Below are 67248 nucleotides of genomic sequence, written 5' to 3'. Positions count from 1 at the left end.
CCAGGAGGAGGACATGGCCATTCACAAAGCAACTTTTAACAATACAGAAATCGTTATCCAAGCCCCAAAGAGTCATCCTTGGCCACATTAAAGTAGTGTACAAAGTGTCCTTCCAAGAATAATTGAAGAAATGATGTCAGGAATTCAAACTAACTACTTTGCTTTTGGCCTCTGCCACAGAAAAGATATTGCAAATTGGAGAAGCCTAGAGCCTTGACAAAAATTTCAGTGTGAAGACTACTAAGTCCTAGTAAAGAGGAGCGCAGAGTGACAGATTTTGTGCCTGTGCTGGCCAAGAAGATGGGCTGCCAGGTCGACAGTAGCAGCATAAGATAGAAGAAAGAAAAAAGAGCTTTCTTCCTGCTACTTTTTACCTGATATCAAATATGTGCTATATCCTCCTCCAGAATAAAATGGAGTGCTGCAAGCACATCCTGACTTACATGACATAGAAACAGCATTAGTTACACACACTGCCAGTGCTGACTTTCCCAGCTGTTTCCACAGCCAATGTCTGCTGCTGAGAGCAACTTCTGGTCTGCAGCTTTCTTTCTCTGTCCTATGAGCTTAAGGCCAACAAGTAGCCTCAGAAGGAAGACTGGGCAGTGTCTAATAACCTTGTAGTCTCTGGGACAGGTGGATAAGTGTTTGCTGACAGCATCCCTACATATTTGTGTGTTTGACAGCCAGTGGGTTATATTGAATCCATGAGCCTCTCTTGGAGTCATATGTCTAGTTTTTGCTGCACATGCTGGTTCCACCTCTAATCTCAGCATTGCCCCAGTCTCACTTCAATTAACACTTACATATTCTCTACACAAAAAGAAGCTATGTATCAGACTAGAGAAAAACACTGGTTCTGTGTTATTTAAATTTGAAAAAATGCATAAACAAGTACATGAAATATTTTGAGGAAATACCCATATACATAATATATATATTATATATTCAGCATGCACATGTTATCTATTTGTGTGTGTTCTTACAAAAAATACATGTGCACATGTGTGATATAAGATACAAATACATAGTTTCCTAAGTCTGGAAAATAAGTCTTCTTTTTGTACAGTATAATGATAGCAGCAAAGACAATGGCATGAAGTCAGGGAAAATTAAAATAAGGAGAAGAGGAGAGGAGAGGAGAGGAGAGGAGAGGAGAGGAGAGGAGAGGAGAGGAGAGGAGAGGAGAGGAGAGGAGAGGAGAGGAGAGGAGAGGAGAGGAGAGGAGAGGAGAGGAGAGGAGAGGAGAGGAGAGGAGAGGAGAGGAGAGGAGAGGAGAGGAGAGGAGAGGAGAGGAGAGGAGAGGAGAGGAGAGGAGAGGAGAGGAGAGGAGAGGAGAGGAGAGGAGAGGAGAGGAGAGGAGAGGAGAAGAGAAGAGAAGAGAAGAGAAGAGAAGAGAAGAGAAGAGAAGAGAAGAGAAGAGAAGAGAAGAGAAGAGAAGAGAAGAGAAGAGAAGAGAAGAGAAGATCAATCGCCTCAATTGTAATCCCAGTTTTTCCAGGAAATAACTTCAGAGGCTCTAAGGTCAAGAAGATCTGTGGAGCCCTTAAATTTATTATCTGAATCTCCACCGGAGGGCAGTGCATCCCATCTTTTTCCTATGTATTTGATCATGAACCTTAACTTTCAATTACCTGTAAAATGCTGTAACTTCTAAGAACTAAAGACCACACACTCCAAACACTCACATTCCTAGTTTTAATTTTAAGGATTACATAATAGAACAGCTTCAGGCCATTCCCTCGTGTCCTGTCACTGGTGACCACAGAGAGGAGGTCAGTGCCTGCCCCTCCTCTTGCCATCGAGAAGCAGCTGTGAGCCACCGTGAGGTCTCCCATCAGTGTCCTCTTCTCCAGGCTGAGCCGTGGATGCCCATGTGTGTGTGCAGATGTGTACTTTTAGGGACAGTCAGAGCTGATGTGAATGGCAATATGTCGAGCAATATCTTGAAAGAGATGCATTGAAATTGGAGTGATAAAGAGACACCATAAGCATGCTAATAAGTGCTAAGTTATGACTGCCACAGATCCTAAGGCTCCTCCAGCAAATTTTCATGGTTATAAGAACAGGAATAATTCTACCCTATGAAAAAATACCTTTATTGAATATGGAAATAAACACTGTCGGATTTCTGTCTTCTATCATCTCAATTTTATCAGATGTATCAACTGAAGAAAAATTAAATGTTGTATTTTAACTTATTTTTGTACTCGTTTAGAAATTTTAAAAGGCTCAAACATATGGACACTATATGTTAAAGTGTACAGAGAAATTCACATTACTTATCAAAATGGGGTGGGATACCAGTGCATTCTGTGTGTACTGTGGAATGCAAAATGAAATAGGGAAAGGAAAAAATGTCAGCATGTTGACAATAATAAGGAACTGGGGAAACCAAGTCAGAGGTGTGGTGCTGAAACTTTGAGGGAGAAAAAGCCATTGCACCCCATAGAGAGTTTCTAATTGAGAAGGTGGACAGAAGAGATACAGATATACAGAAGAGTTACAAACTTTACCTTTTTAGAGGTAAATGATGGGAAGAGGTTTTAACTTATATTTTCCTTTATTTTCTGAAGCTGTGTAAGTTTGGGGAGGTAAGAAAGACCCACAGCTTATTTAAATGCTTGCTGGAATCCCCAGGAATATTACTGTAACCTGCTGTTACAAGCATGAAGATGGCAAAATTCAAAAACAGTTGTCAAGATGAAGATGGAGACAGTGGTGGGATACCAACATTTCTTTTGTAGTGTGTGTCTATGATAACACAGAGATCCACTGACATCTAGATGTCTGAATGCAATCAAAAACCAAAGCAGGTATTGTTTAGGAAATGAAGGAGAGAGTCATCAGTCATCATGGATGCCGCCAAGAAATAAGATGCTTAGGGCAACACTTGATAGGTAAGTTACACCTTTTGTGCATGGCAAGCCCACGTTTCCAGAGGTTTGAGTCACTCAGTGAAATGTTTGTTTTGTATCTCAATGGCATTTATTTGTTTGTTAATGACATTTCTTTCCTTACAGCAGAGATCTGGAGATTTACTGCTGCTTCCAGCTTTTCTGCTGAAAAGGCGCCATGTTTCTAAAATGAAAGTGGCTGTTAATGAAGAAAACTATTTACAGACATTCTCTAACTGCAGATTGCCTATTGCAGAAACTAACTTCCTGTGTTTCTTTGCAGTCACTTAAAGTATTTCTCTGCCACAGAAATTACTTCTTTAACTCCTCTCCCATCTCTAGCCTGAATCTGTTTGTACTTCATATAAGTCTGTTGTTCTTTCTCCTTTGATAAAGCTGCTCAGGTACACAGCAGAGGAGAAAAACCTTTAAATTTCCTCAGATTTAAGGCACTCAGCAAAACACTTCTCCATTTTACTGGTACTTCACCATACCCAACAGCAGCAGTTAAGATTGTGGAACATTCAAGGAAAAGCTCCAAAGGACAATGAGCCTGGGTAGCTCTCAGTAGAACAATGGGCACTTTCTGCAAATTGAGGTGTGACAGAGCCAGGTCATGTGGGCAGTGGTGCAGAAACTGGAGAAAGAGAACCATCAGTGTCCCTGTGCTGAAAATTTCTGCAGAAGAAAAAGACTGACTGGAAGACATCATCATGAGTTAAGACAGTCAAGAAGTGAGTTGAGGTATCTATTTATGCCAAAAGCTAGAAAGGTATTCTGTCTGGCAGCTCTGAACTTCATGTTTTATAATTAAAGAGGCTTGGGAGTCTCCCCATTTCATAACATATTCCAGCTGTTTAGACTTTAAGGAAAAATACTAGAAGACTTGCAACTAAGTCATGAAAGACCTGTGGCAGTCCAGACTTCAGCTACTGCAGGGTTGGGTTTCTTTTTCTCAAATAAACAAGAAAGCTTTCAAAAAGATATTTCAAATAAGCACTATGCTGTACCCTATTATGCACTCCATAATTACACTTTATAGATTCAAGAAGAAAACACTTACTTGCAAAAACTTGATCCAGAATGAAAGTAATCCAAATATATCAAAATTAATAATATGACTGAAATTTTGCTCTCAATAACTCCTTTTGAGACTATGAACTGCAGCATAAATGAGAAAAGTACATTTATTCCTGGTTGGGTTTTTTTTCAGGATGGATTTAGTTACTAAGGACAATAACCAAGGCTTATATCCTAATCATTCTTGTGAGAGTTATTTTATATTAGAATTTTCATTTGGGGCACTTAAAAGAACTGTGACTTTAGGTACATCTAAAAAAATTACCAATAAAACTGATTATTTTAATGGACTTTGCCAGATAATAGCATCTTAAATTAGCTTTTTTAGAGGAACTTGTCAGGTCATTGAAAAAGGTTTTGTTACCTTTTTTTTGCAGAACAGGTACACTAGATTGTATTTGCCAATGTATTTGTGACAATTCAGGGCAGAGAATTGTACTCTTCACTGATGCAGCTGTGAGCTTTAAAGAGTAGATTAGGCTGCTGCCTAAGAAACTAAAAAAAAACAAAACAGCAACAGTGAATTGCCCTGCCCCAAGTGGACAAGAAGGTCTGCTGCTAGTCAACTCCAACAGCAGCAGCCTTTGAGAGAGATAGGTGATGGAAAAAATGAGACCAGAGGTGAGAAAATATGTCAGAAATGGAATTAATAATTATGTGTTTTGAAGCAATATGGATGAACTGTTACAAGCACCTGGAGAAATTTGTTTAAGGACAAGACACAAGTTCATCTTTACCTGATCATAAGAGATCGCTTGGTTAGGGGGGTGGGACATGCAGACCTCCAGAGATCTCTTCCAGCCTCAGCCATCCTGTGATCCTGTGACCTGTTAAAAGGCCTAAGTCACAGACCATCAGACTTGTGCCCCAGGCCCCCCGACTGTGGGACAGCTTCTTCCAAGATGGTAGCAGGCTGAATTCCCTGCTGAATCCCCTCTGGCAGCACCCCAGCAGGCAGGGTAGAAGAGGCCAGGCTCCAAGCTGGTTCTGGCAGGCCTTAACTGGGAGTGTGCGATGGACCAGAGTGGAGCTAAGGGGCTGTCTTGCTTATGGTGTCCTGCCTCAGATACTGGAATTTCAACAGAAGGGAGAACAGGGCAGTCATATACTATGACTTCCTCTTAGTACTCCTTCAGCCTTTGACAGTTTTAATCCTCGGGGTCTTCCTGGGCCGAGGATTGGCTGTTTAGTAACCTACATTGGATTTCTTTTCCATGTTCTTTTCCAGTTTCTCTGGACCAGTGTACTATGTGCATCCACAACATTCTTGGCAAACTATTTTCTTACTATACTATGTGTTGTAGGAAGAGATACGAACTTTATCTGGTTTTAAGCCTAGATCTCATTAGCTTAATATGTTGTTCACCAATTATCGGACAAAGGCAGTGTAAGTCATCCAAATCAGCTATAGCACTTCATTGAGGATTTTGTAGGCCTCTTTCCTGCCTACCTTATATTGTCTCTTTTCTGAGATGAGCAATCCTAAACTATTTAACTTCTAAGATTTTAAATTAATTTCTTAGAGCATACCATATGCTCTTACCTTGATCTTTTCTAGTCCTTGTTGATCCTATTTGTGACAGAGGCCAGAAGTGCAGAGAGTCAACTAGGTATGGGTGAACCATGGATTTCTATGATGCTGAACTGATGAGAGGATTATTATTCACAGTAGTTGCTGACAAGCAGCATCATTTTATACACAAAGCTGTGACTGGATTTCACTGTGTGCATTACTTCACGCTTACACCTTGAATTTCACACAAAAACATTTGTGCTATCCCTCCCATCTTTGGGTAGCATGTACCCTAACCATCACCTTAGAGAAATAACAGCCCAGCAGGTATCAATGTAGACTTCATGTTATTTTAAACACTTTGACCTGGAAAAAAATGACAAAAAGTAATGAGTTGACTCCAGGATAATTTCTGGCCCACTCATGTATCAGCATACATGTAACCAAACAGACAATGAACCCAGTGAACCCAAAATGGTACGTAGTCAGTCTCGGGCACATTTATGAAAGCACAGCATCATGAGCTGGTTGAGCGAGGTGATTGTCCTCTGTGCTGGTGAGGCCATACCTTGTGTCCTGGGTACCACAATATAAGACAAACATGAAATTCTTAGAGAACATCCACAGGAGCAGTACAAAGATATTGAAGTGTGCAGAGGAGAAGCTTTATCAGGAGCATCTGAGGGCACTTGGTCTGTTCAGCCTGGAGGAGGCTGCTCATTGCAGTTACAGCTTCCTAGTGATGGGAAGAAGAGGGGCAGGCACTGACCTCTTCTCTCTGATGACCAGGAATAGGACTCAAGGGATTGGCCTGAAGTTGTCAGGGGAGGTTTAGGTTGGCTATTAGGAAAATATTCTTTACCCAGTGGGTGGTTGGGCACTGGAACAGGCTCCCCAGGGAAATGGTCACAGCACCAGCCTGACAGAGCTCAAGAAGTGTTTGGACAATGCTCTCGGGCACATGGTGTGACTCTTGCGGTGTCCTGTGCACGACCAGGAGTTGGACTTGATGATTGTTGTGGGTCCCTTCCCATATATTCTATGATTCTATGATTCCATGACTACTGACCCTGACTGTCCATTTGCAGTTTCCTCCAATGCCCTGCTCCAGGCTGGTGGTGAGACAGGCTCTGACTGCTAGGCTCCTTCAGACATGCATAGAAGTTAAAAAATATATGTATTAGTGCACCTGTTGGGCAAGGAGAAGGACTCAAGTTAGTCAACATCTCATTAAGGTATTGATACTTTTAAAATTTGTGTGAAGGGTCTATGACAATGCCAGCTTCTAATATGTATATATATATATCTATCCTGGAAAAATACCTGAAAAAAAATCCACAATAACAAGGAAAACCAGAGTAATTTTATTTCATAACTTGGTTTCCCTACCCTCTTCTGTGTTTGGAAGTTTTTCACACATGGCAGGTAAAAACACAGGAGTGAATCTTAAATCATGTGCCTTTTTTTTTATTATTATTATTATCATTATATATACAAAAAGTTCAAGCACATTCACTGGTTGCATCTCCATACAGTAATTAAAAAATAACCAAAACCAAACACAAACTCCCTTCCCAGCCCCAAAAACAAAAATAACCTTTTACATTCTAGTCTTTTCAGTAAAATTGCATTAGCTACATAGTAATGCTTTACAAGTAAGCAAGTTGCCCAGGGCCCGTATTCCCCAAACTGAATGTAATATGGACATGAACTTCTCAATAACCTCACAAATTGCAATGTACGTATATATGTATATATTTATATGTATATATGTATATGGATGTCAACTTACACTCCCTGATCAAGGAGGGTAGAAGCCATTATTCTTATGATGCCCCAGAAGGATATATTTCCAGGATCAAAGAACAGCATGATGGGCCTCTTTTTAATGATAATTAATTCTCTTTCTCTCTAACAAAAACTCTCCAAGACTTCACAGTATATGCCGTCGATCTTGAAGGCTTGCTGTTGATGGGTTCATTTTTATACTCCTTTCTGAAGGAACAATCCCACTGACCCAAACAGGAATCTGAGCTAACTATAGGCTAGTTAATGAAATGGCAATTCACTCAAATGAGGCATCCTTCCTGTTCCTTTTTAAACATTTTTAGAAGAGAGATGAAGGGTTATGAAGAGCTGGATGAGGCTGGAGAGAACATTTTCAGTCAGTTGTGAACATCTTTTCTCACTTGAAAAAGGAGCAATTGACTATTTTTCAAAATGCAGCAGTTGATGTCCAAAGTGCAAGGTTTCTGCACTTTTGGCTCTATTTTGTGTCAGTTATAGTTCAGGCAATTTACAGCATATTTTAGGAGGAACTATACACTTGAGGACCATATTCAAGATAAAACAAGAGTTAAAGTCTGCATTAGATGTCAGAGAAGTAAAGGTTTTCAATGTAAAAATATTTTCATATTACAAAAAAAGAATAAGGAGAGAGATTTCAGTATAGACATCAAAAAATTTTCTGCCACAACAAAATGCGGAAAAAAATTAAACAACTGTGATAGTAAGAAAGCTGGAATCACGTGAAAGGAGTAATGAAGGATAGCTTCCAGGCAAATGGATGGGAGGGTTTAGGTGTTACATATCACTAAGGTTGGCCTTGTACACAGAAAACATGCAGATCAATTAAAACTGACCCTGTTAAATTCCACAAAGTGTTGAATGTTCACATTGGCTTGTAAAAAGTAGTGCTAGGTCCACTAATATTTATTCTGCACCAAAAACTGACAATACTTTAGCAGAAGATAGGACTTTCAAATATCCCTCTCTGTGTGTTGTGGTTTTCCACTCTCCACTGTGAATAAATTTATGGTGATTAGTGGTGGAAAATTGTTTTTTAGTCATGAGATACCCAAAGAAAAGTGGCAAATTTTAAGGGCCTTGGGTGTTGCCTATGACTTAGGCACAGGAGCTCAGGAATCAGTGCAGTATGAGATGCCCAACTATGAACCAACTATCCACAATGGTGCAGACAGCTTCCTCCTCAGTGTTGGGTGGAGCTGCAGTGCAGCAAAAGGATATGGAGTAGCTTTGTCTTGCTTGTGTAGGGGACTTGTCTGGTCTTCTCAGGTGGTTTGTATCTTTCCTCTGCCAATGAAGGTCAAATGTAGGTAAAAAGCTGTAAATACTACAGGAAAAATTAATCCTTCTTCTGCCCCTAGTTCTGTAGCAGTTGTCTTTCCAAGCACACAGGCAGTTGTTGAGATGTGAGAAGAATTAAACATGGCATGGAATTTGCAAGCAAGCTGTAGAAAGACATTTCAGAGGAGGGCTCCAAACACAGAACTGCTCAGCCTGCCTGCCATACTTTATTTTCAGGATGTTTGGTACAGCTCCCGTTCTCAAGCCCTGTTTTCCTCTTTCTTTTCTTCTTTCTTCTTGCCTACCTGAAAGAAATCTGTTTCTGACATCTGGCTGTCAGGAAAAGTTTTCAGCTGGTTTCTGCTGGCACAGAATGACTCTCTAGTCTGTGGTTGAATTTTCATTTATCCAGCTGAAAATCTGGTTTATAATCTACACCATTTCTGTAAGGAAGAAAAACTCACCACCCAGGCACTATGTAAAGCTAAATTCTGTTGAGGGGGATGGTTCTTCTATATGTAGCCTACAGTGAACTGGTGAAATTGACCATTTGATACTAACCCCATACAAGCAGTATTGGTACTGTAATAGGTTAATGTGGAAAAGTCAGTTTCCTTAAATAAATTGCTCCCCACAGTCCTGAGAAATTATTAATTTCAAGAAATGCAGAGGTATTTTCAAATGTTGTTAGCTTCCCTTTCGTTGTATGAGATGCTTTGCCATATAAGATTCAAATAAATAATATGAGTCAACATAACCCTTTCAAGTGTCAGTGTGGTTTGACTCTGATAAGCTGTTGGGTGAGTGTTGTGGTGATTTCACAGTGGCTGTGCATTGTGCATTAATGGTAAAATGCCATGCTACTTTTATTATTTCTTTTATAAAAATACAACAAGAGAGAAAGAAATGTAATTTAAAAAAACATAAACAAAAGCAAAGCTTAGCACGTTGCTTAGAAAAACAACTCCCTTACCCCTAAACCAGTCTGGGTGTATGCTCTAATTTCTGTTCAGAAATATTTCACATTCACTAAGAATCACAAGTCTTTGATTAACTATCATTCAACCTGAGAGTAACTGTTCTAAACCTATCCCTCGTCTTATGCAGCAAGGCTATTTCCAGGCTAACACTGTTTGATTTGCTTCAGTGCCTTCTTGAATAAATTCAGTTCCTTTAGCACTTCCATTTCTGACCAGAAAATGCTGAAATTCAATTTAATTACAGCTTGAGTTCTGTTCCTGAAGCAAGGTATTTTGGGTGTGGCCATTCAAAAGGAAATGTTTTCTGTGTCTATCCATGAATTTCACAGGTGTTTTTCTTCTGGGAATATCTAAAGCTAAAAAACACTTTCCTGCCTTTGCAAATTGACCTTTACTCCCTCTAACCCATCCATGGGTCCACTTGACATCGATCTGACTGACATGGTCCTGCCAGAAAATAAACTTTCCCTTCTGTTTTCCAAGCTGTCACTGAGCAGTACATTGGGGCGAAACAATTGCATGAATTTCTGGTAAAATTCTTTCGATGCAAAATAGTAAATGAAGGGATCTATGCAGTTGTTGAAGCAACTGAGGCACAAGGTGAGCTTATAGGCAGGGTACAAACTGCTGCTGTAGAATAGGCGGCTGATCATATGCGCAAGTAGGATAAAGTTATTGGGTGCGAAGCAAGTGACGAAGGACAGAAGGACAACTGTTGCCAGGTATATGGATCTAGTCTTTTGCCTATCACCGTATCTGCTTGATGACTGAATTAGCTTCCTAATGATACCAATGTAGCATCCAACTGTTACAAGAAAAGGGATCAGGAACAGCACAACAAATAAAGTGAGGAGAAAGGCTACCCAAGCGGCAAAGGTGGGCAGCATATCCCATTTTAGGACATCAAAACAGGTTATAATCCCTAATTCTTTCACTTCATAGGTCAGATCTGTAGTTTCTAGTGGGTAGAAGGCTAGTAGCAAGAAAATCCACATAGCTAGGCAGGCAGCGAAGGCATATCTTTTTCTTCTCCATTTGATCCATTTCAAGGGATGTACCACACCCACATACCGCTCCACACTGATAAGGGTCATGGTCAATATGGAAGAATACATGTTGGAGTAGAACATCACTGTCACAAGGCTGCAAAGCGTCTTCCCAAATATCCAGTGATTTCTTTGGAGGTGGTAAGAAATCTGGAAGGGGAAACAGCTGGCCAGCATAAGGTCCGTGATGCTTAAGTTGATCATGAAGATAACAGAAGGTGTTTTGGGTTTGATGTGCCAAAAGAGCACCCAAAGGGAGAACAAGTTGCCGGGGATGCTGACCAGAGCCACCACTGAATACACAGCTGGGAGGGTGATGGAGATTGTTTTATTCTGGAGCATTGCCAGCGTCAAAGCATCCAGGTGGGATTCGTTTTTACCCATTATTCACAAGTGGGTTGTTGATCACTGTAAGCCAGCTGGATCATATCATGAACACTTGGCTTGAAAACCTAGAAGAGAAATGTCAAGTGAAAAAAATATATATCAAAACAGAAATTAAGGACATAAATCCTATATTAATCAACTAAAAAATTCTTTACTTTGACAGATTTTCCTTGAATGTACTGAATCCATTAAAATTACTTTCTGAAGAGTCTTGCCTCCCTCCAAATCATCATGTTTTTACCATTCTGACTTCTTCCTGTCTTGGAACAGCTGCTTATCTCTGCTGAATGGTTTTCTGATGCTTAGAATCATAGAATCATTAAGCTTGGAAAAGACCTCCAAGATCATGGAACCTTTGATCAAACACCACCATGTCAATTAAATCATAGCACTGCTTGTTGTTAACCAGAACCCCCAGGTTCTTTTCCACTGGGCAGCTTCACAGCCACTCTGCCTCAAGCCTGTAGTGCTGCATGGGGTTCTTGTGACCCAAGTGCAGGACTTGGCATTTTGCCTTTTTGAACCTCACACCATTGACCTTGGCCCATTAATCCCTCCTGTCCAGATTGCTCTGTAGTCTATTCATTATCACACCTCCTATGTTACTGTAACATAAAGAAAATCACATATCACAAGTTGAAATTCAGTTGATGTCTGTGTGAGAACACTAGTCCGTAGCTTCTCCATAAGCTAAATCCATTGTATCCACTCTAGATGTCATGACCTTGATTTCTTTAGTACACAATATCTTCTGACCATTTTCCCCCAAACTAAACTGTGATCCATTTCAAGTAAAAGCTGGATTTAATTTTTCTTTCTTTTTTCTTCAGCTTAGGGGAAGGAGAACATGCATTCAATGACTCTTGCTATATCTATAATATAAACAGAATATTAAGAAAGAAACCTGAGAACCAGAGACAGATTGCAATTGCTTGGACTGGTTTACAGGCTGGAGAGGCCCTCTTCTACCAAGAAGAAAAAGACTATCAAGCTTCAGTTTCTGCAAAATATAAGTTATTTAAAAATATTCTGTTTGCAGCTGTCTTATTTGCATCATCTGTAATTCTGCAAAATTAGTTTCAGTTTTGCAGTCTGCAAAGCAGCCCATGCTTTCACTGTCTGGTTTACATAAATCTTTCTTGGCAGATGCAATAGCTCACAGTTTAACCTATTTATTTTAAGCAGTGTAGTAGCATTCAACAGCTGCAGAAAAGAACTCATACCTCAATGTGTGTGCTTGCTTTCGTTAAGCTGCAAGTACAGGGAGGCAATTTCATAAATGTACAGCATTAAAAAAGTGAAGAAATGGCAACAAATTCCCAGAAAGGCAGAAGATATATCTACAGTGATGAGTTACAATAAGGGCTGAAGAGGTGCCAGGCCAAGTCAGCTGATAACTGTGGGCACATTTCTACTTAATAACAGGCAGAGAGTGGGTTCAGGCACACCTGCTTGTGGAATCTCATCACCTGCATGGTTTATTCCAAGCATCTTGTTGCAAGACAGCCCTGATGTAGGAGGTTAGATTAAAAAACATAGGTGCCAGTTGGTGTCACTTAACCTCATATCTTGTTAGAAAAGAGCTTTAATTTGTGTGGTTGTAGGCCATGAGCAGTGTAACCAGTCAGTCCTTCAAAGAGCCCAGCCCATGTTGCTGGGAAACTCTTATCGCTGGAAATAACCGTTTTGGTAAAACCTGTGCTTTCTGAGAGAGGCTTTTACAGAAAAGCTTGCTTTCTGAACCACTGATGATTCCTGAAACCTGGCAAATGTGAAGTCTCTGCTGGAGATAGATGTGCAGATCTACCAAGTGCAGCTCCAGAAAAAGGTACCGCTACAGCAGCAAGCAGCTCAGTGAGGACTTATTGAGGTTTTTTCTTGATCTGATCTATTTGACATAGTGCTTCAAATGTCAGCTAAAAAATATTCAGAAGTGGTGAGAGTCAGTATCAAGGAAGTTATAATGATTGATGCTGCTTCCAGATGAGTTGTTGGAATCCTAGATAAAGGAACAAGAAAATAGGAAGTGCAAAGAAGTCAGAGACGTACAAAAATCATGCTCGTGTTACAGAGCAATCATGTTTCAAGTAGTAAAGTGATCATCAGATGGGCACAATTGCAAAAAGCCCCTTGAGCCAAATCTGTTGCAAATGAAATTCAGTTCTTCTCAGAGGAGTTCTATCAAGAATGAAACTAATTCTTCATTTTTCAGGCTAACTTGAAAAAGCACTCACTGTCACATACCTCTTGTGAAAAAAGCCTTAATCCTCTCTATTTCAACTCATCTGTCTGGGATTTACCATAGTAAATATTTATTCATGAAGTCTATTGCCTCAAAAATCCTGCTCAAGTAGCATCCCTTTGTGCCTAACAACTCTATACTTCTCAAAACAAACAGAAAATTGTTATCTATATCAGAGTCACCACAGACCTCTAATAATATATTTCTGCAAGTGAAAGATATTTGCTATCACAGGCCCCTAGGTGCTATTCCTATAGAAATTACAGGTACTTGGGAAGGTAGGAATATTGGTGAAAATTTCCATTAAATCTGTCACACTGATCATAAAGCTATCTAATATGTGTCACATTTTGGTTTGTGTTAGAGTTAATCTCAAACGTATTTTCTTCTGTACTTACTTTTTCTGACAGAACATCTTGATAAGAAGGAGATAAAAAATGCACACAGAGATGCCGCGGAATGGAAAACAGTGTCAGCATTAATGGCCTGGCTAAAGGCAAATTTTATGCACTTGTGGAACACTACTGTCAGTAAAACTTAAGTGCCTCCAAATGTGGGCACCTCTTGAATTAAAGTTGAAAGACCCCAGACTTACTGATTACATGCCTAAAAGAGCTTTCCAAAAAGGGTAGGTCTCCTTGACATGATTTTCAGTAATGATGCTGGCCATCACAATGAGCAGAAGAAGAATGATGGGTGGTTCCTTTAGAGTCTTCTGCAGGGGAGAAGGGGGCATGCAAAGCACACAAGACTGATGTTGCGTGTCATTCTTGAGGGTGAATAGCCTCTTGAGGAAATGTGGAGTACAGAAAATCCTCCTCCCAGTTTAATCTTTCCTTTTGCCAGATTCCTTCATGCTCTAATTCTGAATTCCTTGCCAGGAAAGCCTGGAGTAGAAATCCCTGCTCTGGTTTACCCTTACTTGTAATGATTTGATTTTTAAAGGCCCAGGTATGTGGGGTTTGGCTGGGATAGAGTTAATTTTCTCCACAGTGGCTGGTATGAGACTATTTTTTGGATTTGTGCTGAACACAGAGTTGACAATAGAAAAATATTTTTGTAATTGCTGAGCAGGGTTTACACAGAGCCACCACACTGTTTTTTGTCGTGCCGTGCTGGCAAGGAAGTTGGGGTACATGAGAGGCTGGGAGGAGACACAGACAGGAAGCCCAAATTGACCAAAGGGATATTCCATACTATACAACATCATTACCAGTATATAAAATAGACGGAAGAAGGAGGAAGGAGGGACCATTTGGAGTGATGGTGTTTGCCTTCCCAAGTAACTCTTTCATGGAGCCCTGCTTTCCTGGAGATGCCTGAACACCTGTCAGCCCATGGGAAACAGCAGATTAATTCCTTGTTTTGTTTTGCTTGTGTGCATGGCTTTTGCTTTCCTTATTAAATTGTCTTTGTCTCAACCCACAATTTTTCTTCCTTTTACCCTTTCAAATCTCTCCCCAATCCTGCCTAGTGGGGGAGGTGAGCAAGCAACTCTGGGGCTTGGCTGCTGGCTAGGGTGAAACCATGACACCAGGTTAAGCTGCTGGAACCACAATATATCATTTCAAAGTACTTCACTGCTCCCATGGCTGTGTCTTTTGGGGTTTAGTTAATGCTGTGTTTCTATTTTCTTCTTTTTCAGGGTAACTATGACCTTCCCTCACTGCACGCAGTCTCTGTCTGTCTCTGGTGGTTTAATTTGAAAATGTAATACATCAAGAGAGAAAAGAATCTCTCTTTAGAGGTTTAGAATTAAACTCCTTTTACATTTTATGTGTTTTTTCCATTCTATTTCAGGTTTCCAACAGAATTCAAATCAGTAAAGCTTGCATGGATTTTAAAACATCCACGCTAAGCTATGGTTTCATATGCATAATTTTAAAAATATAGTTCTGTTACATAAATTTCCCTGTTAGAAATACATGGTTTTGCTTTAATTTTTGGGAGACCTAGATTTAAAAATATTGCAGACCAATATTCATACAGGCAGACTGAAAACTCGATAAGGATTCTTCAGGTGACATGATCCAGCCCTACTGACATTTGCATCAGTCCTCAAGCTTGTGACATAGAAGGAGAAACGTTAAACTTTTCTGCTTGCTTGATTTCTGAAGCATTTAGTAGATGGATATATATTAGTCTCATATTAAGTACTAAGCCTCTGGAGTAATACTAAATGCATGTAGGATTTTTTTGCTACTCTTTGTACTCACTGGTTAGTGGCACTCTGCACAGAAAACTCACTTGGAAATTCAGTGGCATCAGGTTTTTATCCAAGCTGCAACCATAAGCTGAGGTGACAGCTGCTTAATGCTTTTCTGAAGGAATAGGAATTTCTTTCCCTTCCATTGACAAAAGATGATAAATAAAACATTAAAGGTGTACTGAAAATCAAACAGTAAAAAAATCACAAGATATCTGTGTTACTTCTTTGCTGTGGAAGAGTAACAGTAGAGATGTGTCTATTTTCAGAGAACTGCTAAATAAGGCTGATGTGATTTCTCTCTCACATTTATTATCTTCCTGTTGTCAGTGTCAAGCACACCTGTGAAAAAGACTGAAAGGCCTGTGAGTGTAGTCAAAATGGAAATTGCCAATTTGTAAAAAAATTGTGACTTGAGAGGGAAAAATAACCCTTAAAATATATCATGCACCAGAAAGCATTTCAAAACCTATTGTGTTTCATAATTTTTGGTTCACTACCTGTCAAAGCACTATTGCATAGGGAAAAATGTTCTTATTTCATAAATTCTTTGATATTGTTACACTTTTAGAAAGACACCTGTCTGTCTGAAGAATGTAGGATGGCATGCTTCAGATTACAGGAAAAACAAGCTGAAATGCAATTTCAGCTCAGATGCATTTCATCTAAATAGATTTAGGATGACGCAAAGTGAAAGCGCAGATTTTATTGTAAGCACTTAGAAAAATCCTATTAATAGTTTTTCATCAATGCGAGTGTACCAGAAGGATTTTGTTTTTTCTTAAAAGACTACTTTTTTAGTATATTTTTATTTTACATTATATTTTATTTACTCATTTTGATCACAAAGCAATAACAAGATCTAAAGGGTTAGGATACTTTATGTCTACCTAATGGTAGATAAAACTAGAGAAAATTTAGGAGTTCTCAGATTGTTCCTCCTGGGATTTCAACCCCTCCTGGACTTGTCTGAATTACTACTGAGATGACAGAGCGAGTAAAAGCACATAAAACAAATGCTTAATTTCTGTTGTAGACCGAGTGTGAGGAGAAAAAGGAGTCAGGAAGATAAAGAGCCAAGGGTCAGTAATCTTAAGCTGTGGGAAAAGTGACAAACACTTAAATATTTAAATAAAGTAAGGGGTTTTAATATGAAGAACAAGAAGTGCTCTTTTGTAACATATCTCAAGTACAGTTCGTGAAGCAGCATTCATGCGATTCAGAGAAACACTTCTGCAAATGTTCAAGTTCCCCAAACTGAGGAATGTAAATGAGTCCATCTCCGTCAGAATGTTTCCTAAACTGAACACGGGCTTTACCGAAAGAGGCTGCAGGTTTTGGCTTCATGGTTCTTTCTCACCCTTGCAATAAACTTTCATGCAAATTTTAGCTTGCAGTGTTACATCTCTACACTTCCAAAAGCCAAGAGTTTGGTTCATTCAGTGAGGATGTGAACCTAAGTCTTCTAAGAAATTTCTTTGTATTTGGGCTTCCTTGTTCTTTTAGCAGATTTTTTTTCCCATTGTTTTGTTCTGAGTATCATTATTATGAAGGTCAGAAACTGTTGCCAAGCCTTTAGTTATGTTATCACAAAGGCATTATTTGATGTTTTAGCTTACCTTCTTTTAAGAAGAAATACATTTGGGAAATGACACTTCTACCCTCTGTGCACTTGTGTATGCAACTATTACTGAGCAAAGAAAACAAAACTGAAATCATCTAAATAGCTATGGTATTCCTGACCTTCCATGCCATTTAGCTTTAAAAAAACCCAACCTGTTCTTTCTTATTTTTCACCAAAGACCACTCAGATAAAGGACATAAGCAAATCATATGTAAACCTTCACTGCAAAAGTGGGCATATATTTTTTTTTTACAATGAAAAAGTTAAGTTATACTCATTATATTAATCGAAAACTCTTTCAGAGACAAATGTCAATCTTTATCTTAGTACACACAGTCAAAGTAAACCCTATGGTGGTTAGAGCTCTGACCTCAAACCATCAGGGCAAGGTAAAACAAGAGTGTCTTCTCTCCACAAGGATTTCACATTGAGAGGTAAAAACCCCTCTGTTTTCAGCAAGAAAAAAAAGAATCATTACCAGCTATTTTGTAGTGGAGGAGTGTGTACCTCTGCCTGAGCTTGTTAGCTGTACCAAACTAGAGAGAAACTACTTTATTCAAAAGTGAAGAAAAAATAATGCTGCCATTTCTTCCTACTAGGGAGTGCTTCTCTTCTCCAGACTGACAGAGTAAAAGCGAATTTTCCAAGATTGAACCAAAAACTTCTTACTATGAAATTTAAATATATGGATAAGAGGCAAAGAAACACTGCAAGCAAATACGGCACTGAATCTTCAGAACTAGCTAAGTAGTAAAATTAAATGTACATATCTACTTTCAGATTTCCTGTGTTTGTCCTGGACTATGCAGTTTTGCTGATAGTTGAATTTTAGTTCACTTGAACCTTCACCTTTTCTAAGTATAAATCAGCAAAGTCAGGATTCTCTGCTGGTGTCAGCAACATTCACCCTAATTTAGGTAAGATTTGCATGAACACAGCCACTGTCATCTGTGTCAATGAGCCAGTCCAGAGCAAAACTCCTCAATGTGGCCTTTAAAACTTTAAAAAAGTTTATTTCTGCATCAGTCAGGTTCTTGGAAATAGGAAGTCTGTGGGCCAGTATTGACAAAAACTCTTAGCATCTGAAGCATGATTTTACAGTTCAAGTGCTACTTAGATTACAAAATAAAGCAGTTTGCAGTTTTCTTTATCAGTGCGCATGTCAACTTATAAAAATGCTGTGCACAAAACACAAAAAAAGTTGAAATCCAAATTGTGCTACTCCACTAGTAAATTTTGTACGCTGGTTTACATTTCAGTTAGAGTATGCATCCTAAACCGGATTTGAAGAGGTTCCAATTTAGGGGCTGATAGGTAGAATTTTATGTATATGTTGATCTTTCCTAAATAAGCAGGCTTTGTAAGCTTGATTGTTTGAAGATCGATATTTTAAAAAAGATTAGCAAAGCTAAGGCAACCGAAGGGTTCAACATATCAGCTCAGGAATTCATTCTATAGGACAGAGTCCTCTGTGATCACTGCCCATATACACACTCATATTTCCCAACAGCGCATGGTAACTTTCCTCTGGGTGAAACCATGCTATCTTACCAAGGGAGGAAGAGCCATGCAACCAGTTCCTGAAACTGCTGATTCCTGACAGGGAACCTTCAGTTAAACGGACCACAGTACTTGTCAGATGGTGCAGGGCCATGAACAATCAGCTTGTAAATCTCCCTTTAACTCCTCTGGCAGACATCCTGCATTGTGTGGAGTTATCCTGTGCCAGAGGGCCCTCATGCAGGTACCTTGGCTATGACTTATAGCAAGATGAAGACACATTTTTTAATAGAATTGTGATGAAATTGCCTGATCTAGTTGAAATTTAAATAGCATGTGAACTGATTTCCGTTAAATCTTTAAGTTTTTAAATATTGTCTGTATCCAGGATTGACAGACAATGGCTTCTGGTCATCAACTACTTCCCTCTACAAGAAATTGCCTCACATAGCTGTTGTGAGGGTCAGAGGAAAAAGTGTAGTCAATCATTTCCCTTCTGACCTCAAATTCCAGGAAGGAATTTAACAGTTTATTGGCACAAGGCATTCGCGGTAGACAATGACAGATTCCTTACAGAGAATCCCTCAATCTTCAGAAACTTGGTGGTCTCACACTGAATTTGTGTGCTCAAACTGGCATTTAATATACATATACACACGTATAAGCATATGTGTGTATATATATATATATTTCGTTTGAAATCTCTACTTTCTATCTTTTCATCTCTCTTTTCTGTGAAGCTCTCTTCAAGTGTTTCCTCTCCTGATCAGTCCACAAAGGAATTGAGGTAGAGTTGCTGCATGCTCTTGAAGATTATGTTTAGAGATAAAAATTTTTTAAAAAAGAACCTCAGATGATGTTTTTTCTCATACTTGCACTAAGGATATGACACTCTGTAGCTGTTGATCAATTTAGCTTATGGTGGAGCCCATAAACAGGACAGCCCACGAAGTTTTGCAAGTGTACTTGAAAGGATAAATTCGTATGGTATTTGGGAAATGTTTTGAGCAAACAATATAGAATAAGATTAACAGCCGTATAACATACTGGGGCCAGAAACTGGAAGCAATATTTGTAGGGGTGCATCACATGACTTGGTTGAGCATGTAAGCTGTCTTCAGATGGGCCTTTTTCCACTACTTCCACTGGTTGGTCTCAGTAGATTCAAAACATCTTTCTACCTCCTAGATAAATAGATGTGTCCCAAAAAGCCTGTGCTGGATCCATAACTGGTGACTTGTAAAAACACAGGATGAATTGTTGTTCCTCCTAGTAATTAAGATCTATATGAATAGGCAAAACTCTTTCCACCGCAGTAGTACTAAGTGACAGGATTTGGGTATAAGTGGCCTTTCCTGCCTGGTCTTTGCTACAGCTCTGGATTTATCAGCCATAGAAATCTAGGTATCTATTTAGGGTGAGTTGGAAAGTGTTTACTGAACTGGATGGATCTCCAGTGACTGTGGTATTTGCATATGTAGTCACTTCCACGGTAAATGCAGGTGTTTGAAGCTGATTCCAGCCTGTTTTAAACATCCTGTTGATTTAGATCCTGACTTCCTGGAGGCCCATAATTGCCTGGAGTCTGTCAGAATCTGAGCTAGTCCACTGAAACATAATTGACCCCTTTCACACTTGGATCATTCAGCTGCTACTTTTAAATGACAAGGTAAGCTTTTGTGTGGAAATGAATTGGCACAGAATAGGATCAAATACATTGTTTTACTCATATCCATCTTCTTCCACCTGTGTGTCGAAGCCTACAGTCAGTTTTACATGATCATAAAGACTCAGAATAAAAATTATTTTGTCTTCTTCTGCTCCTGCTGCAGTACTTGCTCAGCACGTATCATTTAGCCCTTACTGGCAGACCATGGAATGGACTGACCACTGCTCTCCCCCCAGGTGCCTTCTGCCATGTCGTCAGTGAATTCCTGTGGATTGGGCATTCTCCTGACTCTCATGTCAGTTTGGAGTAATTCTCTCATCAGTGCTAGTGAAAACAGTCTTGGCTGAAGAATATGAGACATGGGGCTCTGTAGGAGCTAAACTGATGTGCACTGTGCAGCTTTCTTGCATATCTTATTCTCCTGCTCCTGAAAGAGTAAGAGGAGCTAGATATATGGAAAGAGTGAGCATCACTTCCTGTCAAACCATGCATCTTTGAAAAGCTTTGATACAAAAATGGGCTGCTGGAGGCACTTTGATGCCTGGATATCTCAATATCAGACTGGAACTGATATTGCATTCAGCCATTCTCCTGTACCTCTTGTCAATACCCACTGAAAAAAGGTGACTGCGTATATTTCAGGAGGAGAGGTGTGCCTGGGTCGACGAAGGACTAGGAGGCAGAAATGTGTGCAGTCCAAGGCAGTGGGAAATGTGAGCTCATTCCCTAGTGCTTTGGACAATGCTTTCTTTCCAGTCTGACCTGAAGGGACTGGTGGTTGGGGCTCACCTCAGGCTCAGGCTCATCTCCATGAGAAATCCTGCACTGCCACAGGAAACTCTGCAAACTCTTTCCTTTGCCTAATTTCTTTTACTGCTTATTGTCACAGCTCGGAATGTGAACTGTACTACTGAGCTGTATATGAGCTGTATTTTTCCGGAGTGATGTTCAGTTGCTTGTGTATATGGTCACGTATAAGTGGTTGTGGTTCTCTGCTAGAGAGAGTTTCTTCATTTTTTTAACAAATTGCCATCACCATTCAATATCATTCAAGCTACAGTCATGGGGTACCCTGGCTGATTCTACCTTTTAATTACAATCACAACATCTGTGGAGGCCCAATGGCATGACCTGGATGAAATTCTCTCAGGAGCAGTCCTGTAGGTCTGGTATTCATGCAGCTCACAGTGAAGCCTAAGGCAGCTCTGTGTATTGTATGCACAGCACCTCGGGGCTCTTTGCCTCATAGGTAGAAGCAAGATCATTGTTTCCAAGCTTGTAAAAAATCACTTTGTTCACATGTGGAAAGAACTGAAAGTTGACTTCTCTGCAAAAGCTCACAGTTTATGCTGAGCATCAATAACTGCAGCTGTGCTGCTTGTGGCTGGCACAGGGCACAGTATGGACTCAGAAGTGCCTGAATAGTGCAGAGCTCATCTACCCAAAGGCACAGTGCACAGGTAGCAGGAACCTCAGAAACAGCAGATCACAGGAGCAGATATGACCTAGTTTTAAAAGCAGCATCATATATGCACAGAAAAGAGGAGCAAAGAGCCAGCATAATTATTACTTTCTCTGTGACTTAACACTTTTTTCTTGACTTCTCCTCAGCTTGGCAATTTGATACTAGTTAGAGGTATGACTGCTAACATAAGAAGTGGAGATTATAAAATGGAAAAAAGGAAAAAAGATTTCTAAGAAAAACTTCCCCTTTAGTCCAGTATCTTTGTGACCAGCTGAGCTATCACACCAGTACAAAGAGCTACAACAGGAATAGCACCCTAAAACTACATCTACTTCACTCCTCTTAATATCCTCAAGTGCAGGTGAGACAGGAAGTCAAAGTTCAGCTTTTCAGCTGAACCTGACTGCAAGTGCCATGATATTCAGGGTTTGGTCTTCTCTCCAACCCTCTCTGCACTTAATTAACTTAAACGCATAAATAAGAGAGAAATTGTATTCTAGCCTTGTCTAACATACTCTTTTTGCTTGGAGAAGTATATAAGTGCCCCAAGTATAGTCTGATATATGCTGATACATTGTTATAATGAATGCTACCTATGAAATAATCACACACAGAAATCAAACGTTCTGCAGCTGGTTTGTGTGGTTGAGACAGTCCAGATCTCTCAGGCTGACAGCACAGCACCCTGGTGTATCAGCCACGCCTCCCAGTTTTGTATCACCATCAAACTTCCTGAAGCTGCAGTCTGTCCCTTCACCCCGGTCATGGATGAATAAGTTGACCGAGACTGTACCCACTACTGACCCTGTGGAACACCCCTTGCAATAGGCTGCCAGCTAGACTCTGCCCTAAGGCAATTTTGATGACTGGGACAGTTATGCTTCAATGAGATACAAATAACAGTAGAGCACTAAGAGACAGTTCTTTGGAGACAAAATTAGGGCTGTTAGGAGCCCTCTAAGTGATGTGTTCAGAAATATTACCACATTCCTGCATGCACTTTCAGTGTGTAACTTGACAACAGATGCTTAGAAAAATTATATAGATGCACTTAAGAATAAAGGAAATGTTTGGAGCAGATGGTGCCATCAGGAAAATATGGTTTGACCTAAATTAAAATAGGGCAATGTTTCTGTTACTGAAAATTATTGTTATAGTTTTTAAACTAAAAATTAGAGAGAGTCAACTGGCACAGAAAAGTGTGTAGTTCAGGATGACACGTATTTAGTGGTGTGAATAGTATTAAATCCTCTGCAGTCTTAATAAAAAGGACAGGAAAAGGTGTTAATAAAGTCCAGGAAGGAACCAGTCAAACAGTTACTACGTGTGAGGTGTGTGAAGCACATCACATAAAACAGTGAGCCACAAAAAACCCCAGATACATAAAAAAAACAGTTAAATGTAAAGTATAAAAATGCTGAGGCTGATTGCCCTGGTTTTCAGCTGGGAATGTGACTTAATTTAGGCATCTGAGAAGTCTGATGACAGAAAGTGACTGTTAGGAATGGTATGGCCAAGGCACACACTAATACAGCCCTGCCAAAATGGGCCATGCTGCTTAAGGATGGTTACTATTGCATTACTTGGAAGCTTTGTGTCACACCCAGTAAACAATTCAGTTGCATCAACACAAGACTGAATTTCCATGGGCTGAAGGCTGTTACTGAGGACTGCATCATCAATCACATAATGGGGATAGTACATGTGGCAGCAATGTGCTTGGGATAGAAAAACCAGCTGTGAGAGCAAAACAAAACCTTTCAAGTACCCCTAACCAAACTAGGAAAATGCACTCTGGCGATGTGTGTCTTCAGGCAAGTCAAATGTGATTCCGTGTGGAAATCAGCTGTTCAAGACCCGGTGAGGAGCTCCTCACAAGATGAGGATTAGCAGCTTTCAGCTCAGGCCTTTGCTATCCTGAGTCTCCACAGTGGCAGGAGCACTCACCTTGAGTCTCCTCCCTCCCAGTCAAGATGCCAAAGAGCTTTGGCCTATCAGCTATTGCAAATAAATTTCTACAACTTCAGCTGCTTAACTGAGAATCATTAGCAAATGGCAAGCTTGAAACCTCAGCTCTCATGAGGGCTTCCCTATCAAAAAGTTTTGGTTCTCTTTTTCACTCTGTCGTGGTGCCATAGATCGTGAAGAAGAATTGCCACTAGAAGCTCCTTTGCTGCAGACACCTGATGCTTTGGCAATGGCTGAGATGTGACCCCAGCCACCACAGCAGCCACCTGCACTTCTGAAACCCCAAGGATGCCCTCAGCTACCTCGGAGTAGAAACAGGACAGGCCCTTTGAAAACGCAGCCTGCTCCCCAGCTCACAGTGAAGAAACACCAGCACCAGCTACTTTCTCACTTCTCTTTCTGAGAATAGTGGAGGTTATCTATTTTTTACTATTACTTAGTTCCCAGCTTTAGTCCGAGTTTTGGGACTCATTGCTTGTGCTTGCTTATGAGAAGTTCAGGGGCTCAGAGCCATCACGGGGTTTTCCCACAGAGCTGCCAAGACTGTGTTCTCCCCAGCCCTGCTGAAATCCCCTGGAACCTTGGCCCACCTTCTGCAAGTGCACATGGCATCCAGCCAGCATCTCCTACTGTGCATGTGCACGTGCATCTTTTGCATGTGCATGTGGCATCAGCTCAGCAGTGGAGAGGCTGGGTGGGGCATGGGAGGTGAAGTCACCCATGCTTGTGACAGTCACTGAGCACGGGGGGGGGGGTGGGGGGGGTGGGGGGGGTGTTAATGTGGTTTGGCAAGCAAATGAATGAAAGTGCCAGTGTTTTGAAGCTCTTTCAGGGAACTGATGGAAATAGACCCAAGTCCTTTTTATTCTAACATCTCAGAAAGACCTTTCTAAAAACCTAAAGGCAATGTACATTTCAGGAGAGCAACTTTAGTTTCCTTTCTTCTTCTCTGTGTGCTTATCTCTCTTACATTGCCTTATCATCATACAAATATACAGAGAAAGAGAGAGAAAAAAAAGGAAAGGAGTTTTAAGATTTCAAATAAATCCATTTTCTTGAGGTTTGTGGTTTAATAAAGGTTATGCATTACATTTTCTTAAAAGAACCTTGAAAAGCAAAATAAATTCTCAGAATCCCTTCTAGCCCCATCCATCCATTTGTCTTTGTCCATGCAGGTGAGCAAACCATAGTACCAACATACTAAAGATAAGAGTGCAGCGATAAAAGATGTTTCACCACACGATGTGGGGAAAGTTTCTTACAAGTTAGGCCTAGCTGCTCGGTACAGGTTCCTCTTTCCATTCTCTGAAATTCTTTAAAAAAAATTGCACACACAAAAAAACAACTTTCAAAAGCAGTTTCCTCAGTTCAGCCCTCCCTTCACTCCCACACCATCTCTATAGATACTTCTCAGATGTACTATAAACTATGTGTAAAAAGTTACCTGTGTTTGTACTGCGTGGGTTGATAGCTTTTAGAGCATTCATTTAGAGCACGATGTAAACTAACCTACACAAAACCCTCAAGGCTTGTCATTTAGTTTTGTTTACCTGTTTCTTTAATGTAAAAAAAAATCTATCCTTTTTTTTTTACCAAGACCAGTAGAAAGAAAAGACCTAGCAATTCACCAGCTCAAACTTATCCTTTCTTTTTAAAGGTTATACAATTACAACAGGAAATATTTTGAAATGGTCACACTGATCACAAGACAGAGTACTTTTTAGTCTGAACATGTGTTTATATGAGTCCCCTATTTTTAGGTCGCGTCACATGCCAACACCTTGCCATTGCCATTTGTGTTAATAGAAGTTTTTTCTGGGGAATTTTTTTCCCATTTCTTTACACACCTGATGCAAAATATTTGAAAAATATGCTGATTTTACCTTAGGTGCTCAGAAGGCATCTAAATATTTTAGGAATCAGTCCTTAGCAGTGGCATTCCTGACTAGTTTCCCTGGACTCTTCTGCTAAAGCAAAAGCAAATGCAAACTTGTCTCCTGCTGCCAAAACTATCAATGAGAATGTAGCCACAATACTTTGACCAGTATGTCAGTGGCCTCCCCACAGTGCCACGATATCCAAAGCAACATGACATTCTAGATTAGAGTAAGAAGTCACCTTAATGGACATGCCTGTGTAAAAGGATCTGGCACTCCAAAACCACTTCTAAAATGCTGGATTAAGTGGACTGAAGGCAACACTCACAGTTAACTCCCTCATTATTGCTCCTGCAGAGAGCCATGTCAATAAGGAGATGAAAATGTTAATGACTTCTTTGTATCTCTTGGTAAAAATGCCTCCTTGCAATTACAAGAGGTAGATGATTAAGAATCAGGTCTCTTCTGAAGGTTGACTGGATTAACAAGAGTTGACAAGACTGTAGGTGTGTTCTTGAGGATGACAGGCAGAACGTCTAAAACTCCAGTGCTCTCTCTCACTTGCTCAATGCCTTCTGAAAAGTCACTTTCCTACTCTGATTTAGTTTTTTCTTTAAATAATACTAATATTTCTTGCACAACAGTTACTTTGCTGTTGATGGTTCAAGGAATATTAGTGTCTTGCTTTGTAAATGCTACAAAAGTTATAAGGAGAACATTTTAAATGGCTTTTGAAATTGAGCACTTCCTTGAACTTCAAATGATGACATAATGAGACATCCTAAATCAATTATCAAAATAAAAAAAGTAATGCTTTAGAGGTAGTGGATATTTTTTCTTCATGAAATATAATAATATATAAATAATAAATAATATGTATAATAATGTAGAAATAATAAATAATAATGTCCTAAAAGGAAAAATCTCCACACACTGCAGGGTGCTATAACAGTCTCTGGTTCTTAAATGACTAAAAACCTCATATTACAGAATCAGTGTTCTGTTTTGGATGCTGAATTTCTGATGTCTTGCTCTTGTTACTAGTGAAGCAACAGTTCAGCTGAAAACCAGACAAAATACTTTCTTTAGAAACTGGGTGTAAAAAGAGATAGTGGTTAGATTTGCTCAATCACAAAGAAAAAAATAAAAGAAAGAGACACAGGAGAGCAGCAAGTACCTAGTAGAGTTAAAACAGAATGTAAATCCACGGAGAGAGCCCAGTGCAGCACCATCCCCACCTACTCTGCCTCGTGTTGTAGAAATTTAAGTTTCTACACCTGTCTGCCAAGGAGCTTCCATGGCCCCATCTGAGATGTCCCCACCTCATCAGCTCATAATTAGCTATTTTACCATGAGATACAGAAAACCAGGACGCTGAGCAGCAAGAAAGACCTAGACAGAAACACCTTAGTCTCTGAGAAAGCTTCAATTTTTGACACTTTGTGGAGGGTTTCAAGCAGACCTGTAGATACAACCACGTATTACCCCTTAAATTTCTGCTGCAGTGAGATGTCTGCCTCTGTCTTATCTCATAAAACCCAGAAGTATCCAAACCAGCAGCATGAGTATTATTCACACTTCCTAAATATCATACAATGGGGATGTGGGAGATATTAATTTTTTTCTCTCTTCAGAGTGATGAGATTTAAATCTATACACCCCATCAAGCAGTAGGATTTACTATTTACTTCACAGATAATATATAAATGACATTGAAATAGGAAATGCATTTTGGATATCTTCTCCTTTCAACTACTAAACAAACACTACAGTTTTTTTCTTACCCATGGAATTTATATCCCAGTGGCACCATGCAACCTGGAACAAATTGAACTGCAGAAGTAAAGTTGTAGGTAAATAACATTATGATATGATTAATGCATTTTTGCAAGAATGCTTGGTTCCAATCAGGCCAGGTAAACATCCACAGTCGGTAGGGAGTGCCCTAAGTATCCACGGGACTAAAAGGCACATGGCATTGACATCTTGCTTCTTTCTGTATCCACAGAACTAAAGGGGACATGGCATCTGGCTTCTTTCTGTATCCCATGGAGGATGTACTCTAATAAGTGTTTTGGCAATTTATGGTATACTGGGTTCTCAAACTGGTGCAGCACAAGGAACAGTCTTCCCCCAACTCAACAACTGTTGTTCATTTCAGGCCTTCAGCCTAAGCTGGGTATTAGGATATATAGGCTTAGTGACTGGGGTTCATAGTTTTGATAATGACACCTCTAGCAAAAGCTGAGCAGCTGAAGACCTCAGTATTGAGTTTTAGCACTTAGTGACAACAAAAGAGTATATGGGCTCACAAAGCCTTTTTCAGTGCTAGCATAAAGGTCAGAAATTGGAAATTACACCTGTGATGAAAGTTTTCTTCTTCAGTGTAGGATTGGAGTGGATCCCAGCAAGTAGGTCAGGCATGTGAACATGCAGAGGCCTAATTCTAGGCATATAATGTGAGTCACAAATGCACATTTGCTTTGCTCTGCCTCCTGGGATTATGCTCCTTTTGCAGAAGAATCTCTTATCCTCCTAGATAAATCATCCATTGGTGAGTATGGTGCCACACTGGATGATAGTCTTTATCCTCTATTGTAATAGTCAGTGGCAGTCAAATAAAAATACTTGCCTTTTCTGCTTTTATTGCAGTCTCAGTTGCTTTTCTATAGTTCAAGAACCCTGGCAGATCTTCCAGAATGTACTGCCACTCAATCAGTCTTCCAGATCATGGAGTTAAAATGTCTTGCTAAACACTTTGAGAACAGATATCCTGTCCCAGCAGACTAGAAAAGACATTCAGCATAGAAAAGCTACCTGACTCAACTTCACATTTTTGTGCCGTTCGCACAGGCAGATATAAGGTACTTGTGGAAGTGGATGAGGGTGAGTTTGGTGGGTGGGTTGTGATGCTTTCACTGCAAATCACCTGGCTGAGTGTTCATGTATCTTTTCCCCCTGTGACAGGCAGGGGTGAAGTAGGGCTGCTTCTTGTTGAACAAAAATCCCTGATTTCCTGTGTTGTTTAGATGGATGATCTCATGATGATGAGTTTCAGCCTACATGGGTATAGGTATTTACTTGCTCTACATCTTGCTAAGATCCTTTACACATTCCCCCTTTCTGGCTGGAATGGGAGAAGACCAGTATAAAGATCCCATACTTACACTGACTACATTTTCCTGCCAAGGGGGGCAATTACACAGGGAAATACTTAGGAAGCCAGGCCAGAGAAAAAGACTCCGGTGAGAATGAAAGCCGTGCTCACGGAGCTACAGCAAGGCTCAGGTTGGCCTCAAAGCAAGGACCAACCCAATGTTTTTTTAACAGAACGAGGCTCACAGGACATATATGGAGGAGATTTATACACACCTTCTTGCACCAGTACGAGACCTCAGTTATCTCTCGTGACATCCTGTCACTGCTGGCATGACTAACTCCTAACAGTGAGTATGTGGGTACATCACTGTGAAGGACAAGGTTTGAGGAAAGCAGCAGTTGATCAAGTCATTTTTAGTGTTGTGTGGTGACAATACAATGCTATCTGTGATGCAGGCTGGCAAAATAAAACTCTGTCAGAAGGATGAATGAGCAGACTATAAGATTTTCAGTGGTAAGAGACAGACACCATCTCTCTCCCCATTCCTAAAAAGCTGTTGCAAACTCTTTAACTCTCTCTTGCTGTTCTGATGAAAAGCTACCCTAAAGTTTGCTTGGCTTTCATAATCCCAGTTAATTGGAAGGATGCACAGATTGATTTATTCATAGACTGTAAATGAAGAAGTAAAGCACACGTAGAGATTCTCTATTAAAGAGTTAAGAGGAAGGGGGGATGAATAAGGAAGTAGTGGTTGAAACAATCTGCTTTTAAGCAAAGAAGAAAGTTAAGAAATTTTTGATAACATTTTAAATGGTGTATAAAAACACAGAGGAGCCCCCGACTGGGTGGGGGTTTTTTTGTTGGGGTTTTTTTTTTGTTGTTTGTTTGGGTTTTTTTTTTTTTTTCTTTTTTTTTTTTTTTCTTTTTTTTTTTTTTCTTTTCCTGGGGGTGTGGGTGTTCATAACTAGTGGAAACTGCAACAAGAACTTTAGAAATGGAAACATTACACTTTTAGCCAAATAAACAAGCACAGTTTTCTCACTCACCCAGACCAAAACATGAAGTGAAGGAATTATTTCTAATAAGGAGAAGAGAGGTTGGTTTCCAAACCTTTACAGTGTAGGGTAGCACAATTTTTTTCTATCTAGTTATTTAATTTGAGATCAAGTGGATCAAAAGTATATAAAACAGTGCAAGCACATTAAAATCCTTTGTGGGGTTTGTCACAAAGGACACTGGGACTGTCAGTGTCAAAAAAGATAAATACAAACTGATTTGCAAAGAATATTTACATACTCTGTAATTCTGACCTGAGAATGCTGTTGATTTTAAAAAATTGTACCATATTTGGCTGTTTCTCCACTGGGGAAATACTCTTGTCATTTGTCATGATTGACAGTCGTGATTTAGCATGAATACAATCTTTGTAGCCCTAATGTATAAAAAAAATGCATAAGACAAGTTGCAAATGTATTCAAAAAAGTGCTGTTGTTTTCAACTGTCTGTATGTAGCACTTTGCCAAAATCTATGGCATAATTTCTCACCAATGTGAGTTGTTGTGGAAAGGATTTAGATTAAGGATGATTTAGGACTAATTAATTTCATAAGTGAAATAAATGTCAATAAAATAAATATAAAATAATTAGATAAAATTTAAAACATTTAATCTTGATGTTCAAAACTATTTAGAAGTTTAATTGCTGCAAGCTTAACTTTCTGCTTCCATATAATCCCATTTAACACTGTGCATGAAACAATAAGGTAGTGAGTAACAGTCTGCAAGATATATATTTATCAGCACTGCTGTGAGTTATTTATCTTTGATGCCTTTGATGGCTACACATCAAGAGACTTAAGCTTTGGCTCAGATCTCAAAAAAGGAAATAAGCCCCAAAAAGTCTCTGCAGCACATTTCTCTGGAGGAGGAGGAGAGCGTTGAGACAATAATGTCCATGCAGAAAGCTCAGCCTGAATCTATTGTCTTCCTCCCAGAAGAAAGCAAAAGGGCACAGTGACCCTGGGCTGCAGAAATGGAAGTTGAGGGCCAGGGCCCTGTGGAGCATGGTGGAGATAATAGAGAGAACCTGCACCGAGATGCTGGGCCAGGCAATTATTTCCATGAATTGAATGCTATTCACAGGAACCAGGTGGGCTGCTTGGATTTAGATGCGAAAGACTCTGGTATTTCAGTACACTTTCTTATCAGACAAATGAAGTCTGTGGGTGAGCATGTAGCCTCATCTGTAGGAGAAGGATGTGATACGAGAGAATCCACAAGGGAATGTGGTAGTCCTGGGCAACAGTCAGCCAAAACAGGCATCAAACACTTGTTCACTTGATCGTTAACATAGAAGCAAGAATTTAAAACTCAAAGAGCCCAGCTGCTGTCCAGCTCTGTTTGAAAAGGATCTTTGATCCATAAACATGAGTCTATATTTTGCCTCTCTCTCTCAAAAACTGAATTGACTGCTAAAGGGTGAAAGTCTCAAGATCAACTAAGTTTCTGAGCATTGCATAAATTATTTGGCCAACTGGATGAAAGCCTGGAATTCAGACATTTATAATTCCACCTAATGATTTTTAGTTCCTTTCCCTGATTAGTGCAACTGCATATGGTTTTCTGTATGTAATGGCCATAGTAACTCAGGAGAAGTTTGTAATGTGTGCAATGGCAATAAAGATAATACTCATTATATATTAATCCCTTGTAAGTCACAATAAGAAAATAGACTGGTGTTTTCTACTGTCTCCAGAGCCACTGGATGCACACACGTTGGTGTTATCTCTCCTTACAGGAGAGTGTCACCGTCTCACCCTAACTGTTCAAAATGCCTTTCACCCACCCCTTTTTTTCTGTCTAGGGTCTAAACAAGGAAAATGTAGCTCAGAATAGAAGACAAAGTATTTCTTGTGTACACAAATATCAGTCTGCAAATGGTACACCAAGTCCTGCTTGACCTAACATATGACAGACCCAGTTTATGAATGAACCATATATTTATCTTCCATTGAAGGAAGTGAAAGCATTTAGCATTCAGTGGTCTTGGGCCTATAGCTGGACACTAAAATATCTTTAATATATAAGCATGACTTTATTTCTAACACCAGGAAGACTTTGAATTTTGGGTCGGTTCTTTGTGAACATACCCCTACTTATTTTCTTCGGACTTACTAGAAAAGTTTAGGCTGATGATACATTGAGAGTGTGGACTTTTTTATTTTACTGTGGCAGGTGTGGGCAGGGGACCATTTACAGCTCTTGTAGCATGTTGGTGTGAACAACAAAATCATTGGCAATGGCAAGCTGCAACACTGAGGTTTTTATTTCAAACTTGAAATAAATCTCCAGGTGACCACATGCACTTTTGAAGATGGCAAAGATTTTCAGTTTTGGGCCCCTTACTGCAAGAAAGACTTTGAGGTGCTGAAGATTGTAAAGAGAAGGACAATGGAGTCTGGAGCACAAGTCTTACTAAGAGCAGCTGGGGGTGCTGGGCATGTTGAGTTTGAAGAAAAGAGGGGAACTTATCACTCTCTACAACCACCTGAAAGGAGGTTGGAGCCAGGTGGGGGTTGGTCTCTTCTCCCAGGTAACTGATAGGAGAAAAGGAAATGGCCTCAGGTTGCACTAAGTGAGGTTTAGATTGAATAATAGGAAAATGCCTTCACGGAAAGGGTTGTCAGGCATGGGAACAGGCTGCCCAGGGAAATGGTGGAGTCACCATCCCTGGAGGTATTTAAAAGATATGTAGATGTGACACTTCAGGACATGGTTTAGCAGCAGACTTGGCAGTGCTGGGTTAAGGTTTGGATTCAATGACCTTGAAGGTATTCTCCAACCTAAATAATTCTGTTTCTGACCACCTCTTTTTCCTCCTACACTCATGACTACAGTAGTCCCAAAGACAAGTTAGAGCAGTCAAAAAAATAGGCACAACCAAAGGAACTGATTTTTCTGTAAAATGATTGATTTCTTTCTCTCTCTGCCTTCCTGCTGCTAACTGGCATAGCAAAAGTCTTTCCACTTGCTGGTGTTCCACATTTAACAAAAGCGATTCCCAGGCACTGCTGTGGGAGTTTGCAGTTGGTTTCTGCAGTACTGCAGCAGCAAAAACTGAGAGGTGCTGAGAATCCACCCCATTCAGTGTAACATTTCCAAGCCCAGGGTAGACCAATCATATTTGTTATTGATATCCAAATTGGCTATGATCTCTGCCCCTCTCATGTGGGGGTAATTATGCACTCAACCCATCAACATTAGCAGAAACAGACATGTGAGTTGAACAAACCTATCAGCCTATGTTTAGCCACATGTAAAACTGTGCCGTGCCCTATTGTTTCTCAGAGAAGAGCTGTTGGTGAAAAACATTTCATTTAAAAAGCTTAAAAAATAATTTCCACAAGTATATATAGTTTTAAATGTCAAACATTTAACATGCACTTCACCATAGAAGATCTCAGTGATGAGTTCGTGAGGCTATTTTATCCACCAAGACCGGATTTTAAGATTATGTATCTGCTCTGCTGGGAATTGCTGAGGTTGCAAAAGCCAGATATGTAACAGGAAATTTCATTCTTCATCCTCTTAGATGTGTTAATTATATATTTATGTCCTATGGCAAAAATTGGTCACCAAGAAGGAACATTTTCCTGTGAAAGACTGGGTTCCAGTGATTTTCTTTGCCAGGGATATACAGACTTAGGTCACAAATTGGGCTGATAAGGAGATGTTGCATGCAATGTGCAAGGCAGCGTTTAGTCCAGCTTAAGGTCTTGATATTGCTTCTGTTTAACTCAGTCTCACATTCATGTGATAGCAGCCAACTTCTGTTAGCTGCAATCATGGATAGGTTGCAAACTTTTTGACTAACTATGCATTTCTAAATATCCCAACAGCTCTGATCAGTGCACTGGGGATTTAAACACTCTGTAACTGAGGTCAGGAGCTTTGCAGACATGTGATTGAGGGCAATGGAAGGTATCCCTTATGAAAATGTCTTGTCTTTTCCTTCCATGTTAGAATTCTCACAATGCCTACTTGTCTTAGGGAGGTTACAATTCTAGCAGCCCGAATAAATAAATAGCTGTATATCTTAAGAGCAGAATTTCATCAGCAGGTTCCCCTGGTTGCTTTTTAGCTGAATGATCCTACTAGTGAAATGGTGGAAGTCAACAAGCTGAAGACAGGAAATCAGCCCAGTTGCAAAGAAACTCTACAGGTCACAGGCTGGAAAATGGACATGTTTAAGCTTGCCCTCTTCCACTTGATTTCTGTTGGAAAAACCAGCAGTTTTCCAAAGCCAAAATACACTATCAGAAAAATTTAGACATTTTTCTCCTGATTGTTCAATAAATTACACTATACTGTAAGTACAATGCGCTGTTCAAACTCTTGTCCTAAATACAAAACAACTTATTTTTGGGCATTTTTATGGTATCCAGTGTTGTAGCATCAAAGTGCTTCGGCAACACCTACAAATTTCTTATTTGCAGCCTTCCTCTAATATAAAGATTATTTAACTGCATATCACAAAAAGGAAAGTGAAGACTGAAAGCCCTGCCTAGAACCTGATTTCTAAGAGCATTTGGCATTAAATAAAATGTTACTTTTTCAAAGCCACAATTATATTGACCATACCTGGATTCATGAGTACTCAATACTCTGCAAGTCAGATCCAGATATCTTTTAATAAGCATTTGAAAACTCGGAACTCAGAGCTGGTGCCTGTTTCTGAAAGCTAAACCCCTTGAAACCAGATCTGAAACAGAATTTCAAGCTCTGGAAGATAAGCATCACAAGAGTGGAAGGATGAAGGCACCAGTGAAGGCCTAGGTGTCCCAGAACAGGGTCTGAAATAGTCAGAAAAATGATAAGGAACAGTGTGAAGTCAGCACTCTTCACATGCCACACACATAGGTCATCCAGTGCATTAAAAACATGAAAAATTGGGAAAAAAAAAGTGAGTCTCACAGAACATACTCTCACAGGGCAACTACAGGGAGACCTGAGTCTTGAACCTCTTTGCCAAAGTTCCTTCTGTTAAAATTCCCTGTTGCCTTTTCTTTCTGGGGCCTAAATATAATTTGCTACAATTTTTAAGATGGTTGATAGAAGAAAAACACTTCCCTTCCCTGTCTGAATGATAAAGCACTGATTAATTTGAGGAAATAGATGCCTTAAGCTGCCCTCCAAGTCTGACCACGGGACAAATTATCTGAGGTGGAGATTGCTTTAGCCACAAAGCTTCTGGTTACTGCCCATCTTTCACATCAGAGATGTACACTAAAGAATTATCAATACAACAACTCAGGGAAATATGAAATCACCATGAAGGAGGGCAAGAGATTCTCTAGTCTGGTGACAAAGGCAGCCATCAGGTAAGTGCACATGACCTGGAATCTACTCTTTAGTTTGGCCTTTGGAGTTTTCCAGTGATTACTGTGAAACAGTGTCTCTGAAAACAAGACTAGAGATAAGGTCTTTAGCGTTTTAGCTGAATGGTATTTCAGGCTTTTGACCTCTTTTGTTCTCTTGCTTGCTGTTCCAGCTTGTGCTGGCTGGGTGCAATTCAGCCCAGACCATAGTCCTAGCATACTACCTAGCCAGTAAGGAAAGAGGTGGATAAGGCTTTAAAACTTTCCAAAGACTGAGTTGAGTGTGCATGCTCTTCCTCCTAAGAGCGTGCTCTAGAGGAGGAGTTACACTATTTCCTACTCTTTGACCTTTTGAAAACCAAGTACTTGCATTTGTAAAGAAGAAACAGTTTCACTCACGTTCTTTAGCATTCTCCTTGGTGGCACCATATCAGCTCCCTCAGTCCTGTCAAAATCCATTTGTTCTACAGTTGTTAATGGATATCTTCTCTATATTTGTCTCTAAGTATCTTAAGTACTGCTATCTTGTTATATGAAGCAACTACTATGGTATGATTCCTCAGTAGTCTGCATCAGAATTTTCCCTGTTCAGAGCTGAAGCTCTGAAGTTCCATCCTAGCTCCATTTCAGGCATTTCACATGTATCCTTTTCTTAAGAAGGTTACCTTTTCTCAGCATCACAAAAGCTTTTCTCAGCATCTCCTTTCAGGTAGAATCAGTGGCAGGATCATATTTCCCAGAACATTACTCAGTCACTAACTAAAATCACAAGGTTGTTTTGCTTTTGTCTGTGGTTCTACATCTCAGTCAGCATGTGTCCTCCAGCAGCAAGTAGAGGAGAGATGAACAGTGAGACAGGAAATGGTCTCCTACTAAACAGGTTGTTCATTGATTTTTTTGTGCTGAAGTATTATTATGTAATATTTACCCTTAGAAATCTAAGGATTATACCACCTGTACAAGGGAGATTTTGCTACATGTAAAATATGCCAAAATTAGTAAATTTAACACTGTCAGAACAGCTCTCAGATCATGAAATTCAATTGCTTGGGCTGTTACAGTTCTGGCATGATTTTGTCTCATATCAACTAATGCTCCCTCAAAAAACTCTGAGCCACAATCAACTTCTTGTATAGTTCAGGAGTTATGATAGACAAAAGACCATCCCAGAAAAGAAGTTTGGATACAGCCATCGTGTTAAAGAGGCTGAGAACAGTTACTACAGGTGTGTCAAATATGCTAATGATCAGGATATGACTGGTCCCAGCAAATGAAAAGTTACTGCTGGGTAAAACCATTTTCTGTGTAACCCACTAGAGGGTGCAGACACACCCGTGCTGCCTCCAAGATTTACTTCTATGTTTCTAAGACCTGGCTATTTCAGGGGTTTCTCCAGAGTATTTGGGGGAAAGAGCTGAAAGAATCACACCTTACTATCCTCTACAAATCCACTTCCATCAGCAGCAGCATGTAACCCAAAGTCTCTCTTCCTCCTGTTAACTGCTGTCCAGATCCCACCCTCTGAGTCCCTAGTACCAGTTTTCTCTCTCTCTCTCTCTCTCTCTCTCTCTTTTTTTTTTTTTTTTTTTTTTTTTTTTTTTTTTTTTTTTTTTTTTTTTTGTCTCATCCTCACCATTTCAGCGCTTACTTAGTCACAGTTTCCTACCCTATCCCTCACCACTATCTGTGTTCCAGGGGAATTTCTCTCTGATCCCTGCACTACTGGACTGTCACAAGGTGAAGTGATGAAAGTACAAAAGAGGCTTATTCTCACAACTTTCAACTGCAGACCATTGTAGCGCTAAAGTGGGGTCTATTCAGTGTGTCCAGGATTCTGGGAGAACAGGATTTCAATTGGACATGATTTAGTGAGTCTCGAGGACCAATCATGTTTTTTAGAAGTTGGGGGGATGCGGGGCAGTGAAGAAAGAAAAAGTCTTAACAAGATTATTTCTGCCTTTGTGCTTACTCACCTACTCAAAGCTTGTGTTCCTGAATATTCCCTTATTGCCTCAGCAATTGCCTCATACAGCTAAACTCTGCATGTAACATCCTGCCAAAGAAAATGCAAAACTTTTCATCTTAAATGTTGACCAGACTTACAGGCAGCTCCCTAAGGAATTTGTCTCGCCATTTCACCGCTGATGTTTCCGTGCTGCAGCAGATCAGATTTCCTCTATGAGGGAGATCTGCAGAAAGGAGCAAAGAAGAAATCTTTAAAGAATTAAAAAAACCCCAACCAAACAAAAAAACCAAGACAAAACAAAACCAACCAAACAAACAAACACCCCCCCCCAACAAAATCAAAAACAAAAAAAACCCCAAAAAACCCCAAAACAAAACAACACAAAATCAAAAATATCTAAAGATAATTACAAACCGTGACACAGTGACAAGCACTGATAACATTTTCTATTTTCTTTCACAGCCTTAAATATGTGGTTCACTAGCTGTAAAACATACCTGTGCAGGGCTACTAAAGCTTCAGAATATAGGCATCTGAAGATCAAAAAAAGATAAAAGAGCACAAACTTCTTGTTGGTTTGCTATTTTCCCTTCTCATTTTTGCAGACGTGAATCAGGTGCAGTGTATCTCACAGTAAGTAGCCCTAGCTGCTTCTTCATGACCATAGCAAGGTGTAATTTCTGTTCAAGATTTAGTCAGCAGTTGGGATAGCAAGGATTTTCAATTCACCAGCTGCTGGGCCTGAATTCTTCATGCAGTAGTGTGAAAATCTGACAAAAATGTGCAGCTCCTGATGACCAAGCTTACAGATCCCTGGCCCCAGCCTGAACAATCCTTGGACCCTCATCAGTCTGTGTGCAAAAAGGCAGAATCTCTCTGTTAGGATATCAATGACAGCTAAAGCCCTCTATTTAATTATTGAGCCATTGCATGAAGCATACACAGATTTCTCTCTGTCTTTGTCTGAGAATTTAGCTTTAGTCAAATATTCATCAACACTGAAAAATAAGATTACCAATGGAAAATTTCCATAGGCACAGAATGCCTCCAGTCAAAAATATATGAAAAGGGACTGGATCAAACTGACATTACTGGATTCAAAGGTGTATAAAATTAATCCTGTGGGATATTTCAGATTGATTAGCAACTAAATTTAGACAAAAATTGGGTTATATTACCCATTTTTAATCTGTTTTAAATAACAACCTTAACCTCAGGCTGAGTCCCTCTCAGGTTTCCGGTGTATATATAGTAAGCCCAAGAGGAACACCAGCTTGACTTTCCCATTTGAGAGCTGGCAGTAAGAATAATCAAGCCAAAAGAACAATCCAACAGACATTTAATTATAAACAGAGCTAATTTAATCCAGAAATTCTGGAGGCAGTAGTCAAGGTCCAAACTGTGATGTCATTTCTGTAATGTCGTTTTTCAGAGGAGAGCTACATTTTCAATCTCCTTTTGCACTCTGTGAAGAGCATGAAACTATCAATAAATATGCCTGATAAGAAAACTTCTGCTCTGTGCAACTGAAAGCTTTGCAAACATAAGTTTTCAGCAGCAAAGCCCCCTGATCTTCTGTTTCAAAACAACTTTTTATCTGGAAACTATGAAAATGGGAAGTAAAGTTTTTAAGTGGCAATATATGTGCGAAACACCAGCGCATATTTTAGACTCGTGGTGACACAGTCTTGGTGTGCCTTCATTGTCGAGCGGGACAGGGGAGTCTACCACAAAATAACTTGTTGCAGCTGAGTTGTGTCTGGGTTTCTCCCCTCTGGCCGCTTGACCAGAGTGCGGCAGTTACTGTGGCAGACCAAAATAACCCTACAAGGAACGACCTTTCTAGTATTTGTTTATTTTCAGTGCTGTTACACTTAACCGCTACGCATATTGTATGTCAGCCTCTGACAGAGAACTGCACCCTTTCTCACATCAGACAAAGATACTGGTGCTGAAAGAGGGCACTGAGAGCAAACATTTTAAATCATGCACTAACAGTCATCACTGAAAGCCTAATTATCTGGACAGGCAGACACATCTGAGTTGAATCCAAACCTACGCTGCGAGACAGAAGGTGAATGCACAGGCAGTGGGTAAGATGCTGGTTGGTGACAGGGGATGCTTGGGTTCTGTTTGCTCTTCCCACACAAAGCTGCTGAACACTTTCCCTTGAGCTGTGCCTATTCAGTAACAGGGAAATGTGACTGCAGGATGGTAGGGACACCTCAGCCAGCTTTCCTCCAGCGAACTATGGCATAGGCTGCAAGTATTTACCAACTAAGGCCATTCAGACCTGTAAGTAACAGCAAATTGCTTAGCATTGATGTTCAAACTGAGAAGACAAGGCTGATGCAAATGCTTTTACCCATGCCATAGTCTCTTCCCTAGCAGAATGGTGACATGCTCTTTGGTTGTTTCTAAACTGACACAGATGTTTGCAAGGGAAGACTGGGGTTCTTGATTGGATTGCCTACTCTGGGGAGCTGCAAAAACCAGGCCACGAGTCTGGCACCAGCTGGGATTCATATGAATTCCTCATCTGTAGATGCAGTGACAAAACTTCAAGTGGATCATTGAGTCTGTCAAGGGGGAAAATAATTACAGAGGTCCAATTGCTACTCTAACAGCAATTTCACAAGTAAAGTGGAAATGATTTCGGAATGAAGTCCTAACATAGATGGAAATTTTGTGTCTGTTAAAAGTCCTAACTAGATTCTCCTGACTACTATGTATAAAATCCAGAAAGTGTTTAAACCAAACATTCAAAGTCAATGCCCAACCATTAAAACTGATTACAAGCAAAGACTTAGAAACCCACAAATGCCAAAAAACCCCTGCATCTTAAAAAAACCACAAATGCCATACCAACGTATGATTTCACTCAGGGATCAGCACGGCACGTACAATTTCTCTTTTTGTATGGTGACACAATGACAGGACATTATTACAATAACTGCCCCATAACAGATGGCTATTTTATGCTTGTTTCTGAACTATTAAACAAAACCAAAAGGTTTTCACACAAATAAACTCTCTCCTTATCTATTAAGAGGCAACAAATGCCGTAGGCAAAAGTGCACAGTCTTACGAGACTTCCTTCTGGTGCCCGTCTGTCTGAGTTCAGCTTTTATGCAGCAAAAGACCCTGATGAAATTGTACCTTTTTATGATATTGTTCCACAGTCACTTCTGTGTGTGTGTTGGGCTGTTGCAAACCTCCAGAGCAGTCTCAGGATGAGTACAGTACATGACTCTGCAATAGCTAAAGATAGATACCAAGTCCAGATTTACAACTAAAACTGGTCCAAAATTATCTGGGTTTGATTTTTTTTTACTGTCCCCCAGTATGTAGAAGGTCATTCTTCCTCTTTTTATTTTAAAATCCGAGTTGAAGACACACTATGATTTTTTACTACTCTCTTCACTAAAGCAAACTGTGCACCTGAGAACTCCTTATTTTGTTAGTGGTTCTTGCAGAATGAACTCCTTAAAACTGGCAATGAGTTTTCTTTCTCTTTTGCTGCAGTATTTGCTGTAATAAGTTTGACTTCTAAATATGTGCAACAAAATTTCTTAATTATCTTTGTTCTATTACTAACCCATACCATTTTCTGTTATTTCTACAGCTCACAGTCATCTGGCACAAAGAGACACATGTACTTCTTGGATTGCAATGAACTTTCTTCTCACTTCAGATGTAAATAATAGGAGGGAGAAAAAATCAGTCTTGACTGAGTCTGGCTCCTCTGAAAAACTATTATGAATAAACAATGAAAAAGTGAAAAGCTGTACTCCTTACCTGGTCTGAGAGGTAGAGTGCACCTTGAAAGCCTCCTAAATGACACAGAAGAAATAGTTGAAAGTTTTTACTCATCCAGCCAGAGGACTCAGGAAATGACTATTTTGAGATGATTAACTCCTTCCTCACTTCGATGTCTTTCAAGTACACTTCCACTTCAGTTTGGTAACGAATGCTCTGTCCTACACAATTTTAGTTTTGCACTGATATTGTGCAGGTGGCCAGAGGAGAAGACTCTGATCACCTCCATGGAAGAGAAAAAACTGCAGTATTTTCTGCATAACTGTGACCAAGTACATTTTACTACTGTTGAGTGATGCTTATGTAATGAAGTGCGGAAATGGCCGAGAGTAATGATTTGACCTCCCAGCTCTCATAGAAGAGGTTTAGAGCAGTCAAGCAATATTCTCAGCAAGAATTCAGTGTTGTGGTGCCCAAGAGAGCAAGGTAAAAAACTAGATTATTTGAAGGAGTGGCATCCATTGCAGCCTAGACAAGCATTTTATATACATATAGTGAATGATACTTTTAAACACAGAGGGTCTCTAGCTGAAAGTCAGGTATCCTGGAGCATCAGGAGTTAGTCCTCTGCACATAAAACCCCTCTATGCCTAAAAACCTCTTTCCCTCTCCTAAATGTATCTGTTTGATTAAAAGGCATTTCTGAGATTGAGCCTATAAACACCGACTAGCCTGAAAGCTATTAAAAACCAGCTGCTCACAAGAGCACAAGCTACTTCTGGAGAGTGGACACCTCTGTACAGAAGCCAAGGTGGCACCTGGGCTTCTGAGCCTGTGGAGAATCCCCATTTTAGGGTTTTCTGAGACAGGGATGGTGTTGTCTTATCTAGCTCTGGGCATTTGCACTGTAGATGTTTACACCAGAGTTTGTAATTCAAGGCACTCTTGAATTTAGGCAGTGGAAAAGAAAAGATCTTTGCAAGGTTCTTTATTTGGGAGTTTTAATATCCAAATAAGAGTTTCTTCTGCTATATAGATATATATGCTTGCATGACGTTTTATGCAATCAAGAATTTATAAAAGCTGCCAAAAAAATCCTTAGTCTCTGCAAGTTGAGTTTTACCTTTTTTTTTCCTAATGATTATTTCCAGTAACAAAGACTTAAGAGGCATGCTCCCACAAGACACTGATGAGGCTGATCTGCAGCCAGAAGTTTGAAGTTTATCCTTTTACAGTCTACCACAAAAATAATGAGGATACTCAAGATCCTTGATCTGAACAGGTGCTTAGTTACTGTCTTGGAATGGAGGCCAAAACATTTGTGTGACTCCTCAAGCTATGGCTATTGATGCTACAGCTTCATATGCAGAAACACCAGGGCATTTTACTTTGAACACAGTTTCAGGATGGAGACTCAAGTTCTTGCTTTGACTCTTCTCACTTCCACATATAAAAAAAATTTGAAACCAACCGTCAGTATTCTCATCATGAGCCCACAGGTAAACAGGAAGGAGTTTCAGTCTCATAGCCTCAACGAGTGCAAAATATATTGAACCAGACCCCATAAAACCTCCTCCAAAAATGGATTTGGTTTGCTTCTTTGGTTGTTATATTTTTTAACAATCTTCTTTTAGTTCAAATGTTGTAGTTCAAATATTGCAGGCTAGAAATAGAGCTTTATATTTTCCACTTTTTGATCCTTAAGGCTGCAAATAATTTAAATTTTGCAACTTTTAATTCACTACCATTTTTAAAAAAGCTTTCCTCTCTAAAGCTGAGGAAAGAAACTTTCAGAATGAAAAGACCCAGCATGTAATTCTGAATTCCTGGAGTATTACAATGAGTATATGCAGTAATTAATGCTGCCGTACAATATACTGTGATGTATCATAACATATTAAAATGAAAAGAAAATAATTTAATCATCAAAAAATCATCATAATAAATACTATTATTTCTTGAAGACGTTCATTTTACCATGCTAAAATTTCCTTAGAAAGCAATTAAGTGCTAAGAATTCATCCCTCTGAAGACTGGGCGTGTCTTTCAGAATGAATATGAACAACGGTATCGTTTTTTTATAGATGGGTTTCCTTTGGGTGGAGCCCACATTCAGCTTCTCACTGAGCTCAGCAGGCTCTGCAGTTCACTTTGAGAGCTTTCCCTGGAGCTATCTCAAGCAGTCCATGAGTATTTGGGCTCCTGCCTTTGTTGGTAAAAAACCTTCAATTAAACTGTGTTCTCCTGGGAGACGGGGACATGACTTTTGTGTAAGATATTTTAGAGTAGTCTGGTGGCTTTTTTTTTTTTTTAAATAGTGATGTTAGAAAGCTCCTCAGTATCTCTCCAGTGCAGAGGTCTTCCTCTAGGGTCAATCTGCAACAGCCTTGAGGTTGACCTAAATGTGGCTTTGGTTCCTGGAGCCCAGAGGAAGCAGATGCAGATGGCGATCTGATTTGCACAAGGCCCTAAGGGCTACCCAGCCTCAGGCCATACCAACCCTTTGCATAAAAAAAGAGAAAAAATAAACGGTTTTGGGGATCTGCACTAAGGCTAAATGTTATCATTAATTAACAGCAATGTTATTCCCAGAGAAGCAAACACTAGATTGTCTTCTGCAGCTGAGGAGGGTCTGGAGGAATGCAGAATTGCAGGCTATATACAGGACTTGCTTTGGGGTCTCTCTGATGGACTGAGCCTGTCATTCCTGGGCAGAGGAAGGTCTAACCTCCTGGGAGGACATGGCATAATGTTAGCTGTGACGTGAAAAAAGAGAGATGCAAGCTGCCATTCCACCTTCCCAAGGGGTTCCTCTCTCAGCTTGAGCTGAGCTGTGCAGATCTGGTTGGAGCTCAGATTTAGATGCACTGGGACACGAAGAGATCAGCAGCTTGCACAGGTGGTGGTGGGAGGTCTGTAAGTACAGTGGGATGGGACTGTGACAGTAGGCAACCTACAAAAAGAAGTCCTGTGATTTGGGAGTGAGAAGATGGTAGGGTAGATCTGTATGGAAGTGAGGGAAGGTGGCAGGAGCAAGGGAGGTTGAGAGAAGGAGTCCCTGATCTGTGGAAGGAAGACAAGCAGAACAGAGAGGGAAGAAAGAGGGTCTGGTGAATCTATCCTGTATCATAGCAAAGGTGAAGGAAACGAGAAGAGTTTTCTGAGAACTTCTGCTTGTCTTGAGCATCAGGTCTTGAGCAGATCTCCAGGGCTCAAGTGCTTGGTCCATTCTAGGCAGGTGAGATAACCATGGCATGAATTGTCCCATAGCAAGGTGAGCTTTTTTGAGGAATGAATGGCAGGCAGGCAACCAGTGAGAAGAATGAGAAGACCCCTAACTCAAACCCAATCTGATTATCTCCAATCTGTGTAACAGCCACCCACTCTCAGAACTCAGAACTGAGTTGTGATGCTAACAGTGACAGGAAAAACAGAACACATGGCAGACAAAATACATTACTTTGGTGCTCATTGTCCAGGTGGCAAAACTCATTTTTGCCCAGTGCTGTTGACCTGTGTGCTATGATGCCATTACACATCTGAAGAAACGCCAGTCCTCAGTTATGACTGATTGTTCATTTTAGTACTCACATGCAATCACCTGTGGAGCTCTCCAGAAAGGAGACATTCCTACCAGCTCTTAAGGAATAAACAGATTCATTGGCCAATTACTTCCATTTAGATTCATTATGGATGTCCTAGGCCCATGGAGTGGTGGTATGGTGAAAAAGAAAACATACCTAACAGTTTTTCATTGCACATGAGATGCGACCTGTTTCCTTGCTCAAATTCACAGCTTTCAAGGGTTAAAACATTTTGTCTGTCAGTTATTCAACCCCAAAATTGCAGGTTTGTGTAATGTTGGCCAAGAGCAAATGAATGGGAAAAAAACCTCAAAGAACAAAAAATTCATTTCAGTGTTTCCAAACTGACATCTTTTCATTTCAGCATAGGAAATTTCTGTCATAGGAAATGAGAGCTGCTACCTAAATTGGGTGGCAATGGTAGTAGTACATGATATAGGTCTTTGCTTTGTTTGAGATGGGCCTTCCATCCTCTGGGGAGCATTTCAGTCACTGGACTGCAGAGCCTTTTGGGGCCAGGATCCCTCCAACTAGATCTGTTCTACCATAGCCAGGGAAGTTTCCTACTTTTTACACTGAGGTTAATGTCCTGGGCAATACCTCTGAACCAAACTATCTCAAGACTTTCAAAGTCTCAACATCTCCTCCCCCTCCAAACACACTCAAACTTTCCTCCTGGTTTCTATGCAAAACCTGAAGGATTCTCCAAAGCAAACTCCTGGCATGTTTTTCTTGCAGCAAAGGTTCAGGTGAATGAGACCTTTTTGCAAGCAAGGGGTAAGAACAGGTCTGTGAAGGAATAGAGGGAGAGTGATGACAGATGGCAGAGGATAGTTAATGCTCTATGATGTGCAAGGGGGGTGGAGCAGCAAGGGAGCAGAGAAAAGGGGGAAAAGCCCTTAGGTAGGATGAAGCAGGGGGCACAGCCTGAAAATCAGGAATAACCAGGCTCATCAGATGCATTGTGGCATGCATCAGAGCACAAGTTCAGATGCAACATTTGTCTTTCCTGTTTGATGTTGTACAAAATATTAAAATACTCTCAGTGCAAAATGAATCTGCAGTCCAGTGACTGGTGACTGCTCCTGGGAGGGACGTGATGCTTGGAAGAAGAACCAAGAGGTGTCTCAGTTTCCTGCAACTGAAACTAAACCCCACTTTGTGAAACACCAGAGCTCTTTTTCCAGGTCTGTAGCTGCCACCTTGCAGCACTCCTGTGAATCTAGCTGTCCCTAAACTCTCTAAAAACATATATCCCAAATGAAAAAATGCCTCCGGACTGAAACGAAACATTTAATCAGCATAAAATAAAGTACAAATTTCTTGATCTAGTAGAAATTAATGAAACTTTTATCTCTGATTCTCACCATGGAGGTGTTTTTAAGGTTCGAATCACTCTGTCACTTCTGTTTTGAGGTTCTAATCACTCTGTTCTTTCTATTTTGATCACTGCCTCCATTGTGATGGTTCAAAAGCTCAGTCTGAATAAATCCACCTGCACAGCAAGAAACAGCTAGAGCCTTTGCTTGAATTGACTCGTCTTTGAGAACACCTTTACCTGCCTTTGAAATAGTTCAGAAAATTGCATGCTTGCTGACAGACTGCTGGTCTGACTAACCCTTACAAGGCAGATTTCAGTTTGATTATCCTGATACTCTGTCAAGTGGCTTCCCCTTGCTCTGATTTTTATTTCAGGGTATTATCCCCTATAAATGAGTGTCCTTTAATTTTCCAGTCATTGTAAAAGAGGAGGAAAAAAAAAGTGCAGGGATCAGAATTTCTTACCTACTGTGTAGTTATTGGAAGTATTTTTCCGCCAGTTGTGTAAAGTCCAATTCTGTTAGTCATTTTTCATTTAAAAAAATGCATCTCAATTTCAGCCTTAAGGCCCAGGCTCAGTTCTGAAAACCTCACATGGTAATTCTGTGGGAGAAGTGTTGGAAGGAGGCATGATCCATGACCTTGGTCTATCAGGTTGCTCCATTTCACAGAGGGAACTTTCTCTCAGGCAGAGACAAGCGGAGTGGTCAGAAATTTACCAAGGTAACTTGGGCTGGGAGAAAATGTAGTCAGTAGTTGCCATTTTCCAGGCACCTTTTTGAGCTGAGCCCCTAAGAATAGGCAGACATGGCAACTCACATCCCTAATTGCTCTGAAGCCCTCCCAAAATGTGGGTCAGCTCAAGATACAAATCTCTGTGGTCCTGCAGAGACCAGGGGCCCCTCTACACTCTTATGGTAGAAGGAATTGAGAGTTACCCCAGAACTGAACTCTGTCTTGGGTCTCTGCCCCATAGTTCTTAGGAGATGCTGGTAAAACCACGTCAATGAAAGCAGACATATTCTTAGGTCTCAGTTTCTGGGATCATGCCTTTGAAACACCTAGGGATTGACCAACTGAAATCAGTATGAGCAAGGCTTTGGTCAAAGCTGTGTTACCAGGGACAGGACGACTTCATCCAACCAATTCCTACTCCACCGAACAATCCACCCTTTGAGTCCATCTCTCTCCAACTTAGAGAGAAAGGATGTAGGAAGGGACCATGTCAAAGGCCTTACAGAAGTCCAGACAGACAATATCTCTTCCCTTGTCCACTGCTGTAGTCACTCCAGTGACAAAGGCCACCTGGTTATTCAGGCAGAACTTCCCTTTGGCGAAGCTGTGTCCCTTCCCTGTCCTCCATGTGTCTTAGCATAGCTTCTGGGAGGATCTGTTCCACGATCTTCTCAGGCACAAAGGCTCACAGGTCTGTAGTTCCCACAGTCCTTTCTACCTTTTTAAAAGATGGGTATAATGTTTTCCCTTTTCCCAGTTATCAGGAAGTTCACCTGATGGTTATGACTTTTGGAATATCATACAGAGTTGCTTGGCAACTACAACGGCCAATTCCCTCAGGACTCTGGGATGCATCTCATCAGGTCCCATAGAATTATGCACAACGGGGTTCCTCAAGTGGTCACAAGCCTGATCTCTTACAATGGGGTGCACTTTGCTCCCCCAGTTATCAAGGCTGTTTGGTCCCTTACCCACCAGACTTGTTTCCTCCCAGACCTCAGTAGCCAGCCCAGACACTTTAGTGGCTGGTGGGCAGGAAACCAATGCTTCCTGTCTGCCTGCTCCCTGCTTAACCAAGGTCATGGATATAATACAAGGTTTGGGTTGGAAAGGACCTTTATAGATCACCTAGTCCAACCCCAAATGAAGGACATGCAAGTGAGAAGCCTTTCATCAGGCTGGCCATCTTCCTAGATCCTTGTAACCACTCTGTCCAGCTCTTGGACAAAACCAGCAGGAAAATGGCCAGCTCCTGCAAAAGTCACTATCTAGGGAAGAAAATATATTATGTGGCTGAAAAAAAATTTATAAAGCTTTGTGTTTGTTTTTGCTTTTTGTTTCATCAACTAAAGTGTTTCAGGGTTTTTGGGTTTTTTGGAAGCTACTTGAAAAGTGGTGTATGTTTGTTTTTTGTTTGTTTGTTTGTGGTTTTTGTTTTTGTTTTAATTTGCTGCCCAGATGTATATGTGACAAACTCAAATATGTTTTAGAGCAGCCATCTGCTTTCAAGCAGAGGGTGCTGAAAAAGGAGGCTGTGGCTGTTGCATACAGGATGGTGAGATCCCTGCAGATTTTGGTTGGATTTTTTCCCCTTTGTCCCCATCTTGCATCACACAGCTGCTGGGAAAATGGATTCACCCCTGTTTGGGTAAGCAGATGCTGTCAAGTCTTGACTGCCACCATAAATACCTTGAAGACAAATCTACTTTTACCCCCAAGACAAGGTGTGCAAGAAGCAAGCCTGCCTACTGAACAAAAAGAGAAAATAATAGCTGAAAGTGTTACCAGCTGGCCAGCACCAGCAATTCCACCTACCAAGACAGGGGGTTGACATCTGTGTCTTTAAGAAGACTCAGGATTAGGCCTGTCAGGGATGTGATGGGAGGTGAGCCTTTTTTTAACTGTTACAAAGTTGTTTTTCAGAAGTTGTGTAAGACATCCTATTTGTCTCTAACTTACCACTTATTACATGTTGTGGGAAGGAAGTACTCCACCCAATTTCTTAAATTATCATGCACTATTGCTTAGAGGTGTCATCTGTGTCTCAAGAGAAGTCTGGTTTTACCCCTTCTTTTTAAGAAAAGGAAAAGAGAAAAATAAAAATAAAAACCCCCAGATGATCTTAACTGCTTGTTAATTATTAATTGTATGGCTTTTACACTCAGAAAAGCTCTTGATTTTTCCAGACACACATTTGCTAAGAAATCTTTTCAGCAAGATAGAAAAAAATTTCATGGTATTTCTTGCAAAAAGGGCATGGAGTGTGTGAGAGGGGAGGTGAGGTCGTGTATATTCTGAAAGGATTCTGTGTTGCAGTTTAAATCAGAAACCTGGATTCTATTCCTATGATAAATGAATCAGTCTTGTACTTTTAGTCTTGTAATTACTCCTGAGACCATCACACAAAAAAAAGCAAGGGTCACAATTTGTTCCCAGCTCTGCTAAGGTGCAAGTAAAACCACGGCAGCTCCTGGAATGATTCCAGTATTCCTGACATCCTCATGGGGCCATAGCCTTGCTCCTGACATCCTCATTGCCTTTGCTTGCAAAGCTGTTCATTCGGAATGCTTCCATTCAGGCTAGGGCACATCCTTCGAGGTGACCCAAGAAAAAGTCTGCTTGCTTATGGCTCTTGTGTTGGAAGGGCAGTGGGGAGGGGAAAGAAGTGAGGAAGTAAGCAGCGTGGGTTGGGAAGGTTTAATAGGAGTGCCCAGGCACCTTGGGAGGAGCCGTCTGGGGTGCTTGCTGTGACAGGTGTCCTTTTAGCTGCAGGTTTCCAGAGGAGTGGCAGCCTCACATGTAAACCTGCTGGCTTGGACAGCCACAGTGCTCCAGCTGGGCTCCCACAGGGCATAGCTACAGCCCTATGGAGCTGCTTTTGGGGCTCCCTGGCAGCAGACATGAACTTGAGAGCAAACCTTGGGCAGCAGGTGAGGCTGTAAGGCCAGTGCCTGGAGGGAGGAGAGATGCAGAGCACCAGGTTGATTTTCTGCTGTGCTGTGCTTTGCCACACATTTCAGATATTTGGGGGTACATGACATGGAGGGCCGTGCCCGGAAATGGCTGATAAAGCACAAAACATCATTAGGAAATGTACATGCAACGTGTCAACACTCAGTGGTCAACAGCTCAAACACTGATTGCAAAGAGGAAACTAAATTTACGTAGACAGATTAAGATAATCTGTGGATCCTTCTGCTATTCAGTTTTTAACTGCAGGCTCTGTCAACTCATCTGCACTTACCCTTGACCCAGGCAACAATGTATTTTGCTGTCCTTCCAGATATTTCTTTGCTCCATGACTGAATGTTTATTGTATAGTCTTGAGTCATTTCCTTTAGGAATGCAAAAGGGAAAGAGGCTTTGAAAGAATTTTTTTAAGCCCAAGAAATGTAGTCCAAGAGAGTGCAGGGCCCCTGCACTAATGTACACCTTGCATTTCCAATTCAGAGACATTCATATGCTGGAGTATGCTGATGCCAAGAAAGATCATACTGAGCTATTTTGTGATGGTAATTGTCTTCCAATGAAGTTGCAATTTTTCTGGCAGAGAGCAGTTTGCACTCTTTTTCGCAAATGGAATTCAAAAATAGCAGTCTTTTTAGGTCCCCAAAAAATCATGAAATGTGCATCTACTCCAGACAAAATGCATTTTCAGTTCCGCAATTCTTTCCTCAGGAAGTTCTCAGCATATCTTAATTTCCAATGTATTTCTCAGGAATGTATCTGTGGATCTTCACTTGTGCCTTTCACTGAAACTCTCTGCAGCACAATAACAACAACAGGACCAAAGTGGAGACTGTTTAATGCCAACAAAAGCTTATACAACCCCAAACAAACCCTTCAGTTTGGCAATATAGGCGAACTGGATTATTGTTATCACTGTTTCAGGCATATAGCACATGGTAAAAATCCTTCACAATAGAAAGTTGAAAGCACCAGTGTGCCTTTTGGTTTCCCTAAACTGTGTATAAGAGGAAGTGAAAAGTTTTCATTAAGAAGTTTTTGAATAATTGTGATGCCATTGCTAGTGAGCAGGGAGAGAGAACAGAGACCTGTGAGCCAAAGCAGCATCTCTAATGTAAGCAGTGTTTCTTAAGGAAAATGTAGGTCAGGGAAACAAACACATCAGTTAGCTGTTGTCTGTCGTTCCTGCACTGAAAATGTGATGTGTCTTCCTAAACTAAAGACTTGGAGAAGGTGCACATCAGAGGATCAGATTTGAACACCGCAAATGGTTGCAAGTGATCAGTTCTTGGGCAGTGCCTGAGGCTTCTATGTGCAGCCTGAGTTGGAGCATCACCTCCTGCTGCAGAAGGCCACACCTGCAGCGTGACAGAGAGTGGGGTGGAGGAGCTGGTTCTTTGCGGGGCACTTGTGCTGTAAAATGAAGGGCTGCTGGTCAGTTTAGGGGGGAGTTTCACAAAGGGAGCCCAAGGCATCAGGCAGCTACAGGATTCCTGCCAGAACACAGGGCTGGCAGGGGAGTGAGCGAGAAGATGACTGATAGGGTAGTGTGCAGCTTTTGGTCTTGGACATCTCTGTTTTGGTACCTATTGCTACCACAGTCATAAGATGGGTTTGGTAATCCCTACTCAAATTGCTTTACAAGGTAAAAAAAGAAGGCCCTTTCTTTTTTATGGAATAAAGCGAAATGAGTAAAGAATAAACCCATTATTTTATTTCCTTCTAATATTTATATATTACATATTTTTTAGGAAAAAGTTCCCTTACAGATCAGAAACCTCTTCACTTCTTCATTTTCATCTCAGAAAAGAATATACAGTTTCATCCATAAACATTTTTAATAGTTATTTTCTGCAGTATTTATTATGTCTCCTAGTTGTAATAGCAATTTGGGTATCAGCACATAATTTATCACAAGAGTGTGTCCTCTCTGATTGAATGGAATATTTTCTTTAATGTATGTTTTTACCCCCAGTCAAGGTGTTCTTTCTTTCTCGGGTGTGAAGGCACATGCTAACACTGTGCTGGGAATAGCTTTGTGGCATCTGCCTTCTCTATGCTTGAGGTGTTATTCTCAAGAACAAAGATTGGCAATTAGCCTAAAGGCAACTTCTGCTTTTACACCACCCAGCTGCTCATTTTCCTGTGATTGCCATCACTCCTGTGAAGGTATGCAGGGGTCACTGCTGGTTGCTTCTCACCCCACAGTTTGCCACAAGAGAAACTGGAGGACAGAGGTGAGAGGGATTTGGAGACTGGAAAACACCAGCCCCATGTGAATGCAGAGAAAATCCCTCCATCCCTCCCTGGATTTCCTCCCTTTGCATTATGTGGGTTTTCACTTTTTTCATCCATCCTCTGAAGAGGACCCACTTTCCACTTCAGAAATTCTAATTTTCACTTGCAAAGCTCCCACTGCTGCAAGTGTATGGAGATGTAGGAGGAGTCTTGGGTCAGCAGGAGAGAAGACAGATAATGGTGCTTCCTGGTGGCTTCTGCCATGATGCTGAGCTCCTGAAGCCACAAACGCAGGTGTCCTTAGCTAACTATTGGGCACCACAATATAAGAAAGATATAAAGCCATTGTAAAGTGTCCAAGGGAGGGCAATGAAAATGGTGAAGGGCCTTGAGGGGAGGCTGTGTGAAGAGTGGCTGAGGTCACTTGGCTTGTTTAATATATTTTTGTAGCTCTAATGGAGACATGGGAAGCATCATTAGCTAGGCCAGTTAAGGTGGCCAGCCTGCTGGGTCACTATGAGCCACTTCTCCTGCATGACTGGGACACCTTTGGGGATGCTGGATCCAGTGGCAGAAAAACAAGCCTATTTGGCTTACTGGGAGAAAATATCAGTCTAAAAGCAACTGCAGCATTTCGTTTGGTTCTCATTGACTAATACAGCACTGAACAAACTCCTAAGAAGCAGACAGAAGCCAAATGAGAAAAGCAAAAAAGAAAATATTTAAGAAATTCTTTGTTTCCTATGTAGTCAAGCACTATGGCTTTGTGAAAAGGCTAAGACCTAAAACAATTATTTTTTTCAGATTTGATTTCTTTTTCCACATCTAATGTTGAAGTATCTTTAACCTTAATTTAAGGCCTTGATGGAAATGTAAGGACTTTGATTTTTGAACTTGCAGTGGCAGCTAGATTTTCAAATGTCTGAGCACATGTAAGCTTCCAGAAGAGCAAAATATTTTGTTTCCCCAGTTCCCAAAGCATGAACTAATTTGTCCTGGATTTTCTATCCTGCAGTTTTCTCCTGCTTCACCTCAGATGTGGGGATATTACTGACCTTCCTTTTCAACTTCCACACACAGATAGGAGTGGCTGCCTCAGTTTTTGTTAACATACATAATGGTCTGTTTGTAACCTCTGTTAGAAACATACCTCAAATGTGAGAAGGCTGAGTCTAACAAGCACATGGCCGTGGATGATGAGGCATACTTCCTGCAGGTCTCAGCTTCATCTATTGTTTTTTGTAACGATGGAGAAAAATGAAATGTGTTTTTGAAATCAGCAGTTTTATGACACATTTAGTTTGCATTTCCTACTGAGAAAGCATTGGGGATCACCAACATTTATAAAGAAGAAGGAATATGAGCAAACAGGATAAAAAAAAATAAGGCTAGTGTATCACTAATTGCAGTTCATTGAGCTATGCTGAATACATTTAAATTTAATTATTTGGTGGGCTAATCACTCATGTAGAAGCCTTGACTGACCCTGTACAAGAGCATGGACCTTCATGAGCATCACATCCTGAAACTTTGCTCTCACCTACTGCAAGATCCTCCTTCTGTGCAGAACTTCCTGGCTCCCCTCTTATGAGATGAGCTGTGCTGTCCTATCCCCACAGCAACAGCTGGTACCACAAACATCCTCCTGCTCCTGCCAGAACAAGGCAGGAGCAAACAGTTGCTGCCACAGGGAAAGGGAAGAGACACAGCAGGAGGAACGGCCAAGTCATATGCTACTCCAAATGTCCACAATGTTCCTCTGTTGTTGGGAAGCTTCAGGAAAATCAAATTAGCTGACTTCCAAATCTTTGCTTTTTATCCACACTCTCCCCAGATTTTACCCCTTCAGCAGGCTCTGGACTGGATGCAATGTGGGGCTCTGTCCCACAGATTATGTTTTCAAACTGCTGCCCCATTAACCTAATGCCAAACTGAAGTCTGCCTCTCTCAGGGCAGCTGAGACTGTGACCTGGAAAGCCTGGGATGTCTTCAAGGACTTGTCTGGGCCCCACTTTGACTGTCAGACACAACAGAAACTAGAAAACTTTGATCACCAGCAGAGACCTGCGTCCCTCCTCTCTCCCTCTCCCCTGGTAAGAAACTAAATCTCTTTTCTAGATAGATGTGTCTATCACTCCCCAGTTTTCAAGATTAATCCAGACTCTTGCATTTTAGACTGTTTAATTCACATCAATCCCATCCTCCATGACTTACTCCAGAAAGGCAAGTCTTAGCTCATAGGTTTTTTAATGAGTTAAACTCATCACAGCCATTGCTGAGCATATATTTAGGATGAAGGTTCCAAAATCAAGCCTTGGTATACTCAGTCTATGAAACTAAACTACTTTAGACTGAAGCTTAGATGAAATCTGATAACAGATGAGTATAAAAGTGATTTTCTCTCTCCCATCCCCATTTCTCATAACAGTGATATAACTATGACATTTCTGTGGGTGTACACCTTAGAAAAATTGAAACAAGAGTCTGAGTTAGTACCGGTTGGTGCAACTGATGCTCTAGCAGATTAAGTCTATAATAATGCTAGCTATTTGTAGAGATCTTTCAAATGAATGTTTTAGAATTAGATAGTGGGAGCAGAAAGTAATGCTTTTTTATTCCTTCACACTTTTACCTGGAAGTCCTGCCGCCAGTCTCATGCATCTAGAAATCCTAGATGTGCTAAGTATTAAGAAATGGTTTTAAATATTTATTTATTATTTATTTTGTAAATAATTACTTTATGGGTTGTCATTCACAGAGATCCATATCTTGAGACCTCTCCCTGCAACTATGGGGATGAAAAACTTTTCTCTTAAGAGCAAAAAACAGGTGAAGAAGAAAGTTCAAGTTATAATTAAAAAGAACCACAAATGCAATTAAAAAAGGATCTGAGGTGATATGGAGTTGAACCTAAACCAGTTTCAATTATCCACAAAAGACTTCCCTCTAGTGAAATGAAAAAAATCCAGCATCATCAACAGTTTGGAATATGAGCTGGTGGAAGAATCCCAGACAGCTGCACTGACACATCATGCTGCTGTTGCAAGAAGTAGGAGAATCCTTTTCTGAAGGATATTGTGGCAGCTGCAGCACAGAGATATAGACTGCAAGCTAAATGTTTCCAGAACAACAGGAAAAACCAAAAGGAAAGTGAGCACTCATTAAATGTAAAATGCCACCTTTAAAAGTAGCTTGGAATGTCAAATTGGGGAAACTAGGAGATAATAGCATGAAAACTGCTCCCCCCCCTCCACAAACACTGTGAGAAAGCTTGCTCTTTAAGTACATAATCATATTCCTCCTCTTCCTTTGACCTTGGTCAGAGGATGCCTGTTTCTAGGCTACCTCGGCTTTACCTGTCTCTGTGGATTCAAAGGACTACTAATGTCAATCATACATGCTAAAAACCCAGGTTTTGTTGATACTGCTCATTAGAGCAGGAGCTTTATTAATGCACTCCTAGCCCCACAATTCCATTTCTTTTGTGTTTGCACATAAGACTAGGCACAGTTTTGGCTCAGTATCTACAGATAATCAGACTCAATTTGCAAGAGGATGCGCCTGGAGTAGACTTGACTTCACCCATGTCCCATCCTTCTGAAATCTGGAGAAGAGCAGGATGATGGGACAAAGTTTTAAAGACTTGGCTGCACCTGCGCCCGATCAGGGACTGCGGTGTGGATGTATCTGGGCTCCACTGAAAGACCAGCCGTGAGCAAAATGCAAAAAACTCGCCGGGGAATTGGCATCACACGAGGGATTTGGAAGCTGCAGGGACGAGCAGGTCCCACCAGGTGGTGGCATGACAGCACAGGAGTTGCCATCCCTGGTTTACTGCGGTACCTCCAGCAGGACCTCGGCTCCTCCAAACTCTAGAAATCTGAGGGTTTTTTTGGTCTAGTTTGGTTTGGTTTTGTTGTTTGTGATTTGGTCTGGGGTTTTTTTCTTTGTTTTGGTTTAAATTTTTTTTGGTTGGTTAGTTTCTTTTGTTTTGGTTTGGTTTTATGTTTGTTTGTTTGTTTTAAACAGAAATCAACCCTAAGAAATAATTCTTGCAAATCTGCTTCTACCCTGCTCTTTGGAGCTGTATTCTATTGTTCAAGAAACAATGTAAAGTAGTTATGGAGGAAAGAACAAGAAATAAACTATTGGTGTAATTAATAGTTTCTGACCCTATCTTCATGTACTTTCTTTCCCCTTTTCCCTGAATACACGAGCATGTATTCAGTCCTGAGATAAAAGTTTTGTTGATGATTCAGAGTTGAAAAGCTTGGGCTTATCAGCCATGAGCAGGATATAATGGAAAAGTTTTGGGTTTGGTCAGCAAATATCAAGACTGACAGAATACAGCTTGGGATGGAAATATGTGTGTCTGTAGTCCCAGAGTAGGAGGTGAGCTCTGACATCGAGTAATACTCTCTCTCTCTCTTTCTTCCTCTTGTACTCAATTATTTTTACTAGCATGCCCTTCCCCTCTTCCTCTTCTTCCCCCTCCCCCCATTTTAACAATTTTTTTCAGAAACCAGAAAGGTTATGTTCAATCCTTTGCCTTCCATCTCCTTCCTGAACTCCCCAAAACGACTGTTTACTCATCTATAACCAAGCATTTGACTTCCTTTCCATTTGACTCATTCCTCCCAGCTCTCTGTCATCCCTTTCAGGAGACAGCTGATCCTCAGGACTGTGGGAAAATCTGGTAATTTTGAAGGCAGGAGAAACATAGTGAAGTGCAGGCAGAAGGTGAGAAGGGATTCTCAATGTACCTCACTGTAGCAGGGTTCTTTGGGTTGTTTGGAGTTTTGATGCAAATGAGAGGAAGTGAGGAAAAGACTGACAAGTCCTGACAGTTTCATCCAGACAGTCCTGAAGTATAATTTAAAAAGCTTTTAAAAATATATGAAAAATGTTAAATTCCAAGAAGTAATGGCCCACAATACAATCTCAAAGTTCAGTACTGCCCAACGAACCACTTCAAAGGGAGCCAGTCCAATTCACAAATGCTGCAAGGGATCAGCGCTCACACAAATCATTAACATAACATGCACATAGCCATTTTGAAGTAGGACCCTAAATATTCAGCTGAGGAGTGACAAGAGTTTTCAGATACTGAAAGCAAAACCCTTGCACCTACCTCAGAGCTCCTGGGACACTATCAGGCCCAGGGCTCAATGCAGCTGGCTTGGCTTCACATCAGAGGAGATCCTTGGATGAAGCTGCCTGAGACTGAAGGACAGAGAGGCAAGGCCCTCATCTCAGCAGGTCAGAGAGCTGCCTCGGGTTGAGCAGGGTCATAGCAAGAGGTGATGATGACTCAGTTTTGGATTCCTGAGGCTGGGGAAGTGGCACCTGCTGAAAACTCCTGATGTTCACTTCCCGGGAATCGCTGCCAAAGCAGGGCAGGAAGAACACGTTTAATGCCATGGCTTTGTTGTATGACTGAATTTTCAGGTTTCTGAGCCCCAAGTGGAGGGTTGTACCTGAAAGACACCTCTGAAGAAAGGGATGTTTTTACTCTGACTCAGGCCAGGTGCCTTAAGCCTTTTCGTGTCAGTGCTGTGCCTTCCTGCAGATTTTATGCTGAACCTTACACTCATAAATACAACACGAGGCAAAAACCAGCATTTGTATTTCCTTTTGCTATGCGTTCTGCATTGGTAAGGACTATGAGCATTTTTTCAGGTGTTTCACAAACAGATTTTGAAAAATGGACTTTGCATCATCTATACAAGAAGGCAGGAAAAACAGAAGTCCTGTACTGTGAATTATTCATTGATTCCCTTTTCCCATCCTTGTGCCTTAGCAATGGGGTTTTTGACCTCTACAGCTAGCTCATGACTTGTCTCTAAATTGCAGCCAGGGCTTTGATTTTCTACCAAGGCAATTTAACATCCAACAGTTAAAAACATCAAGTCACCTTTACCTCTGAGCAGTTTCTTGGGCACAGAACCAATTTCAAGCTGTTCAAAGCAAAGGCATGTCACAATTTAACAAGCTCAACACTCAACCAATGTATTTAAAGCAGAACTTATTTCCTACCAGGTACATAGAAAAGGTAGTTTCCACTGTACATATGAACATGAGGGCATAAAAGGTCAAATCTATTGGCTTTCATGTTATGTTATGGCCACAATCTCAATCCATAAATGAAACTGCACTTACACTGTCAACAAAATTCTGTTTCCTCCCTGCAGGGTATCACCAGGAACAAGATGATGTTAATTTTTACTTTGTTGTATCCAGCTGAGGCTGGAACCCCATCCCTGTGCCAAACTGTCTGAAGTAAAAGCCACTTAGGAGGGGTCAGACAGACCATACACACCAGTTCCTGGAATCCATTAAGGCTTTTATATTGATGTGGTTTTCGCAATGAAGCTGATTCTCCAAAAAAGATTTCATTCAAGTACATACACTTGCCTGTGTATGGTGAGGTAGGGGTAAATATATAAAAAATAAAAAGTTTCCCTGATTAGAAACTGAAAAGCCTTGCATTGTTCTCATTAGATCTTTTACCCGAGTGTAACATGAGCTACATCACTGCCTGGAAAGAGACTTTAACATCTAAAACAAGTGATATGTGAAGCTCCTGTGCCTGCTCATGACTGTTATACCCACAGCAATATTTTTTCACACTGAACTATCAGGTAGCACATTGAAGCTTTGTATTGAAATTTAAATAAGCCACACTATTATCAACTCACATTTCTGTTATGGTCTAACCACAGTCTGAAGAGAGAGATTTTAGCACTGGTTGCTTTTATCCCTTCCTGATACCAGTAAGTCCATACCACCATAAAAAGTCATTATCTCTGTGGCTGTATGAAGTAAGTGTAAATAAGAGTGATCTCAGCATTCAAGGCTTCTACTTGCCCCAATTTTTTCTGCCTCATTACAGTTTTAGAATCCTCTCTTTTCTCTACTGTGAAAGTCTCTTTTTTTAGTATATGTTTTCTATGCTGTGAAGTTCAGTTACAACCACAAGAGAACAACATGCTTCCTGAAAAGGACTTATGCAGAAATCAAATCTTTCTGTTCTAAAGAACAAAATGGTCAGTGGCAGAGCAAGCTTTCTTCCAGAGATGATCAGAAAGGGTTCAGAGGTTTCTGGGAAGTTCAGGCACTCTTAAAATTTGTGTTTGGTCTGAGTCAGAACAAAACTGTACACACAATGATATTACCTTTTCCCTTCACTTCTCAGAAATCAAATATTCCAATAAATTATGTTTCCTCTGAGGAAACACACCTTGGGTGGTGCCCTTCCTCTAAGAGCTTGATGCTTCTGAAAGTTTCAAACCCTCAAGGATTTTACTGAGTATGCCCCTTGCCTACTGCACAAACACCTTGAAGCCTCCATCCCTAGTACAGACTCCTCAGGCCATGGCCACACTGGCCCCTGCTGGACCCGAAAGCTTTTTCACATTGCTGGCCTCACGTGCCAGGACCCAGAAAGCCCTGTTTGGAACCCAGAGGCTTTGTTGATAATGCAATATGCTTCCAAAAAAACTCTCAAGGTAATACAACAGCATTTCTCATTGATCCAAGAAAAATTCAGTCCAGCTTTTCTGCTGAGCCCCCTCCTTCTCCCAGGCTGGGGGTGATGCTCCTGGTTCTGCAGGCAGGCTAGGTTCACACTGCTGGGAAGGAATCAGGGCAGAAAGGGCTAGGAGTGTCACTGGCGTAGTTTTACAGCTCCCATTTTCTTTGGAACTGCATCCATGCTCAGATCCTCAGCTGTGGCCCTTTCCTGAGCTACACCCAATCTGTGCCCAGCCTGTACCTGCTGGCCATCATCTACTGCCCCCGCTGGGCTTCGTGTCTGCTCCATCACTGTGGCCTTGCCAGATGGTTGCAGCGCTCTGGGTTGGCTGTGATCACCATCCCTGTCTTATCCCTACTCCCTTGCTGGGTGCTGATGGATTGACCTGCCACAGGAGGGCATGGCCCTGCCAACCTCATGGCCACTCCTGGCTTGCTCCTGTGGAGCAGCCCACCCCACAGAGGCTGTGACATCCTCATGGAACAGTGGGAGCAGAAAGGATGCTCCTTTGCTCATGTTTTAACTACTGGCATTTGTGAACATACCTGGTTTTAAAGGTTCCAGTAATTTCCTAAATAAAAATCGGGGCACAAAACTGAGGGAAAAAACTCCAGAATAGAGTTACTCTGTGTGTGCATGAAGATGCAAGCACAAGGTCAAAAGTGCACAGCTCTTCCTCAAAAGGAAGTATTTTGGACATTTCTCATTAGGGTTTACCCTTTCACCAGAGAGGTATTGGTATAGGCTATGATGAGAACTCAGGCTCTGGCATCATATCAAATAGAAGCGGAGGGCAAAATCTATAAGACTCCAGGCTCTGCTTTAGTCCTTTAATGGGAATTTTTACAGAAGGTATCACTTTCCTTACATAACATGTTATCCTTCTAAAAAAGTAACATAAAAACCAGTGAAAACCAGTGGACTTTTTCACTGGCTCCCTGGGGTTTATCCTAGATAGTCAAATAAGTGTCCTGTGAGGAAAACAGTGGAGCGAAGACAGAAACCAGACTTTTTCACATTAGCACTTACACAAGAAAAACAGCTAGTAAAACCCCACTTCTGTACTAGCCTTTCTCTTTGGAAAGAACCTTTTTCCCAGTTATAATTGATTTCTTTATCTGAAATCCTTGAGAAGCTCTGTATATTGTCAACCTGAGTATTCATAAGCTCTCCATGCAGTGAATATTAATTCAATAATGTCTTCACAATGTTTAAAGTCACATATGTCTTTCCAGGACAGGGAAAGCTTTCCACAGAAAAGTCAGTTTTCTCCCCACATTAACCAGCTGACCATGGTGTGTCAACACCAGTACAGGTCATCTCCCTCCAGCATCTACATCTCAGCTATCTTCCCTTGTTCTCATCACCCCAATCTGACTTTCCCTCTCAGCAGCTTGCTGAATTTATATGCACGCAGGAGGACAAGAACAGCCCCTCTCCCTGCAGCAAACTCCTGAAGAACAAGCAGAATAAACTGAGCAGCTCTCTGAGTTTGGGGTTTTGTTGTCATACAGTCCTCGTCCTACTCACTTCTGCACCTTGCCCACGTTTAACATTAGCAGGTCTTTCAAAAGAGACACTGAGGAAAATATTTCTTTATGAAGCCTAAGTGACTTCAGAAGGCAAATCTGACTTGGGCTCTTAAATAACAAAAGCACTTCTGAAAACTTCAACCTTTTCCTGAGATGGCTTTATGTATGTAAATCATTTGGCATCATAAAACAGAAGTGGAATCACACAATTGAGCAAGAGCAAAATACATCGTTAGCTAAATAAATTAACCAGATCAGTAGATACAACAATGAAACACTGTTTTCAGAAAATGGCTATTGCCTTAAACAGGGTTTCTTTCACAACCTTTTTTAACTGTGGTCAAGCCTAAATTCCATACAGACATTTTCAAGAAAATGTGGCTTGCTACAGTACAGCTTTACATAATTACACAATCAATATAGAAAAATAAAAACACATCACTTACAATCCATGGGACTCTGGATAAAATATTTTTGGGGGTGCAGGGATTTACCCTTCTGGAATTTATTTGACTGAAAGATAGAGCAAAGGCAAACCAAACCCCAGATTTAGCCATGTATAACTCAAAACAATATTAAGAAATAGCAACTACAGTTTCACAAAACAAATAGAGCTGGACGGGGTCTTATTTCTTCACATCCTTTCCCAATGGCAGAATCAGTTAAATTTCTAACATTAAATGTTTGTCTAACATTTTCTTAGACAGAGTGATGGGGAGTATAAATTTTTCAAGCAATTTGTTCAAATGCCACCTTTAAGTGAGAAAAAAGAAAAAAAAAAGTGACTCTTTACTCAGTCTGAAGCCTGGAACTCCTGTTTCACTCACCCTGAACAGAGCTAATGAACTCTTTCCTGCCAAACATTCTTCTTCTCCAGTCTAGACAAACTAAATCTTTTCAAACTACAAATATTGAACAAATACTACCAGAAATCAAATATTCCTGCCAGTCAAACAAACTGTGTAAAGAGTAAATTTTGCTCCTAATGAGTTTATAAATTCTAAATAAATAAATTATTGTCTTACCTAATTCTTTAACATTGAATTTCTTCAGTCTCTTCTTACTGAATGCATTTCTGCTGTAGGATGCCAATACAAGCATCTGTTATACTATTACAATTACTTCTTATTTTCTTTTTTTTAATCACTGACAAAGCTATTTTAGAATATTTGCTAAAATATTCCAGTTCAAAACCCTGTTTTGTTACTCATGGAGCAATCTATGGCTGTTTCAGTCACCTTGCATCACAAATGTTGGAGTCAACATTAGAGGAATTTTTCCAGAATTGACTTACGGTTTGCAACTCTAAAATTCCAATGTATATAAACCTTCCCTTTAAAGAAAGGATAACTGCAATAAATTTCTTAAAATATTAAGTACTATCCAAGAAGAAGATGAGTATGAGGGAAGCAATATGCTGTCTCTATATTAGCAGTCTGATCTGTCCCTGTTACTCACTCATAAGATTAATTTTCCATAGTGAAGAAAACAGGGAACTGTTTCAATAGTGCTACATGAGGCTAGCCACATGAGGAGTCCTAATCTGTACCAACCAGAAAAAAGTCAGATCAAACAAAAGTCCAGTCCAGGATGGTTCCAATATAACACAGGTCTCCAAGCTTAGTCACATATGCAACCCAAGTAAAAAATACTAAGCACAACCTCTCAATAGATGTATGTTTATTTATTAATTATACAGATGTACTACTGTAAAAACATATTATGTACATTATAAAACCTACAAGAAATAGGAATTACAATGGATGAGATGAAGATGAAAGAAACACTACTTTAAAAACTCATATTTTTATTTTATTTGTTAATAATACAAACTGCTCTCTCCTGAATTGTCTTTTGCGCTCCTTGTGGTACAGACACCCTGTTTTAGAGACAACTAACAAAGACATCACATTAAGTAATGCCAGCAATGAATACAGGATCCTTAGACCTCTGTTGTTCCTGTAAAATCAATTTCTATGCTAAAGCTTCTTCCTAATGATAGCATTTACATTTGTTTTCCTAATTCATTAAACTAGAGAACTTCTCTGCACTGGTAGTAGTGCCCCATGCTAAACAGATCAGGTAAGAATCCTTCCTGACTGATGCAAATGTCTGAGACTGGGAAAAGGCCGCTCTCTTTGAGGTCTAGCTGGGATGGTGAAAGAAATTATTACCTCAGCTATTCATCTGTTCCTTAGCAGATCAATCACTTAACATGACCTCCTCTAAGGAAACATCACATATTAAGCAGTAGATGATAGAAGCAAAATAGATGGGAGTAGTAATATGCATAGCAGATTTCATAAAATTAGTAAAAATGAAAAAAATATTCCATATGTCCAGCATGGCTTTGTTCACACAAACAAGAAATACAAGAACCTGAAAGTAGCAGAGGTGAAGAGACTCAGAAGTGAGAAGTAAGCTGGGGCTTTCCAAGAAGCAGAAGTCAGAAAGCGTGATGATTAAAACCAGTACATATTCAGAGTTCTTAATATAGAGTCAAAAGCTCAATGTTAGTTTTAGTTGTATTATTCTTGATAAAAATTAGAAGTACCTGGTAAAAATAGTTGTGCTAATAATAATTTCCCATAATTAATGCAGTTCTGACTGAGTTTCTGACTGAGTAATACTTAGTAATGTTTTACTTGCAGATATGTCTCTCTCCCTTTCATTGGGCTAGAGTCTATGCTACAGTACCCATGCCTAGCACTCCTCATCCCTCTTGAGGTTAGTCACTCAATTTAAGTTACATTCCATTTTTCCTCTATTAGGCTGTTCTCCTGTTAGTGACCTTCAAGGTGAAACTTCAGCTCTGAATATTAATATTTTTCTTCTTTCTTGGCCATTATCTATATAATAAATGTAGATAATGCTATAAGTGCTATAGTTATCTATGCATTCTTTTTGTTTTGCCTGTATTTCATTACTCTTCACTGGGGTACTGGAACAGGCACCCCCAGGGAAGAAGTCACAGCACCAGCCTGCCAGAGTTCAGAAAGCCTTTGGCTTGTGGAGGAGTTGGACTTCAATGATCCTTGTGGGCCCCTTCCAACTCAGGATATTCTATGATTCTATGATTCTTGTTTTATCATAAGTCACATACACCTCTTTTCACCTGTTGCTGTGAGAGCCTAGTTACTCTGGTGCACACTGCTTGAAGCCTTGAGGTATTTAGATTATAGACAAAGGTCAACAAAGAGAGCAACATGCTTAGTGTACAGAAGCCTTTCTAAAAACCACTGTTCTTTACAAGAAATTTTCCTTGCTTTGGTGAAACATCAAAATTTGCAGCCAATGTCCTGCACAGAGAAGTGGTGAGAGGGAGACAGAGAAAGAACAACGTAAATTTTGTCCTTCTGCTGCTTCTCAGATCTACTTTAGTGCCTAACTTAATTGATGTGATTGTGAATCTGGCAGCAGTGTAAACCCCGAAGTCACACGCAGAAGCATTGATCTCAGTTGCTCAATGTATATTTCAGTGCACTTACAAGTGTTGGCTGTAGTAGACTAAAGTGTGGCATGTGCTCCAGCTCCCACAGTTAAACAAGCTGGGCATGAGGGCAGCAGAGATGTAAACAAATACTAACTTTTCCTCCTTCTGCTTGTGGTATTTAAGCTCCGGCAGAGAGAAATCGGTGCAGATGATAACATCTTAACCTGAGGTAGTGACTTCTGCCTGATTCTGGCTGGAGAAAGAGAAGGCATGGGGCTAAACCTCAAATGACCACAGGCAAAATCAATTAGGTCAGCCAGGCTGGAGCTGGCTGACTGGTACTGGTCTTTTGCATGGGAAAGGGCTCATAGGAAGTGCTTCTCTGACAGATCAGCAGACATGGTTTTCTCTGACATCCCTGAACCCAGCAGGACACCTGGACTTTAATCTGAAATAAAATGCCTAAAAGAGTTTAAGCCAATGTGAAAAGAATTGAAAAATACTATATACAAATGAAAAGGTCCCCAAGTACTTCTAACTAGTAACATCACATGGGCTTAGACCTCATCATCAAGCAGGTTTTAGAATAACTCTCACTATTCATGCCCCAAGGTAACTGCTGGCTGAACAACAGACATCACGACAAATTTTGCACACTAGGCAGTTGAAGTGCTAACCTAATTTTCCTTTATCTTTTAAACTCATCATTTAATAAACACTACCACATTTCTGGTTCCCAGAGCCTGGACTGAAAACTAGAATTTCCTAGAAAACAAAACCTTCAGGTTTGTAAAAGTGAATAGTGGCTTCTGTGTTAAGAACATTCTATTCTGACTATGTAGTGAAAATGTGGCCTGAAAATTTTGGTTGTAGGCTTGCTTCCCTCTGGGCTGAAATGGGAAATGAGTTTAGGCTTCCTACCTCACCTGAAGAAGCCAATGAATCATGAAGGTCCTGTGATCCTCCTACTGAAAGGATCTTAAAAAAATCAATTGTTTGATCCTCCGGAGAGAGAGATTCAGCACTCATCTCCTGCAGAGAGCTGAAATGAAGACCTCAAATCTATAACTGACTTCAGTCTTGAGTAGTTTCTCTTCTCCCAATTGACTTTTTAAAACCTCACCTAAGGTGTTTGACTCCCTTCATGCAGGTGTGCCTATAGGAAGCAATAGCTTTAGACCTAAAATTTAACCACCACCATACTTAATTACCTTAGCTAGAAAGTATTTATTGAGGAGTTTTGACAGGGAAAAAAATTAAATTTAAGACTGTTGGACAAACAGTTCAACAAGCAAATTGCTTCTTCTGCAAACTGTATAGTCACTATCAGCTGTCATGAACTTGGACTTGGCAGGCCTTGAGGGTTTATTCTTACTAGGACACTGCTTTATTCTCCAATTGCTGTGCCATATCCCTAAACTCACTATTTTAGTAAGAACATGCCAGAATGCCAGTGAATCAAAGCTGAGTGAAAAAAAAAGGAGAGCTGAGCTAAGAGTCAGGGCAACTGCAAACATTTGCCTAAAACTATAGTTCCCTGCAATCTTCTGATGCGAAGAACTTGTTTAAAAAGAGTCATGGTCCCTGAAAAACTGATTGAAATCACAGGGACGATAACCATATTTGTAAAGAAAATCAGGATAGCCCAGCTCTGTAGAGAAGGGTGATAAAGTTGTAGATAATCACTGTCATAGAATTTAAGTCCTCTTACAATACCATAATCCACACTATACAATACTGTGGCCATTGTGCCATATGTATGTAAAATATTTAAACACATCATAGAAACACAGAGAACATTTCCCTTTCTAAATCATACCCTGTGACTCATAATTAAGTCTCCTTGCACTAACCTAAATAACTTTTCCCTTGGTGCAAAACTTGCTGCATGTGATTATTTCATACCAAATTACAAGTAAGACAACAAGTAAACTGTAGTGTAAGTAGCTGAAAATACATTGTTAAGTTAGAATTTACTTCTTCTATACTTAAAATTACTTGATAAAACCTTTTTATTCTCTCCCCACTTGCACAAAACTTCCACTTTATCCTTGAAACAGGACTGCAATTATGTTAGAGATAACTACTGCCCAAAGATATGAAATACATGGCAGCCTCCCGTCTCCCTCTGTCTTCTCTTCCCATCATGCCTATAATATCTTCAACAGAACAGAGAAGTGCAGGTTAAATAGAAATAACAAAAAAAAAGCTTATTCCATCCAGTCATCGCACTGTTAGGAAAAACAGCTCACGTCTAGTGATGGTGGGTGTTGCAGCCAGAATACTGGAAGCTCACAGGATTTATGTGGGTGTCGAAACATGAACAGAATAAGTAAATTCTACACAGATATGGGTCAGACTTTCCTGTGGTGCAGCTCAAAACAAACTGCACTACACCTGAAGCTGATGTCACTAAACCAGCCTTATGTCTCCTTACTTTTACATTTTCTGCTGCTTCCAGATGACACAACAGGCAACAGTACCTGAATATCTGCTCATTTGTGGCAAGTTCAATCACCTAATCTTTTTGTGAGCTTTCAGACTCTGGCTGGAAATTGTTTGTTGCCCACTATTAGCCAATATACAGCACCCACACGACTTTCAGAATTTCATTCTGACTACCCAGTCTTTTTTCATATCTGAGTTGTCTCTTTACCTGCTGATACACCTGGGGAGGGAAGGGAGAAGAATATTTGCAAATTAATCTTGGGGTAACTTGTCATTCTGTATCACAGAATCACCAGACACCTGAGGACCTTCCCTACACAAACTCAAGTGTCTCTGTCAGATGCAGAAGGACCTTAGGAGAAAATCAGTTTATATATATACATGTATATATGAATATTTGTATAAATAGATTGATTATAGTGATGGATACGGAAGTATGTATATATATATATATAATAGGCCTGAAACAAAATCTGATAAAACTTTGTCATTGACTTGGGCTGCCTAATGATTATTTCAACTGTCTCATGTGCATTTTAGTATAATCTCAATATGTAGTAATAGAAATGACAAGAAGACATTTTTTAAGATGCAATTAATGAGCCCTGGCAGCACATTCTGGAACATATTGACAGTACCTGTCTGTATGAAAAGAGTAGTGCTATGTGCAAATCAAATGGGACCTGGCTTGGTCATCCTTTGTTTAGCTTTTCAG

General features: G+C 40.4%; 1 protein-coding gene across 3 annotated transcripts; it reads right to left on the bottom strand.

Annotated features, from left to right (window-relative positions):
- Positions 1-6930: 6930 nt before the first annotated feature.
- Positions 6931-40862, bottom strand: P2RY8 (P2Y receptor family member 8). Of its 3 annotated transcripts, none has more exons than XM_066176475.1 (3): positions 40782-40862; positions 37121-37206; positions 6931-11055 (listed from the first exon to the last, which is right to left on the bottom strand). In XM_066176475.1, the coding sequence occupies exon 3, from the start codon at positions 10985-10987 to the stop codon at positions 9914-9916; it is 1074 nt and encodes a 357-aa protein (XP_066032572.1). In that variant the 5' UTR covers positions 10988-11055; positions 37121-37206; positions 40782-40862; the 3' UTR covers positions 6931-9913. The 3 variants fall into 3 exon arrangements, with proteins under 3 accessions (XP_066032572.1, XP_066032573.1, XP_066032574.1); XM_066176476.1 differs by lacking the exon at positions 40782-40862 and adding an exon at positions 40143-40318; XM_066176477.1 differs by lacking the exons at positions 37121-37206; positions 40782-40862 and adding an exon at positions 12214-12417.
- Between the last annotated feature and the right edge of the window lie 26386 nt (positions 40863-67248).

Source organism: Chamaea fasciata, unplaced genomic scaffold (genome assembly GCF_029207755.1).
Source record: "Chamaea fasciata isolate MVZ Bird 193981 ecotype frontalis unplaced genomic scaffold, bChaFas1.0.hap1 SCAF_2, whole genome shotgun sequence".
NCBI lineage: Eukaryota > Metazoa > Chordata > Aves > Passeriformes > Sylviidae > Chamaea > Chamaea fasciata.
Note: the sequence above shows the minus strand (reverse complement) of the source record. Positions and strands in the feature narration are given on the sequence as shown.

What these genes read in the sequence shown, in the direction of transcription:
- P2RY8 (XM_066176475.1), bottom strand. Translation starts at nt 10,987, where the DNA reads ATGGGTAAAAACGAATCCCACCTGGATGCTTTGACGCTGGCAATGCTC.